The sequence below is a fragment of the Triticum aestivum genome, chromosome 4B (genome assembly GCF_018294505.1).
Source record: "Triticum aestivum cultivar Chinese Spring chromosome 4B, IWGSC CS RefSeq v2.1, whole genome shotgun sequence".
Classification (NCBI taxonomy): domain Eukaryota; kingdom Viridiplantae; phylum Streptophyta; class Magnoliopsida; order Poales; family Poaceae; genus Triticum; species Triticum aestivum.
The window spans coordinates 103640445-103712533 of NC_057804.1; positions in this window are offsets into that span (position 1 = coordinate 103640445).

Genomic DNA, 72089 nt, shown 5'->3' on the forward strand with positions numbered 1-72089 from the left:
GGCCTCTTTTATTTTTCATAAAGTCCGGAGACTCATCCCGGTGAGGGAATCATTGCTTTCATCATCCTTTCCTCACATGGGACAATACTCTGATAATGAAGATCATCACACTTTTATTTATTTACAACTCAAGAATTACAACTCAATACTTAGAACAAGATATGACTCTATATGAATGCCTCCGGCGGTGTACCAGATATGCAATGAATCAAGAGCGACATGTATGAAAGAATTATAAAGGTGGCTTTGCCACAAATACGATTTCAACTACATGATCATGCAAAGCAATATGACAATGATGGAGCGTGTCATAATAAAGGAATGGTGGAAAGTTGCATGGCAATATATCTTGGAATGGCTATGGAAATGCCATAATAGGTAGGTATGGTGGCTGTTTTGAGGAAGATATAAGGAGGTTTATGTGTGATAGAGTGTATCGTATCATGGGGTTTGGATGCACCGGCGAAGTTTGCACCAACTCTCAAGGTGAGAAAGGGCAATGCACGGTACCGTAGAGGCTAGCAAATTGCGGAAGGGTAAGAGTGCGTATAATCCATGGACTCACATTAGTCATAAAGAACTCATATATTTATTATAAAAGTTTATTAGCCCCCGAAGCTAAGTACTACTACGCATGCTCCTAGGGGAAGTGTTGGTAGGAGTTAACCATCGCGCGATCCCGACCTCCACTCATAAGGAAGGCAATCAAAGAACACCCCATGCTTCAAATTTGTCACACAGCGTTCACCATACGTGCATGCTACGGGACTTGCCAACTTTAACACAAGTATTTATCAATTTCATAATTACCAAACTATCATGACTCTAACATTACCACCTTTATATCTCAAAACAATTATCAAGTATCAAACTTCTCATAGTATTCAATGCACTTTATATGATAGTTTTTATTATACCTATCTTGGATGCTGATCATATTAGGACTAATCTTATAACGTAAGCAAATTACCATGCTGTTTAAGACTCTCAAAATAGTATAAGTGAAGCATGAGAGTTCATCTATTTCTTCAAAATAAAACCATCGCCGTGCTCTAAAAATATATAAGTGAAGCACTAGAGCAAATGACAAACTACTCTGAAAGGTATAAGTGATGATCAATGAGTAGTCGAATAATTATGCAACTATGTGAAGACTCTCTAACATTTAAGAATTTCAGATCTTGGTATTTTATTCAAACATCAAGCAAAACAAAACAAAATGACATTTCAAGGATATCACACATCATGTGAAGAAGCAAAAACTTAGGTTCAACTGATACTAACCGATAATTGTTGAAGAAGAAAGGTGGGATGCCTACCGGGGCATCCCCAAGCTTGGATGCTTGAGATTTCTTGAAATATTATCTTGGGGTGCCTTGGGCATCCCCAAGCTTGAGATTTTGTGTCTCCTTAATTCCTTTTATATCTCGGTTTCCTAAATCTCGAAAGCTTCATCCACACCAAACTCAACAAGAACTCGTGAGATAAGTTAGTATAAACCAATGCAAAAACCTTATAATTTTATACTGTAAAAAATCACTAAAATTATTATTCAACACTGCATACTAAATGTCTCTGCATATTTAATACTCTTATCCTCAAATAAAATCATTAAACAAGCAAACATATGCAAACATAACAGCAATCTGCCAAAATAGTACAATCTGTAAAGAATGCAAGATTCATCATACTTCCCTAACTCCAAAAATTATGAGAAAACATCTAAACTGTAGAAACTTTATCAGATCTCAATATGCAAAAAGTTTCAACATTTTATCATTTTCTGACTTTTCTAGGGAATTTTTGCAACAGCGGTAAACTTTCTGTTTTGAAACAGCAACATGTATGCTTGCAAAATAAGCATTGTAAAGGCTATGCTTGACATTTTTATTGAAAATATAGATGCAAAAAATTATTATAAATAACAGCAAGCAAATACTAACAGAAGAAAATGGCGCTCCAAGTAAAACACATATCATGTGGTGAATAAAAATATAGCTCCAAGTAAAGTTACCGATGAACGAAGACGAAATAGGGGATGCCATCCGGGGCATCCTCAAGCTTAGGCTCTTGGTTGTCCTTGAATATTACCTTGGGGTGCCTTGGGCATCCCCAATCTTAGGCTCTTGCCACTCCTTATTCCGTAGTCCATCGAAACTTCACCCAAAACTTGAAAACTTCACAACACAAAACTCAACAGAAAACTCGTAAGCTCCATTAGTATAAGAAAATAAAACCACCACTTAGGTACTGTTGTGAACTCATTCTAATTTCATATTGGTGTAATATCTACTGTATTACAACTTCTCTATGGTTCATACCCTCCGATACTACTCATAGATTCATCAAAATAAGCAAACAACACATAGAAAACAGAATCTGTCAAAAACAGAACAGTCTGTAGTAATATGTATCATTCGAATACTTATGTAACTCCAACAATTCTGAAATAAATTGTTGGACCTGAGGAATTTGTTTATTAATCATCTTAAAAAAGAATCAACTTAAAAGCACTCTCCAGTAAAAAATGGCAGCTAATCTCGTGAGCACAAAAGTTTCTGTTTTTTTACAGCAAGATCGCATAGACTTCACCCAAGTCTTCCCAAAGGTTCTACTTGGCACAAACACTAATTAAACATAAAACCACATCTAAACAGAGTCTAGATGAATTATTTATTACTAAACATTAGCAAAAAGCAAAGAACAAAAGTAAAAATGGGTTGCCTCCCAACAAGCGCTATTGTTTAACGCCCCTAGCTAGGCATGATGATTTCAATGATGCTCACATAAAAGATAAGAATTGAAACATAAAGAGAGCATCATGAAGAATATGACTAGCAAATTTAAGTCTAACCAACTTCCAATGCATAGGGATTTTGTGAGCAAACAACTTATGGGAACAATAATCAACTAGCATAGGAAGGCAAAACAAGCATAACTTCAAAACTTTAAGCACATAGAGAGGAAACTTGATATTATTGCAATTCCTACAAGCATATGTTCCTCCCTCATAATAATTTTCAGTAGCATCATGAATGAATTCAACAATATAAACATCACATAAAGCATTATTTTCATGATCTACTTGCATAGAAATTTTACTACTCTCCACATAAGCAAATTTATTCTCATAAATAGTAGTGGGAGCAAAGTCAACAAAATAACTATCATGTGAAGCATAATCCAATTGAAAATTAAAATTATGATGACAAGTTTCATGGTTATGTTTATTCTTTATGGCATACGTGTCATCACAATAATCATCATAAATAGGAGGCATGCTTTTATCATAATAAATTTTCTCATCAAAACTTGGGGGACAAAAAATATCATCTTCATCAAACATAGCATCCCCAAGCTTGTGGCTTTGCATATCATTAGAATCATAGGTATTCATAGAATTCATACTAACAACATTACAATCATGCTTATCATTCACATATTTTATGCCAAGCATTCTATGTAATTCTTCTTCTAGTACTTGAGCACAATTTTCCTTCCCATCATTTTCACGAAAGACATTAAAAAGATGAAGCATATGAGGCACACTTAATTCCATTTTTTTGTAGTTTTCTTTTACAAACTAAACTAGTGATAAAACAAGAAACTAAAAGATTCGATTGCAAGATCTAAAGATATATCTTCAAGCACTCACCTCCCCGGCAACTGCGCCAGAAAAGAGCTTGATGTCTACTACTCAACCTTCTTCTTGTAGACGTTGTTGGGCCTCCAAGTGCAGAGGTTTGTAGGACAGTAGAAATTTCCCTCAAGTGGATGACCTAAGGTTTATCAATCCGTGGGAGGAGTAGGATGAAGATGGTCTCTCTCAAGCAACCCTGCAACCAAATAACAAAGAGTCTCTTGTGTCCCCAACACACCCAATACAATGGAAATTGTATAGGTGCACTAGTTTGGCAAAGAGATGGTGATACAAGTGCAATGTGGATGGTAGATATAGGTTTTTGTAATCTAAAAATATAAAAACAACAAGGTAACTAATGATAAAAGTGAGAACAAATGGTATTGTAATGCTAGGAAAGGCCTAGGGTTCATACTTTCACTAGTGCAAGTTCTCTCAACAATAATAACATAATTGGATCATATAACTATCCCTCAACATGCAACAAAGAGTCACTCCAAAGTCACTAATAGTGGAGAACAAACGAAGAGATTATCATAGGGTACAAAACCACCTCAAAGTTATCCTTTCTGATCGATCTATTCAAGAGTCCGTAGTAAAATAACACAAAGCTATACTTTCCGTTCGATCTATCATAGAGTTCGTACTAGAATAACACCTTAAGACACAAATCAACCAAAACCCCAATGTCACCTAGATATTCCAATGTCACCTCAAGTATCCATGGGCATGATTATACGATATGCATCACACAATCTCAGATTCGTCTATTCAACCAACACAAAGTACTTCAAAGAGTTCCCCAAAGTTTCTATCGAAGAGTCAAGACGAAAACATGTGCCAACCCCTATGCATAAGTTCACAAGGTCACTGAACTCGCAAGTTGATCACCAAAATGTACATCAAGTAGATCACGTGAATATCCCATTGTCACCACAGATAAGCACATGCAATAAATACATCAAGTGTTCTCAAATCCTTAAAGACTCAATCCGATAAGATAACTTCAAAGGGAAAACTCAATCCATTACAAGAGAGTAGAGGGGGAGAAACATCATAAGATCCAACTATAATAGCAAAGCTTGCAGTACATCAAGATCGTACCACCTCAAGAACACGAGAGAGAGAGAGAGATCAAACACATAGCTACTGGTACATACCCTCAGCCCCGAGGGTGAACTACTCCCTCCTCATCATGGAGAGCGTCGGGATGATGAAGATGGCCACCGGTGATGGCTCCCCCCTCCGTGAGGGTGCCAGAACAGGGTCCCGATTGGTTTTTGGTGGCTATAGAGGCTTGCGGCAGCGGAACTCCCGATCTATTGTACTCCTGGATGTTGTCATGGTATATGAGTACATATAGGCGAAAGAAGTTGGTCAGGGGAGCCATGAGGGGCCCACAAGGGTGGGGGCGCGCCCTAGACCGTCGTGGCCACGTTGTTGCTTCCCTGAAGTCTACTCCAAGTCTCCTGGATTGTGTTTGTTACAAAAATAACCCTCCCGAAGGTTTCATTCCGTTTGGACTCCATTTGATATTCCTTTTCTGCCAAAAACTAAAATAGGCAAAAACAGCAATTTGGACTGGGCCTCCGATTAATAGGTTAGTCCCAAAAATATATAAAAGTGTATAATAAAGCCCATTAAGAATCCAAAACAGATAATATAATAGCATGGAACAATTAAATAATTATAGATATGTTGGAGACGTATCATTTACCATTTTGAGCGGTGCATAGATGGCCATTTGTGGACATAAGGATTTTGACGCCTTTGCAATCTTGCATGCCGAATTTCCTCAACACATCCTTGAGGTATTTCTCCTGGGATATGAATATGCCATTGTGTTGTTGACTAATTTGAAGACCTAAGAAGAATTTCAACTCTCCCACCATGGAAATTTGATATTCCTCACTCATCATATAGGCAAATTCATCACTGTAACGTTGGTTAGTAGAGCCAAAAATAATATCATCAACGTATATCTGGCACACGAATAATTCATCATCATATGCTTTGGTGAAAAGAGTTGGGTAAAGTGAACCGAGTTTGAAGCCTTTCTTCATGAGGAATTCCTTCAATGTATCATACCACGCCCAAAGTGCTGGCTTGAGGCCATAAAGGGCCTTGTTGAGTCTATAGACGTGATCTGGAAATTTTGGATCCTCAAAACCTGGTGGTTGAGCAACATAAACTTCTTCCTCAAGCTTACCATTGAGGAATGCACCTTTCACATGCATTTGATGTAAGATGATATTATGATGGTTAACATAAGCAAGCAATATGCGAATAGCCTCAAGTCTAGCAACAGGTGCAAAAGTTTCATCAAAATCAATTCCTTCAACCTGTGTGTAGCCTTGAGCTACAAGATGATCCTTATTCCCCACCACAAGGCCATTTTCATCTTATTTGTTGCAGTAGATCCATTTTGTGCCGATGATATTGTGCTTGCGTGGGTCTGGTCGCTTGACAAGCTCCCACACATTGTTGAGCTCGAATTGATGCAATTCATCTTGCATAGCTTGAATCCACTCAGACTCCATGAATGCTTCATCAACTTTGGTGGGCTCTGTGATAGAGACAAACACAAAATGCCCACAAAAGTTAGACAAATGTGAAGCTTTTGAGCGCGTGAGAGGACCTGGTGCGTTGATGTCGTTGATGATTCTCTCAATCTGCACTTCGTTTCCAACGCGAGGATGAGCAGGTTGACGACTTTGATATGGCCCAGCAATTTCTTCGGGGCCATTTTCTTCAGCAGCACCAGCGTGATTTTCTTCATGATCTGGAATGACTTCTTCAGTAGATGCTTCTATAGGGATGACATCCTTAGTAGCCTTGAACTTGATGGATTCCTCAGGTGACATTTCATCTAGCACATGAGGTAGGTGCTCTCTTTGTGAGCCATTAGTCTCATCGAACCGCACATCTACGGTTTCAACAACCTTGTGATGATAGGTGTTGAAGACTCTGTAGGTGTGTGAGTCCTTTCCATAACCAAGCATAAAACCCTCATGTGCTTTTGGTGCAAATTTAGAGTGGTGGTGAGGATCTCTAATCCAGCATTTAGCACCGAAGACTTTGAAATAACTTACATTGGGTTTCTTGTCAGTGAGGAGTTCATATGAGGTCTTTTTGAAGAATTTACTGAAGATTTTCGTTGTCGACTCTTTTGAAGTGGTTAAAGAGATTGCGAAGAACATCAACTTGGGAGTCATGTTGAGTGGAGACTCCTTCGTTGACCTTGGACAGCCTGTCCCAAATCAGCTTAGCAATTTCCAAAGCACTCACTCTGCCGTACTGTCCTTTGCTCAGATAGCCACATATGATATTCTTCGCTTGAGAATCGAGTTGCTTGAATCTCTCCACATCAGCAGCATTCACAGACGGAGTGACTAAGGGAACACCATTTCCAACAACATACCAGAGATCGTTATCAATTGCCTCAAGATGCATGCGCATCTTGCTCTTCCAGTAGGGGTAGTCCGTCCCATCGAAGGTAGGACACCTAGCCGAGACCTTGATCATTCCTGCAGTCGACATAACTAAAACTCCAGGTGGTTAAACAAAAATCACGCAGAACAAGGGACTACCTTGCTCTGATATCAATTGAAAGTGCGTTATATCGACTAGAGGGTGGGTGAATAGGCGATTTTTACAAATTCGTCACTGAGGAATTTCTAGGTGAAGAAATTCCTAAGCAACGACACACTAGCAGCGGAATGAGTACTCAGGTATACGCATAACAAAGTAACAACATAGTCATCATGATGAAATGAAAACAAGCACAGAGTACAGATAGCGTGATAACAGGATAAGCAGGCTAAAGACTATGTGACTGAAGAAATTGGATTGAGGAAATAGAGAAAGTCTTCAGACAAAGTCTTCAAACAGCAATGATCGGGTTCATCAACACATGAATGAGGAAATGAAAGAGTTGAGGAAATAGAACCAGTTGGCTTGGTGAAGAAAATGATTTGGTAGATGAGTTCCAACTGCTGTGATAGTTGTACGTCTGGTTGGAGCGGCTGACTATTTAAACTCGAGGACACACAGTCCTCACCGTATTCTCCTTGAGCTAAAGTCACACAGACATCACCCAACACTCATGGTAAGTCTTTAGGTGACTTCCAAACCTTCACAGACTTGGTCACTCGGCGATCCACAATTCCTCTTGGATGCTCAGACCATGACTCCTAACCGTCTGGAGGATACACAGTCATCAAAGGTAACAAGCGTCGGTTCCACACAGGAACAATCTCTTTAGTGATGCTCAATCACTTTGGGTTTGTAGGTGTTTGGGTTTTGGTTTGGGTTTTCCTCACTTGATGATTTTTGCTCAAATTCCTCGGAGGATGGGATGCTCTCAATGACAAGTGTCAGTTTCTCGCGAAGCAGCTAGCCAGCTAGTGGTTGTAGGGGGCGGCTATTTATAGCCTAGGGAGCAGCCCGACATGATAAGACATAAATGCCCTTCAATGATATGATCGTTAGGTGGGTAGATATTTTGGGATAGCTAGCGCATAGCACAACAACGGTCGGATATTTGAGGTTCAAATTCCTCGGGGCTATCACGTTCCTCATTGTGTAGGCAATCCGCACTAGAGAATTACTAACTCCTCAGTCAGAACAAATTCCTCAGAGACCAGAAGATCTTCGTCTCTGTCGCTGAAGAAATTGACTGAACTGATAGGAGATTTCCAATGGCTTCACTCGAAAGGATTGGGTAGGTGTAGGATTTTGAGATGAGCATCACTTGGAAATCAGTTTCCTTAGTATTACCTCAACCCCCTTTAACAATACGGTGTATCCTATGACTCAAGAAAGAGAAAATGAAACTATGAAAACAAAAGTCTTCATGCTTCATAATCCTTGCGTGGATATCCAAGTCTTCAAGGTTACACCAATTTCTTCACTTTCAAAATCTTCAGGAGAACCAAAGTCTTCAGCTGAAGACATACATTTTTAGGGGTTGACTGTCATCGTAAATATCGAACTCCTCATCGACATATAGAGCCGGTGTACACTCACAAACATATTAGTCCCTTAACCTATAAGTCTTCATACACCAAAATCACTAAGGGGTACTAGATGCACTTGCATGGAGGCTAGGGGATTTAGCCAGAGATCGATTGGATTTTATTTTTTGAAAAGGGGAATACATTAATATCATGACCATTTACACCCAGCCTCTGCACCTACAAGATGTTGTAAAGACATCGAGGATGCACACAGCCAAAGGAAAAGAAGAAATGAAAACACAAAGGTCTTGCGACAGTGATGGGCTCCTCTCAGCATCCGCACACAAACCATCACCAAATACAGCACCCGAAAACATAAAAGGTCTCCAAAAGCAACGCCTCCACAAAGGAAACAGTGCACAAGCATCATCGCTGCTCGATCCAAGATCTTAGTCCTCTGTTTGGATGTTGATATTGAGGGCCATGGTATTGAATTGGCCCCAATATCAAATCTGCTTGACTTTGATATTGAAATTGAACCCGAATTCTATTGTTTGGATGTGCACGACATTGACACTTGGAATTCGCATACGGGGTTCAATTCTGAAGCTTGTTTAGATGGTCATTCTCTACATTGGAATTGTTTATTTGTAACAGGATGAACATTGTATAGAAATTAGAAGGGATTAATTTTCTAGGGTTTCCTAAGATGGGGGCCTAGGGGATAGTGCCCATGGAGAAGCAGCAGCAGGCCAACATCCATGGGGGCGGGGAGAGATGTAGCCATCGCCATGGGAGGCAAGGCGGTGGCCGTCGTAGTGCTTGTGCATCGGAGACGGGGTGGGGTGAGCGAGTTGTGAGCCTGCGCCCAAGGTGCCTGTGCGGGAATGAGAAACGCGGAGAGGCACTTCTGTGGCAGAGGAAGAGGGAAGGAGAGGCACCTCCGCCGATGGGGAGCTTGATGTGCGCCACGCCGCCGCCCTTCATCTCCTCCTCCCGCGTGTTGCTTCTGCGTTCTCTAGGAGCGTGGGCGAACGAACCGGCAAGTGGGGCGATCGAGCCCCGAATTGAGAGCGAAGTTGAGGTAGGAGCCTCTAATTTCGGGATAGTTGAAATGGGGAAGGAAAGTAGGTCGGCCAATATCTTGGGCCAATACCGAGCGTCAATCCATGGCCATCCAAATAGACATATTCAAGTTGTCTAATGCCAATGCCAAAATTTGGGCCGCAATATCAACATCCGAACGGGGTATAGGTCTTCACCCTAGAGAAGTCCGAGCTCTCAAAATAATTCCCAGCGGCAAGGCAATTGCCAGGCACAACCAATGAAGGCCAGACCTTAGGTTTTCACCCTGAGAGCCCCACCTCGGCACCCAAGGAAGACCACTAGAAATGAATTCCTCCAGTGTTGCCGCTCCCACTTGACACTACTGCTCCTGAGAGTTATCAAACACCTCGCTAAGTCCATTGCCTCGAAGGCCCCGTCCATCTAACTGATCCTTCGATCTCAGCCACCATGACATTCTCCACAACTGTCTACACCATATAAATTGAGGAGTCGACATGTCCCATGGTGTTAACGAACAATAGAATTTTGTGTGACACCCTCCTAGAGCCTCGTAGGTTGAAATGGATGTGCACGACCCAATTCTATCTGATCCAGATATCTTGGGCAAGATCTCCAATAGCAGTTCCAAAACACGTTAATGACCAGATCCAGGAGGACCGATCATGCAGGATGTTGCCATGATGCGAGAGGAGCGCGAGGACCGCCACCTTCAATATCACGACAGCAGGCCCCCGCGCTGCCCCGATACAGGCCGCTGCCGCCCGATCGCAGCCATGGGTCGAGTGCCAACCCACCCAGATCCAGATTAGATCGGGGGATCAGCACCTTCCACATGCTGCAGCATGCGCGCAGCTAGCCCGCCGCCGCCCGACCACAGCCATGGGTCGAGCACCAACCCAACAAGATCTAGATCAGATGGGGGGATCGACACTAATATGTCCCAAACATATCTACTTTTCCAAACAAGTTTGCTCTTGTTTTGGACTCTAATTTGCATGATTTGAATGGAACTAACCGGGTTACGCTATTTTTAGCAGAATTGTCATGGTGTTGTTTTTGTGCACAAATAAAAGTTTTCGGGTTGAGTTGAAAATTTACGGAGAATTATTTCAGAATATATAAAAAATATTGGCGAAGAGAGTTACCAGAGGGGGCTACCAGGGCACTGCAAGCCCAAGGGGCGCACCCCCCAGGGCGCGCCTACCAGGCTTGTGGGCCCCTGGTAACTTCCGTGACTCTATCTCCAACTCCATAAGTACCTATTCGCCCAGAAAAAATCAGAGAGAAGGAATCATCGCATTTTACAATACGGAGCCGCTGCCACCTCCTATTCTTCATCGAACCGGAAGGGCTAATTTGGAGTCCGTTATGGGCTCCGGAGAGGGGGATTCGATGTCGTCGTCATCATCAACCTTCCTGCATCACCAATTTCATGATGCTCACCACTGCCAATAGTTTCCTTAGTTTCCTTAGGGACCCCGCTGCCACTGTCGGGGTCCAATAGGAGTGAGTAATTCCTTTGTTGGCTTGCTGGACGGTGATATCCCTTAGTTTCCTTATATCCCTTAGTTTCCTTATGGACCCTGCTGCCACGCAATGGTAGGACAAAAGATGTCACGCCTATTCTTATCACAAGCATGTATGACTATCTACGAAATGCATGCCTACATTACATCGATGAATTGGAGCTAGTTTTGTGTCTCCCTAGGTTATAACTGTTACATTATGAATGTCATCCAACATAATTATCCATCACTGATCCAATGCCTGCGAGCTTTTCACATATTGATCTTTGATAAGTTACTACTGTTGTTGTTGTTACAATCACTACAAAACATCTACTGTTACCGTTACTACTGTTATTGCTATTGCTATTGCTACTACCGCTATCAAACTATAATATTACTGTGCTACTGATCACTCTGTTGCAGATATTTAGCTCTCTAGATGTGGTTGAATTGACAACTCAACTGCTAATACTTGCAAATATTCTTTGGCTCCCCTTGTGTTAAATTAATAAATTTGGGTCGAATACTCTACCCTCGAAAACTATTGTGATCCCCTATATTTGGGGGTTATCAGGCACCTCCACACGCTGCAGCACGTGCACAACCACCACCGTCCTCCCGCCGCCCCCAGGCACCTGCAACCTACGTGGGGGAACGCAGCGCCATCAGCCGCCGCAAAAGCCCCCAACTCAACGATAGCCACCTAGGGACGCAAGAGCCCCATCGCTTCCTTACCGGTTAGTGTGCGGCGCGGTGGCATGAACGACGCTTCATGTGATCTTTGGGGTGGAGTGGCTGGACAACCGTATAGTGCATTGGTTTGTCAAGAGCTCAAGGACAGACGACGAAGGAAATTTGGATTCCCCTTCAATCATGGTCATTTATTACCGAGTAAAATGCATTGGCAATCATCAAACTTGTCTTGATAGCTCATCTTGATCATTGTACTTAAGAATACGATCAATACGGTCATTATATACGAGATATGGTGATTATACAGTCACCGGCTTAGCGTATAGCTTCGTATTTGTCTGGTTGACCAATCAAACAGTCCACATGCGCCTCCTCACCTCATGTACTGTATCTATCTATCTATGCGGGCCTACCTGTCAGTGGAGAAAGAAATAAAAACCAAAATTAAGCATATGTGAGGAATCAAACCACGGACTCGTCGCTGCAACACACACTCGTTAGCCAAATGAAAATGAAATAATTTGCGTTAAATGCACAAACAGATTTTTTTTATATTATATGTGATGCACACATTAGCGCACACCGTCCACAGACGCAAGTAGCATGTATGCGTGCAGACACTCACGCTCATGCTGTCAAACCATGGTAATGCATGCACGTTGCCATCTCAATCAAAGTCCTGCTCATGGCGCAACGCAAACGGCGAGCCCGTCACCTACGTGCCCTAGTGGTGCCTGACATTACTGTTTAGACGTTTGTTGGCGGCCTCCGTGAACACCGAGCATGTATTCACCTGGCTCAACACCAACGTAATACTCGTGCTTGGGCACCGAGCTGCTCGACATTAGCCATGGCTCTACACACGACACGACGACGTGACTCGGCGCCTTGCTCATGTATATCATCCATCACAACGACAATCTATAAACAACCTAGCTAGAGAGGGTACTGTGGTACCTATATATGTATCATGAGCGACCGATCATAGTGCCACTGCACACGAGTGTGTGTTTGAACGATTCGTCCATTATTCGTAAGTTATGCATGGTTGTGTGTGTCTAATGGTGGTCGTCGAAGGCTAGCTGGCAAGAAGAGCGGTTGCATGGATGCTTGGTTGTCTATACATGTCGCATACGCTTCAAAGGCTCGTCATCCATGAGTTCACATAATTTATTTCAGTACAATCATAAGTGTAACCGCGTAAGTGCATCCGTGTGCGTGCCAGTATGTATTGTGTGCATGCGCATGCGTACTACGTGTGTGTGGGTCGTTCGCATGCATGCATGTGTGTCGCATTTGCTCCTTGCAGAAATACCTCATTTGGTTAGCTCATGGGGCTTTACTGGAGAGGTTCAGGGTTAATTCCCCACCCATGCAATGCTTAATTTAGCTTTTCTAATTTATTTATTTTTGACCCATTGATGGGTGGGGCCGTAGAACTTGGGTGATGCGCATGTGGACTGTTTGGCCGGTCAACCAGACAAAATACGCAACTATACGCTAAGCCAGTGACCATATAATCATCTTAAGTCGTATATAGTGACCGTATTGATCATATTCTTAAGTATAGTGACCAAAGTGAGCTATCAAGACATGTTCGATGGCCGCTAGTGCATTTTACTCTTTATTACCACGCAAATTTACTTTTCGTTGCCTGTGCAGACTGCGTGTGCTGACCCTATTATGGGTTGCTTTCTGATTGGCCGCCACCCCAGCCACGCGGCTCGCGCGCATGCACCGTGATCGAACGGCATTCCACGTCCCTATCATCACACCCGTATTTGATGTTTCTGCACCTCCATCCTGGTTGATGCATGTAACTACAAATAATATCACTAGAAACTATGTTTATTAGTAAGGTACACGTGCATTGCACTCATGAGATTTGGCAACCAAATTATGAATAAATACCACACTGTTCATTGCATGTAATCCTATTAATTAGCAAAAAGACATTAAGTTCTCTCGCCGATAGGAATAAAACAATACACCATGTATTTATTTACAGAGGGAGTAGTACATTTTTTGTGACATGCATTACTAGATATTGCTAGTCAAATACTAAATCCAGATGGACGTGGTAGTACAACTAAATCTAGACGGTGGTGCTAGTACTAGTAGTAGTACTACCAATGTAGTAGCACTGTACTACCCGTTGGTCAAATTATTACGTGTTGCTCCTCACAGTGAAGTGACAAGACCCTGCGCCGGAGATGACACCTGAGTATAGGTCCCGTGTTCGGCATACCAAAGTCAGCCTCACCGTCTGCAGTCACTATCATCATGGCTGTAGAGCTAGCCTGCTTACAACTATCCGTGTTCGACATAATTTCACGTGCGTAGATGCCCGTACATTGCACGGAACACCAAGATTGGGGTGGATGGCACCGGCAGTGGCCATCATGCCAGATTTTTCATGGCCTTCTAGATGTGGTGGGAAGGAGATAAGGCTGATTGTGAGAGACAAGGAGTTGTTTGTAAATAGTGAACAAGTGCAGGCATCCTTTTGCAAAACTGGAGAAGTTTGGTTTGTATGCGGACGGCTATTGGTGAAAGATGGTAGGCACAACATCATCACCAACTCAGGACCTCTTTGATTCGCAGGATTTTGAAAACGCGGGAATAGGACACGGCAATATTACAAGTTTCAAACTGATATTACAAATGTTAGGAGTAGTGCTGCACCTACGAAGAGGGAATTACTAGGAAGTTTACATAAGAACTTTCATTACTTTAGGTGGATGCAGCATTATCGTACAAACTAAAATCCACCGCCCTGACAAATCACTAATGGGCAAATAAATTTTTGAGTCTCTGGCCACTTGATGTTTCAAAAACAAATTCAGCTTCTGCAGAGACTTTGTCATTTAGGCTTAGATGCTTGCGGTGATCAGCACACCATTCATTGTTGTGCCAGAGAACGCCAAACCTCATTACCTTGAGCACACTTGCCTCCAGAACAAAGAACCTGGCCAATTTAATCTCAGATGCGCTGCCTCGGTAGTCGATCAAATCAATTTCTGTAAGATGGAGATCAAGGCATTCGATGAGATTGTTATAGTGCAGCACATTTTTCACTTTCGGATCTTTTTTATCTGCAAAAGAAGAGAACATATTAGACAAGCTGGCTGTATAATGTTGCCGTGTCATCAAGAGGTACCAATATCATTCGCTCATATGATAGGGTTGGCTGGCTAGTGATATTTTTTCACTCTCTCTCTCTCTCTCTCTCTCTCTCTCTCTCTCTCTCTCTTCGCTCTTTCCTCTCATTTACCTAGGAGCACGTGAAGAGCTTGGGAATTTGTTGCCTTCCACTATGTGGCCGATGCCATATTTCTCAAAAGTATGCCACATAATACGCATCGATGTCCAATCAAAAGATTTTGGCACCGCTCTCACAATGTGAGAGAGTTGGCACCGTTGTGCACACAGACCCACATGTATAAACAAATCAATCAAACCAACTACACCAACCTCTCACTCTCCCAAACAAGTGTTTTTTATTGCCGCAGTCCTCTCTCTCCGATGCAAAGTGTTTTTTCATTGTGTGAGTTAATTTGGCACCGGAGCAAAGTAGGTGATCCAGATTGGGGCACCAGGTGAGCAATGGAGGGGCATCGATGCCAAATGCATCACAAGTGAATTTGGCACATGTTTTGGCCTACATAGTGGAGGGCCGTTATAGCCCACTTTTGTACTACCTCGTATTTAGTGTAAAATTTTGACCATAGATTTACCTAAGAAAATGCCAATGCATGTCACCAAAAATTATACCATTTGAAATTATGTTCAAATATGAATCCAACGATATAATTTTTAGTGACATGCGTTAACATTTGTTTGTTAAATCTATGGTCAAATTTTGATACTACAAAATAGGAAGAGTAAAGAAGGATGGAGGTAGTACTTGCTCGTAGGGTAACCATAGAGGTACTAGTCTAAGTTACTTTCCACTATGACTAGCTTAGGCTACTATAGTAGTACAACAACAAAAATGATGCAGGTGATCACGTGAGAAAAAATACTAAAAACATTTCTTTCGTTGCAGTGCATAGATGCAGTCTTGAACACTACACTTGTCATCGTAATTTGGGAAAATTACGAAAAAATTGAGCTACGTTGTGATTACCATTTACTAATAGGAAAGAAGTTTCACCTCGATGAGTGGCTTCTCCGTGCACGGAAAGCATATAAGGAATCCAACAACTTGATCCAGATTGGGGCTGATAGATTTTATTGCCAAGATCTTCACTGTGCGCATAGACTGGGTTAAGCTTGTGGGAATCATTTTCTGGAAGACGACCGTAAATACATCAAGAAGAAATTTAAAAATATGAATTTCAAGAAGACGGAGAAGAAGATGAGTGTTGTACCTGAACGATTACGGATCCAATAAAGAGTTTGGAGAATTTGGCAGATGAGTACACCAACGATGTCAATTTTGGCACGTCAATGACCCTGATTTCTGTTGGACCTTCTAGATCCGATACAAGCAATTTCTCAAGGAAAGGCGCATTCTCAATGAGCATAACATGGAACAGCTCGAGTGATCTCTTCCCAATTGATGTCTTGTTGCGGGGCCAGCAAGATACATAAATCCATCGGAGATTCATCGAGGCGATGTGGAGGCTAATGAACCCGTGGATCTGCTCAAGACGAAGGTACTTGAGCGCAGTACATCTGCGGAGCAGGTGCTCCATAGCCTTCTTCGAGATGACAACGTCGAAGAGCTCGAGCTGCTTGAGTTGAGGGAGAAGAAGGGCGAGCGCGGCATTAATCTGGGGAAGATAGCAGGAGCTGAAGCTGGCGCGGTGCAACGTTGGCGTGAGGCGGAGCGCGGACGGCGGCAGAGAGCGACATCGTCCAGCTTCAAAGCTAAGCTCCTCGGGCTGATCTAGGGCGGGGGATAAGAACCACTCGTCGGTCTTGGCTTGGACCTTGCAGTTGGTACTAAACATGCAAATGTCAAGGCATCTGGCTGGCCCAGGGTGCGATGAAATGATCTTGGAGACTGCGGCCATGCGTTTGCAATCCCCATCGTAGAGGCAGCTATCAACGATGAGGTTAAGGGGGAAACGGCGTCAGAGGGGGCGCAATCGCTGGGAGAGTAGGGCGGTCCGCATGACAGATTTGGTGGGGAGGAGACCGATGATGACGAGCATCATGTCGTCGGGGAGGCTGCTGATGACGTTCAGGCTCGCCGAATGCGGTTTTGGCTCAAGTCGCCTCCGCTTGTTGGCTGCCTCGCCGTCCATCTCAACCGGCGGTGACGCTGGTGTACACGTGTGCTGGTGTGTGTTGTGTGCTGGCCTGCTGGGTTCTGCGCGAGTGTGTCCTTCTGTGCATGCCTCCGCGCAGTGGTGAATTGTGCGCGAGTGCTTCCTTCACGCGGAATAAGTGTGTCCTTAGTGCACCCTCAATTTACTAGCGTGCGGGGTGCTACCCCGAGTGGTTTCAACTTTGTTTACTTCACCGCGTGTCAGATGGGCCTCTAGTTTACTTATTTTCACCCACTGCCACATGTGCCAGCAGACGAAGATAGAGAACACGAGCTGATAAGGCAGCATGTGGACTGGTTGACCAGTCAACTAAACAATATATGGAGCTATACGCTGACACAGTGAGCATATAATCCATTGGTATAGAGAGTTCAAGTGAGAGGGGAGGCCCCTGAGAGATAGCATAGAGAGAGAGAAAGAGCTACTCCCTCCGTTTGATAATGTAGTGCCAACTTTATTTTTAAAGTCAAACTTTTGAAACTTTGACCAAGTTTATAAAGAAATTACTTATATCTATGATACCAAAGATAAATGATAGTATGAAGTAAGTACATGTTGTGATGAATCTAATGATCGTTCCAGATGTAAATGTTTTTCTCCACATATAACTAGTCAAACTTTTCTGAGGTTAGACTTCTCAAAACATCCATATGCTTATGGACGTGAGAGAGTCCCTAACTAGAGAGAGAGAGAGAGTGTGCGTGAAATAGAAAGAGTGAGTGAAAAAAGTGTGTGTGTGTGTGTGTGAAAGAGACATGGAAACACAAGATAAAAGTAGAGAAAAAGCGTGTGTGTCTTATGCCAACATATCACACATGCATCTTCGACAACGGAAGCAAGGTGAGGAGATAGTGTGTGGTTGTTTGGAACGAGAGAGAAAGACACCTAGCACGTGGCCAAGAGGGGTTTGACAAACAAGGGAGAGAGGTGTTGGGGAACGTAGCAGAAATTCAAAATTTTCTACGCATCACCAAGATCAATCTATGGAGATACTAGCAATGATAGAGAGAGAGGGAGTGCATCTTCATACCCTTGAAGATCGCAATGCGGAAGCGTTACAAGAATGCGGATGAAGGAGTTGTACTCGCAGCGATTCAGATCGCGGTTGATTCCGATCTAAGCGCCGAAAAACGGCGCCTCCGCGTTCAACACACGTACAGCCCGGGGACGTCTCCTCCTTCTTGATCCAGCAAGGGGAGAGAAGTTGAGGGAAAACTCTAGCAACACGACGGCATGGTGGCGATGGAGCTCGTAGTTCTCCGGCAGGGCTTCGCCAAGCACTACGGAGGAAGAGGAGGTGTTGGAGGAGGGAGAGGGCTGCGCCAGGGGAGAGGTACGGCTACCCTCTCACCCCTCCACTATATATAGGGGCAAGGGGAGAGGGGGAGGCGCCCTAGGGTTTCCCCTAGGGGGCGGCGGCCAAGCAGATTGGATCTCCCTAAGGAAAATCCTAGGGAGACTTGCCCCCCAAGCCAAGCAGGTGGAGGATTGCCTCCCAAGCCAGGTGGAGGCGCCCCCCCCCCAAATAACGTGGGAAAGGGTGTGGGTGGCGCACCACCCCTTAGTGGGCTGGTTTGCCTCTTCCCCTTTGGCCCATGAGGCCCTCCAACACTCGCCGGGGCTCCCGAAACACCTTTCGGTCATGCTGGCCATAGCCTGGTACCCCCGGAACACTTTCAGACTCCAATACCCTTCGTCCATTATATCGATCTTCACCGCCGGACCATTCCGTAACTCCTCGTGTCATCCGGGATCACATCCGGGACTCCGAACTACCTTCGGTAACCACATACTATTTCCCACAACAACTCCAGCGTCACCGAACCTTAAGTGTGTAGACCCTACGGGTTCGGGAACCATGCAGACATGACCGAGACGTTCTCCGGCCAATAACCAACATCAGGATCTGGATACCCATGTTGACTCCCACATGTTCCACGATGATCTCATCGGATGAACCACGATGTCAAGGATTCAAGCAATCCCGTATACAATTCCCTTTGTCAATCGGTATGTTACTTGCCCGAGATTCGATCGTCGGTATCCCAATACCTCGTTCAATCTCGTTACCGGCAAGTCACTTTACTCGTTCCTTAATGCATGATCCCGTGACTAACTACTTAGTCACATTGAGCTCATTATGATGATGCATTACCGAGTGGGCCCAGAGATACCTCTCCGTCACACGGAGTGACAAATCCCAGTCTTGATTCGTGCCAACCCAACAGACACTTTCAGAGATACCCGTAGTGCACCTTTATAGCCACCCAGTTACGTTGTGATGTTTGGCACACCCAAAGCATTCCTACGGTATCCGGGAGTTGCACAATCTCATGGTCTAAGGAAGTGATACTTGACATTAGAAAAGCTTTTAGCAAACGAACTACACGATCTTGTGCTATGCTTATGATTGGGTCTTGTCCATCACATCATTCTCCTAATGATGTGATCCCGTTATCAATGACATCCAATGTCCATGGTCAGGAAACCATAACCATCTATTGATCAACGAGCTAGTCAACTAGAGGCTCACTAGGGACATGTTGTGGTCTATGTATTCACACATGTATTACGGTTTCCAGTTAATACAATTATAGCATGAACAATAGACAATTATCATGAACAAGGAAATATAATAATAACCATTTTATTATTGCCTCTAGGGCATATTTCCAATAGTCTCCCACTTGCACTAGAGTCAATAATCTAGTTCACTTCACTATGTGATTGTAATGAATCAAACACCCATGGTGTTTGATCATATCTTGCTTGTGAGAGATGTTATTAGTCAACGGGTCTGAACCTTTCAGATCCGTGTGTGCTTTACAAATCTCTATGTCATCTTGTAGATGCAGCTACCATACGCTACTTGGAGCTATTCCAATTAACTGCTCTACTTTACGAATCTGGTTTACTACTCAGAGTCATCCAGGTTAGTGTCAAAGTTGGCATCGACGTAACCCTTTACGACGAACTCTTTTACCACCTCCATAATCGAGAAAATTCCTTAGTCAACTAGTTACTAAGGATAAGTTTGACCGTTGTCATGTGATCCATTCCTGGATCACTCTTGTACCCCTTGATTAACTCATGGCAAGGCACACTTCAGGTGCGGTACACAGCATAGCATACTGTAGAGCCTACGTCTAAAGCATAGGGGACAACCTTCGTCCTTTCTCTCTCTTCTGCCGTGGTCAGGTCTTCAGTCTTACTCAATACTCACACCTCATAACACAGCCAAGAACTCCTTCTTTGCTGATCTATTTTGTACTCCTTCAAAATCTTGTCTGTGTATTCGTTTGAAAGTACTACCAAGCAATCTTGATCTATCCTTATAGATCTTGATGCTTAATGTTCAAGCAGCTTAATCTAGGTTTTCCATTGGAAAACACTTTTCAAATAACCCTGTATGCTTTCCAGAAATTCTACATCATTTCTGATCAACAATATGTCAACAACATATACTCATCAGAAATTCTATAGTGCTCCCACTCACTTCCTTCGAAATACAAGTTTCTCATAAACTTTGTATAAACCCAAAATCTTTGATCATCTCATCAAAGTGTATATTCCAACTCTGAGATGCTTACTCCAGTCCTTAGAAGGATTGCTGGAGCTTTGCATACTTGTTAGCATCTTTCAGGATTGTCAAAACCTTCTGGTTGTATCACATACAACCTTTCCTCAAGAAAATTATTGAGGAAACAATGTTTTGACATCCTATCTTCAAGATTTCATAAATAATGCAGTAATTGCTAATATAATTCCAACAGACTCTTAGCATCGCTATGAATGAGAAAGTCTCATCGCAGTCGACTCCTTGAACTTGTCGGAAAACATCTTAATGACAAGTCGAGCTTTCTTAATGGTGATACTTACCATCATTGTCCGTCTTCCTTTTAAAATCCATATGTACCCAATAGCCTCGTACGACCATCAAGTAGTTCTTCCAAAGTATATACTTTGTTTTCATACATGGATCCTCTCTCGGATTTTATGGCCTCGAGCCATTCGTCGGAATCCGGACCCACCATCACTTCTCAATAGCTCGTAGGTTCATTGTTGTCTAGCAACATGACCTCCAAGACAGGATTACGTACCACTCTGGAGTAGTACGTATCCTTGTCGACCTACGAGTTTTGGTAGTGACTTGATCCGAAGTTTCATGATCAATATCATCAGCTTCCACTTCAATTGGTGTAGGCTCCACAGGAACAACTTCATGTGCCCTGCTACACACTAGTTGAAGTGACGGTTCAATAACCTCATCAAGTCTCCACCATCCTCCCACTCAATTCTTTCAAGAAAAACTTTTCCTCGAGAAAGGACCCGTTTCTGGAAACAATCACTTTTGCTTCTGGATCTGAATTAAGAGGTATACCCAATTGTTTTGGGTGTCCTATGAAGATGCATTTATCCGTTTTGGGTTCGAGCTTATCAGCATGAAACCTTTTTTCACATAAGCGTTGCAGCCCCAAACTTTTAAGAAACGACAACTTAGGTTTCTCTAAACCATAGTTCATACGATGTCGTCTTAACGGAATTGTGTGGTACCCTATTTAAAGTGAATGCGGTTGTCTCTAATTCCTAACCCATAAACAATAGTGGTAATTAGATAAGAGACATCATGGTATGCACCATATCCAATAGGGTGCAGTTATGATGTTCGGACACATCATCACACTATGGTGTTCTAGGCGGTGTTAGTTGTGAAACAATTTCCACAATGTCTTAATTGTGTGCCAAACTCGTAACTCGGATATTCATCTCTATGATCATATCATAGACATTTTATCCTCTTGTCACGACAATCTTCAACTTCACTCTGTAATTACTTGAACCTTTCAATAATTCAGACTTGTGTTTCATCAAGTAAATATACTTAGCATCTACTCAAATCATCTGTGAAGTAAGAACATAATGATATCCACTGCGTGCCTCAGCACTCACTGGACAACACACATCAAAATGTATTACTTCCAACAAGTTGCTTTCTTGTTCCATCTTACTGAAAAACAAGGCTTTCAGTCATCTTGCCCATGTGGTATGATTTGCATGTATCAAGTGATTCAAAATCAAGTGAGTCCAAACGATCCATCTGTATGGAGTTTCTTCATGCGTACATACCAATAGACATGGTTCGCATGTCTCAAACTTCTCAAAAACGAGTGAGTCCAAAGATCCATCAACATGGAGCTTCTTCATGCGTTTTATACCAATATGACTCAAATGGCAGTGCCACAAGCAGGTGGTACTATCATTACTATCTTATATCTTTTGGCATGAACATGTGTATCACTACGATCGAGATTCAATAAACCATTCATTTTAGGTGCAAGACCATTGAAGGTATTATTCAAATAAACAGAGTAACCATTATTCTCCTTAAATGAATAACCGTATTGCGATAGACATAATCCAATCATGTCTATGCTCAACGCAAACACTAAATAACAATTATTTAGGTTTAACACCAATCTCGATGGTAGAGGGAGTATGCGATGCTTGATCACATCAAGCTTGGAAACACTTCCAACACATATCGTCATCTCACCTTTAGCTAGTCTCCGTTTATTCCGCAGCTTTTATTTCGAGTTACCAACACTTAGCAACCGAACACCGGTATCTAATACCCAGGTGCTACTAGGAGTACTAGTAAAGTACACATTAATATAATGTATATCCAATATACTTCTATCGACCTTGCCAGCATTCTCATCTACCAAGTATCTAGGGTAGTTCTGCTTCAGTGACCGTTCCCCTCATTACAGAAGCACTTAGTCTCGGGCTTGGTTTCAACCTTGCCCTTGCCCTTCTTGAAACTAGTGGTTTCACTAACCATCAACAATTGATGCTCCTTCTTGATTTCTACTTTCGCAACGTCAAACATCATGAATATTTCAAGGATCATCATATCTATCACTGATATGTTATAGTTCATCACAAAGCTCTAATAGCTTGGTGGCAGTGACTATGGAGAACCATCACTATCTCATCTGGAAGATTAACTCTCACTCGATTCAAGTGATAGTAGTACCCAGACAATCTGAGCACATGCTTAATGATTGATCTTTTCTCCCTTAGTTTGTAGGCTAAGAAACTCATCGGAGGTCTCATACCTCTTGACGTGGGCACGAGCTTGAAATCCCAATTTCAGCCCTTTGAACATCTCGTATGTTCCGCGACGTTTCAAAATCGTCTTCGGCGCCACAATTCTAAACCGTTTAACATTACTGAACTATCACGTAGTCATCAAAACGTGTATGTCAGATGTTCGCAACATCCACAAATGACGTTTGAGGTTCAGCACACCGAGCGGTGCATTAAGGACATAAGCCTTCTATGCAGCAATGAGGACAATCCTCAGTATACAGACCCAGTCCACATAATTGCTACTATCAACTTCCAACTAAATTTTCTCTAGGAACATATCTAAAATAGTAGAACTAAAGTGCAAGCTATGATATAATTTGTAAAGACCTTTTGACTATGTTCATGATAATTAAGTTCATCTAATCAAATTATTAATGAACTCCCACTCAGACATCCCTCTAGTCATCTAAGTGATACATGATCCGAGTCAACTAGGCCGTGTCCGATCATCACGTGAGACGAACTAGTCATCATTGGTGAACATCTTCATGTTGATCACATCTACTATATGACTCATGTTCGACCTTTCGGTCTCTTGTGTTCCGAGGCCATGTCTGTACATGCTAGGTTCGTGAAGTCAACCTAAGTGTTTCGCGTGTGTAAATCTGGCTTACACCCGTTGTATGTGAATGTTAGAATCTATCACACCCGATCATCACGTGGTGCTTCGAAACAACAAACTTTCGCAACGGTGCATAGTTAGGGGAAACACTTTCTTGAAATTTTAGTGAGGGATCATCTTATTTATGCTACCGTCGTTCTAAGCAAATAAGATGTAAAAACATGATAAACATCACATGCAATCAAATAGTGACATGATATGGCCAATATCATTTTGCTCCTTTTGATCTCCATCTTCGGTGCGCCATGATCATCATCGTCACCGGCATGACACCATGATCTCCATCATCATGATCTCCATCATCGTGTCTCCATGAAGTTGTCTCGCCAGCTATTACTTCTACTACTATGGCTAACGGTTTAGCAATGAAGTAAAGTAATTACATGGCGTTATTCAGTGACACGCAGGTCATACAATAAATAAAGATAACTCCTATGGCTCCTGCCGGTTGTCATACTCATCGACATGCAAGTCGTGATTCCTATTACAAGAATATGATCAATCTCATACATCACATATATTTCATTCATCACATCCTTCTTGGCCATATCACATCACATGGCATATGCTGCAAGAACAAGTTAGACGTCCTCTAATTGTTGTTGCAAGTTTTTACGTGGCTGCTATAGGTTTCTAGCAAGAACGTTTCTTACCTACGCCAAAACCACAACGTGATATGCCAATTACTATTTACCCTTCATAAGGACCCTTTTCATCGAATCCGATCCGACTAAAGTGGGAGAGACTCGCACCCGCTATCCACCTTATGCAACAAGTGCATGTCAGTCGGTGGAACCTGTCTCACGTAAGTGTACGTGTAAGGTCGGTCCGGGCCGCTTCATCCCACAATACCGTCGAAACAAGATAGGACTAGTAACGGTAAGCATATTGAACAAAATCAACGCCCACAACAACTTGTGTTCTACTCGTGCATAGAATCTACGCAATAGACCTAGCTCATGATGCCACTGTTGGGGAACGTAGCAGAAATTCAAAATTTTCTATGCATCACCAAGATCAATCTATGGAGATACTAGCAATGAGAGAGAGAGAGAGAGGGAATGCATCTTCATACCCTTGAAGATCGCGATACGGAAGCGTTACAAGAACGCGGATGAAGGAGTCGTACTCGCAGCGATTCAGATCGCGGTTGATTCCGATCTAAGCACCGAACAACGGCGCCTCCGCGTTCAACACACGTACAGCCCGGGGACGTCTCCTCCTTCTTGATCCAGCAAGGGGAGAGGAGAAGTTGAGGGAAAACTCCAGCAGCACGATGGTGTGGTGGCGATGGAGCTCGTGGTTCTCCGGCAGGGCTTCGCCAAGCACTACAGAGGAAGAGGAGGTGTTGGAGGAGGGAGAGGGCTGCGCCAGGGGAGAGGTACGGCAACCCTCCCACCCCTCCACTATATATAGGGGCAAGGGAGAGGGGGAGGTGCCCTAGGGTTTCCCCTAGGGGGCGGCGGCCAAGCAGATTGGATCTCCCTAGGGAAAATCCTAGGGAGACTTACCCCCCAAGCCAAGCAGGTGGGGGATTGCCTCCCAAGCCAGGTGGAGGCGCCCCCCCAAATAACGTGGGAAAGGGTGTGGGGGCGCACCACCCCTTAGTGGGCTGGTTTGCCCCTTCCCCTTTGGCCCATGAGGCCCTCCAACACTCGCTGGGGCTCCCGAAACACCTTTCGGTCATGCTAGCCATAGCCTGGTACCCCCGGAACACTTCCGAACGCCAATACCGTTCGTCCAATATATCGATCTTCACTGTCAGACCATTCCGGAACTCCTCGTGACGTCCGGGATCATATCCGGGACTCCGAACTACCTTCGGTAACCACATATTATTTCTCATAACAACTCTAGCGTCACCGAACCTTAAGTGTGTAGACCCTACGGGTTCGGGAACCATGCAGACATGACCGAGACGTTCTCCGGCCAATAACCAACAGCGGGATCTGGATACCCATGTTGGCTCCCACATGTTCCACGATGATCTCATCAGATGAACCACGATGTCAAGGATTCAAGCAATCCCGTATACAACTCCCTTTGTTAATCGGTACGTTACTTGCCCGAGATTCGATCGTCGGTATCCCAATACCTCGTTCAATCTCGTTACCGGCAAGTCACTTTACTTGTTCCTTAATGCATGATCCCGTGACTAAATACTTAGTCACATTGAGCTCATTATGATGATGCATTACCGAGTGGGCCCAGAGATACCTCTCTGTCACACGGAGTGACAAATCCCAGTCTCGATTCGTGCCAACCCAACAGACACTTTCGGAGATACCCATAGTGCACCTTTATAGCCACCCAGTTACGTTGTGATGCTTGGCACACCCAAAGCATTCCTACGGTATCTGGGAGTTGCACAATCTCATGGTCTAAGGAAGTGATACTTGACATTAGAAAAGCTTTTAGCAAACGAACTACACAATCTTGTGCTATGCTTAGGATTGGGTCTTGTCCATCACATCATTCTCCTAATGATGTGATCACGTTATCAATAACATCCAATGTCCATGGTCAGGAAACCATAACCATCTATTGATCAACGAGCTAGTCAACTAGAGGCTCACTAGGGACATGTTGTGGTCTATGTATTCACACATGTATTACGGTTTCCAGTTAATACAATTATAGCATGAACAATAGACAATTATCATGAACAAGGAAATATAATAATAACCATTTTATTATTGCCTCTAGGGCATATTTCCAACAAGAGGTTGAGAGAGACGTACAGAGAAAATGCAGACATGCGAAGGAGACAGTGTATGTTTGTCATAGAGAGATCCCCTGGAGATTGTGACGGGACTACATGGGTGGGAGATCGAGTGACAAGGTGTGTGCGCGATAGAAGATACCCCGAGAGATATCAAGATAGATGTCTGGATAGAAGGAGACAATACATGTGTTCCTAATGGCTAGAGAGAGATAATCATACTTAGGAGGGGAGTGTGTGCGCCTATGATGGAGTGAGGGATTATGGTACTTAGGGGGGTGCGTGTCACATAGAGAGAGAACAAGGGCTGAGAGTGTTGGATGGGTCTATATGTAGCGCGGGCGAAATATGTGTATGTGTGAACTAGGGAGATATAAAGTTTGAGAGAGATAGAGGAGCCCCGATAAGGCTGAGTGGTGCGTCAGATAGCTGAGAGGGGGAAAGAGATATTCCATCCGCTCGATAATGTAGTGCATGTAAAATTTTTAGAAGTCCAACTTTGGAAACTTTGACCAGGTTTACGCAAATGTTATTTACATCTACAATACCAAAGATACATCATACAAAACTACATCTCATGGTGAATCTAATGGTATATGTTTGCCGTTCTAGATGTAAATGTTTTTCTCCACGTACATGGTCAAACTTTGTGATGTTTGACTTTTCAATAAATCTATATGTTATGGACCGAAGAGAGTACCTAAGTCGAGAGAGATCAAGTGTGTGTGAAGGAGAATGAGTGAGTATGAAAAAAGTGTATGTGTGCGAAAGCGAAAGTGACAAGAAACAATAAATTAGAGAGAGTGTGTGTGTTTTTTCGTTTCTTATGCAAACATATCACGCATGCATCTCCGAGATAGAAAAGTGAGGTGAGGAGATACACGAAGATAGCTAGTGCGTGATTGTTTGCAACGGAGAGAGACACCCATATAGCACATGTCCCATAGAGGTGTGGCCAACATAGAACAAAGGTCGAGAGGGACACACTGAGAACATGGACGCATGGGGAGGGAGAGAGGGTGTGTTTGTGATAGAGAGATCCCCTCGAGATCGTGAGGAGACTATATGGGTGGGAGATCGAGGGAGGTGCGTGCGCGATATAAAGATGCCCTGGGAGAAATCGAGATAGACCATGCACATGTTTGTGATGGAGACTGAGATTAGCTAGTCATATACATATAGGGGGACTGTGTGTGCCTACAATTGAGTGAGAGACCATCATACTTGGCTAGGCATGAGATTGTGTGTGTGTGTGCGTGTGAGATGGAGAGAGAACGAGGGAGAGAGATAGAGTTTTAGATGGGTCTATCGAGTGCAAGTGAGATATGCATGTGTATGTGTGACCCAGGTAGATGGAGAGTTTGAGAGAGAGAGTGAAGAGCTCCGAGACGACAGAGTGGTGCGTGAGAGAGTTAAGGGCAACAAGCCAAGGAATTTGTGTGCGTACGATGAGTGCACCCAAGATATTTAGCTTGGACTAGAGAATCATACATAGTGTGCGAGAGAGACCTATAGATGGAGTATATATGCATGCGAACTAGAAATACCCCCTCCCCCCACACATACACAAAGAGAGAGAGAGAGAGAGAGAGAGAGAGAGAGAGAGAGAGTAGGAGTCCGGGAGAGGGGGAGGTCGCGTTTTATGCATCAAAGACTGATATAAACCATGTTTCAATATAAACTTGCATTCAAATATTTAAATTGGAGAACATGTTGTCTGCAATCCACACATGAACGGAGATATGCGTATATCAAACACATTCATTAATTTGACTTTCAACATGTTCATGGAGTACTATAATACTGTACAACATGCTACTCATTGAGGTGTTCAATTTTGGACTTAGTTCACTATTTCATTTTGGGTTTGATTCCCGTTTTTGAGTGGGTCAACTATTTGTGAAATAGTAAACCGCTAGCAATGAGCATGTAAAAACACATTACTCCCGAGCATCATCTCTCCATCTAAAAAAGAAGTGGCAAGCTAATATTTCAAAATTTGATTCGAATCGACTTGGTAAGGTAGACGTGGATGCTCGTTCTCCCAAAACTTGAATGAACCGTTAAACACTCTCTACTCGGTGGAATTCGCTCGAGCAAATAAATGGGAGATGCGAAATTCCCGGTCTATGTGGGACACGCATCATTTGGCCTGTTGTACATCGAGGGTAGGTTCGTAACTTCATCCAAGCGCACCTTCTCCTCGACCGAAATGACATGTGCCGAATAATTAATAAAAGATGGTCAGCAATACACTCTCTCCACGTCCGAAATAGCTCGCGGCCACTATTTCAAAACACGCTCTCCTCGCCTGAAATCGCTCGTGCCCACTATATTTCAAAGCACGCCCTCCTCGCCCGAAACTGCTCGTGCCCACTATTTGGGGAGAAGCAAAGTTACTCTACTATCCCCGACCCTCAGTACACAGACCCAAGCCGAGAAGCCCAAAGGCAGGGGTAGAACTGTAACCCCCCCCCCCACACACACACATTTCAGATAAATGCGTCCGTAAGACATGGTTCCACTCCCCTTCCAATTCCCCATTCATATCTCGTGGGTGCCAAATCACCTTCTCCCTGGAAGCTCCCTTCTCCCAAGCCGCGAAACCTCAGCCCCTCCTCCATGGCGCCCCCACCGCACCAAATTCACAGCAGACCTCCTCCCTAGTGCAGGAGATGCTATCCATTTCCGTCGTGCACTTAGTCGTGTGCCTCTTACTACCTGATGCTGGAGCTGCCTCGACGACGGCCGTGCGAACCGTACCGGAGCCGATTCACCCCCGCCGTTGTTCACGGTGCCGGAGCGGCTCCAACTTCGGATCCATCCAGAGCCCCGGTGGTGCTTCCCGATAGCCGTCGACCATCGCGACATCTCTGCTTCCCTGCAACCGGTCGCCACCGCAACCGCGCCAGCCTCACCGACTCGGCTGCTGGAGCTGCCTACTTCACTGTGCCGCAAGATAAGCCGCACCCTCATCTCAAATCACTTTATTTAGGCGTTTCGATTCCCAATGGGAAGTAGCACCCCTCGAGGTGGCGGAGCTCCTAGGCTGCCGGTTGGCTGGTGTCTAACGTAAGGGTGTGGGGGCGCAAGTTCGCCACGGAAGTAGCACTTAGATGGCTATCTTAGAGTTGCATGGGTTGAAGGTACTGCCGCCGCCGGATCTGGAAGACGGCGAGTCTTTGTGGATTGGCCCGAGGGCGGCGCAACCACGATAATGCAGCGTGGCGGGGAGCGGGTTTTGGTCGGGGCCACGGACGACGGAGGCAGCTGCTCTGCCGTTGGTCGCTGGCTCTTCGGGGAAGATTCCGAACAGTGTCAGTCAGGGAGGCACAACACGGCCATCAAGCCATCCGGCGTAGATCGGATTGTACCAAAATAAAATAAAATCGTGTGACCCCAATTTAGTCTTCAGTCAACAGATGTGTGACCACTCTCGTACCTTGCTGTTGATCTCTTAGGGTATTTCTTCAGATCAAAGAGATGTGTCGTTCTTAACATTATGCGTTTTCTGCATCTTCAGCCACACCGTCTTTCGACTCACCACAGCTGCTCCAACAAGGGAAGCATGCACTAGAAGTGAGCTATAGTCCCCACTCAATAGTTCCCTGCATCGAATGTGCGTGCCCAACATGGACAGCCACAACAACTGCAGGGCCATCGACAAGTCAGCACATGATGTTCACTCCTATGGATGGTAGCCAGATAGGTTGTACCCTCATCTTACTTGTGTGCAACATTTATGGCTTTGTTATTCATCTAAGCATGGAAAATAGATTATCACATTTCACTGTATATTCATGATGATCTCTTATGGGTCTTGTTCAGGAGTTAACGTTGTTCCATAGTTCAGCTAAGAGACTTGTTCTTTAGGTAACTTTGTTCCATAGTTATCCTCCATCAGCCAATGCTATCCCACAGGCAAGTGATTATAGTATTATACCACTTCTGGTATTACCTATGTTGTTCTTTAATACTTTTGTGTGCCATCTAGTTAATCTCGAGTACAAACGATACATATTCTGTAGCTTTCATCTGTGTTCTCCCTTTAGTTTTTGAGACCTGTTGCTGCTATTTAACCCCAGTCCTACTATTTATGTCGTCTCCAACAGGCACTCATTACATAAATCTAACTACTAGTTGTCTTCCATGCATGTCAGATATAATTGCACACACTGATTTATCCACAAGAACCTCACGGAGCAATGTAACGGCCAACAAACTTGACGTCAATGATACCCAATATGATGGAACATGTAAAGGCAGTTCTTCGCAAGACTTGCAGAAAGATGATGAATCCAATTCACCCCACAAGGTCCTTGCTCTTACGTGGCCCTTGATATGGGTACAACATGCATATAATGTCCTGGAGTGCATCTACTCTATTGCAATGCCTTGTGCTTAGCCTGCTGGTCATGCATGTAAATATGGCGTGCCTTCCTATTTTTCAGCAGCTATTCCATTCATGATAACATGTTTTCGAATCCAAGTAATGTTATTCTACTCTATCGCAATGCCATCTGCTTAGTTTGGACATCATGCTTCTGAATATCTTATGCATTGTTATTCATCAGTATGTACTTCATCTGTCTACCATACCATGTTCTTTTTTTTACATTGAAGTGTTGTTCTAGTGGTCTCTTGCAATGCCATCTTAGTTTCCCAATCATACACGCATATGTTGCCTTAGTGTTTTCTGTATGCATTCCGCTAGCATACAGTTTTACATTCAAGTAGTGTTTTTTTGCACTGTTGTCCTATTGTATCCCTAGCTCTTACATCATACTCCCTCCGTCTGGATTACATGTCGCATAAATGGATAAAACTAGATGTATTTAGAACTGAAATACTCCTAGACCCATCCATTTATTTCCGGATGGAGGGTATACATGTCAATATGTCATGTCGTTCTATTCTTCAGTACCTATTCCATCTCTGTTGTAGCATGTTTTATAATTGAGCACCATTCTTCTATATAAGGCATGCAAGGGGAAGACGGCTATGTTAGAATCTGAAGGGTTACAAACTAGGTTTTTACAAAAGATCCAAACACCAGGAAATAATAAACCAACTCTAGTTTTCATAGATACTGCTCCAGCACAGAGAGACCCAACTCCCACTGCAGATTACAGTGGCCAAAGAACTAGTCCACTCCAGTCCAGCAAAAGAATATCAACTCCATTCTAAGAAGTGTGTGCGTATCCTTGCATCATGAAATTTTATAGCATTCTGATCATATTTTCTACATGTTTCTTACCCATCTCTCTTTTAGAAAATAAGGTTAAATGATAGAAGACTTCCTCCATTGGGATCGTATTTGAGGAAAATATCTTGCGGGAATTCTCTGTGCTCCAATGTTGATGTAAGTACCTGTTGTATATCACTATATTTTTACATCAGCATGTATTTTGTTAATCGACGTGAATCCAACCTTTATCTGATCTAAAATTAGTTGTAGCAAAATGTTAAAGGCGTCGATGTTGATTTTTGTAAGGAAAATTTGCTGGTAGTTTTGCATACTAAGTTGCATGAGTGTACTATCTCATATCATGCATATTACTGAATTATAGTGTTGCTCTGGTTTCCCAATCATTCATTGTGTCAATGTTGCTTTCGTATTACCTTACCTGGCTGATGATAGTTGTGCCATATTGTGTTAATTTGGTGTAGGCTAGTTGCCCAAACGTTCATTGTGTCAATGATGCTTTCCTATTATCTGACTTGGCTAATGATAGCAATGCTAGTGTGTTAATTTGGTGCAGGCTGCTGAAGATAAGAAGACAAACTCTGAAAATAGCAAGGCCACCCCATTGTTTCTTTCCAATAAGTCTAGGCCAGGTAATATGGCAATAACTCATGATTAATCTGTTCGGTTCCCCTCCTAATTTATGTTATGATGTAGTGGTCGAGACACTCTCCAGTATCAATAATACAAGCCTGCCAAAATCGCCATCTGAATCTGTTCAGTTTCCTCTATCTCGAATGCAATGGAAAAAATGTATGTTTGTGAACCAATTAATGGCTGAAGCAATGATGGAAATGGTGGAGGAATCAGAGGTGCATATTCATGTGCAACAACAACTGGTCAATTTTTTCAGAGACAATGTAGCAAAGCAGCAAGAACTTGCCCACATGCTTATGGGCGTCATCTGCGCGCGAGGTTGCAGATTGTGACGTTGTAGATTGTTAGGTTTTGTTCATTTATTTGCACTGGCATCAATCTTTGATTGCCTAGTGGATGTAATTTCCTGTAATATATGTTGGATGTGCAACGTTTTCCCCTGTATGTCGTACCTTTGCTTGATCGGTTTTGGTCCTGTACATAATTGCTCATCGTAATGGGCTCAAATTATCTAATTTGGCCTAAAGCCATGTACGAACTTCAGTGGGCCCATTGAATTAATGGGCCGTTACCAGGCCAAAAGTTAATGGCCGGCCCTCTTACCTCCCGGGTCATTAACAGGCCGACATCAAAGCGGGCAACAGGTGGGCCCATTTAATTTCACGGGTCGTTAACAGGCCGTTACTAAGGTCGAGCTACATATGGCCCAACTATACTATGGGCCTTTAGCAGGCCAAAAGAGACAGCAGGCTCGTACTGGACCATGAAGAGCATGGGCCGCTATGAGGCTGAAAGTCAGGTCGTACTGTAAATGGCCCAACTGTGTTATGGGCCTTTAGCAGGCTGAAAGAGAAACCAGGCTGGTATTGGACCATGAAGAGCATGGGCCATTAAAAGGCCAAAGCTCGGGTCTGACTACAAATGGCCCAACTCATTTATGGGCCGCCAATAGGCTGAAAGACACACCGGGCTGGGAATTGGCCCAACACTTAAATGGGTCGCTAAAAGGCCAAAACTTAGGTCCGACTACAAATGGCCCAACTCATTTATGGGCCGTCAACGGGCTGAAAGACACACCGGGCCGGAAATTATCCCAACACTTAAATGGGTCGCTAAAAGGCCGAAAGATGTACATCCTGAAAATTGGCCCATCCCTTGAGTGGGCCGTTAACAGGCCGAAATCACATCAGGCCGATATTGAGCCCAAATATATAGCGGGTTGTTAATGAGCTCGAACTGACGATGGGCTGCAATGGTGTCAAATCTTTAACGGGCCGTTGACGGGCTGAATTGGCACATCTCGTATGGGTAGTGGGCTTAAATGGACCTAACACAAGTAGGACTTATATGGGCCAGCCTACTAACTTTTACTGGGCCGGCCTTTTTCACCGGAATGGGCCACTATTGGGCCATGCCACGTGTCAACCAATCATAGGCTCCTCCTGTCCAATGAGTGGATAACATATGTCCCAACAGTGAGCCAACACGTGTTTCCTCCAGCCAATGAGAATTTTACATGTGGAAAATCCTCATTGGTCAGGGATGTTAATGGGATATCGGATCCAAAACCGGACCCGATAGCTTAATGGAGACCCGTTATGGTGGATGCCATGTGTCGGTCACCCTTGACAAAAGCACTTATGACGCGCCATTTATCGTCATGAAAGTGGAGACTTCCGTGATGATAATTTTGGTAGTGTCATGGAACACTTCTACGACAGCACATGTATGCCTATCTTGATTCTGTCATAAAATCGTCATGGATGTACATGCATGACAGAAACGTGACCTACTGTGACAAACACGTATCATCACGGAAGTGTATTTTTTTGTACTGGTAGAGTATTCAACCCAAATTTATTAATTCGAGATTCTCAAGTATTAGCAGCTGAGTTGTCAATTCAACCACACCTGAAAGACTTAATATCTGCAACAAAGTATTTAGTAGCAAAGTAGTACGGAAGTAACGGTAACGCTGGCAAAAGTAATAGTAGCAGTTTTGTAGTAATCGTAACAGTGGCAACGGAGAAGTAACTAAGCAAAGATCAATATGTAAAAATCTCGTAGGCAATGGATAATTATGTTGGATGTAATTCCTCATGCAACAGTTATAACATAGTGACATAGAACTAGCTCCAGTTCATCAATGTAATGTAGGCATGTATTTAGAATATAGTCATAAGTTCTTATGGAAAAGAACTTGCATGACATCTTTTGTCCTACCCTCCCGTGGCAGCGGGGTCCTAATGGAAACTAAGGGATATTAAGCCCTCCTTTTAATAGAGTATCGAACAAAAGCATTAACACTTACTGAATACACAAACTCCTCAAACTATGATCATCACCAGGAGTGGTCCCGGTTATTATCACTACGGGGTTGCCGAATCATAACTGTCGGTGTTCTGGGAACGGGGGTCCCCAGACTTGCCTGCCTGCGGCCTGCGGCGTGGCTCAAGCAGTGGCCTAGTGCGGCCCACCTTCATCAGCTCAAGCTCAAGACCCTCGCAGGGCGGACAACAGGAAGCTTCCTCAGGAGCAGCCTCATCAGGCAGGCTCGCGAGGAGGCGGAGAGATAAAGGCAGGGGTACCTCGCGAGGTGCCCATGACGCAAGCCATGAGGATCGAGGCCAGGCAAGCGCCGGCCTGTGCAGTGTCCTTGTTTCCCCTTTGGTGCAAAGGGAGCAAGCACAGGCCAAGGCATCAGGCAAAGGCTACCGTTTTGGTGCAACAAGACCAAGACCAGCAGAGCGGCAGGATGGAGGTCACCGTGGAGCCCAAGACGGCATCATCGTCAGAGTCTTTGGCAGCCGAAGACCAACTTTAGTCAGGATAAGTGTACTAGATGTTCCCCTTCAAAATGGCCAATTGTTGGTGCCCTTCCCGCTCAATGTTTGGGAAGAGGACCAGGGCCTCTCTCTCTATATATAGGGCTAGCCACCATAGTATAGAGGCATCTAGAATCGACCCCTCCAAAGGGACAACACCACCACAAGAACATCCCTCGCGAGGTTGTTCTTCCCTTGTACTGTTCATCATCAGCCCCTGAGGCAATCCACCACACCACACACTGGAGTAGGGTATTACACCACAATGGTGGTCTGAACCAGTATAAACCTTGTGTCCCCTGTGTGTTCATCTTTCTAGCCTAGATTCCTTGCGAGGCCTCCAGACGTGAGTTGGTAGGGGAGAGATCTTCGCGCGCACCCCAGATTTTGAACCTCAAGGGTCTGCCGGAACCCGATATCCGACATTTGGCACGCCAGGTAGGGGTGCGTCGGAATCGTGTCTTCTGCCGTCTTGCGTTTCGTCGTCCGTCGCGTCCATGTCTGATGCTCGCCGAGCCCGCGCCGAACGTCGAGCTGCTCTCACGGCCCATGTCGCCCAGACGGCCCCCGTCGGCAGGCCTCCCCGTCATTCCCCGTCGCCTGCTGCCTACGCTGCCACCGGCCCGGCGGGGCATGAGCAGCATGCGTTGTTGCTGCATCCCTTAGTGTGGCGGGAAGGCCGCACCGCTACCCCGTCGCTGACTCCAGCAGGCTCGTCGTCGCATGCTCGTCACGCTCCTGTGGACGCGCACGCCGCGTTGCTCCTGGCACGTGAGCTCCTACACTACCACCCCGTCGATGACCTCTATAACGATTGGCTCGCTTGCATCACCGAGCTCATCAGCGCCGCAGCAGGCTCCCCTGCGCCGTCCCTCTCGCTGCATCTCCCTCCATCCTGTGCGAGCAACGCGGCTCCGGAGGCGCCTCCGCCGCCTCCTCCTCAAGAAGGCGCGCGGCCCCTTGATGAGACCCGCCGCGTCCACCACCCGCGCAGCAAGAAAAGAGCTGCCAAGAGATCCCTCGCCCTCAAGAAGGTGCTCGCGTGCTCCCTGCGCCAGCACGCCATGATCGCGCTCCTTCTCCAGCGCGCCAAGACCTCGTGTTGCTCCTGGCGGCAGCGCGTGGAGACCTCCAAGATCAAGCCCTTCATCACCAAAGGCCCCCTGTGGCCACTGCAGGCTGCCGCGCCTTCACCGCCGAGCTGTGCAGCGTGGCCTCGCCGGGCAAGTTCAAGCCAGATCTGCCTCCTCGCTACGACGGCACTGCTGACCCCGTGGAGTTCCTCCAGCTTTACGAGCTGGGCATCGAGGTGGCCAACAGGTACGAAAAGGTCATGGCGAACTGCCCGCACCTGGCTCCTAAACCTGCCTCCTAGCACGATCTCCTCTTGGGACGAGATGCGCACTCGCTTCATCACCAACTTCCAAGGCACTTGCGATCGGCCCCCGGCCATGAGTGACTTGCGCCGCATCAAGCAACAGCCGGGAGAGACCCTGCAAAAGTACATCCAGCGCTTCAACAACGCCCGCCTCAAGATCCCCAGGGGGACTGAGGAAGCCATCATCTCAGCCTTCTCCGATGGCGTTCGTGACGTCAAGATGAAGGAAGAGCTGGCGATCCACGAGGATCTGTGCACATCTCTGGAGCTATTCAACTTGGCGACCAAGTGTGCCAGGGCTGAGGAAGGGCGCCTCTCCCTCCTCGAGCTTCCAGCTGCTGATCCGGAAGAGAAGAAGCCCAAGGTCAAGGACGTGAAGCGCAAAGGAGCAGTTTTGCTCACAGCTGAGCCGGATACCAACCAAGGCAGGGATCAGCCGGAGTCATCCAAGGGCAGCCGGTACTGCGTGTACCATGACCTCCAAACCCACAGCACCAACGAATGCCAAGAGCTCAGAGCTGTGCGAGATGAACGTATCGGCCGACGCCCCGAGCGCAATGATCGGGGCTATGGCCAAGGAGGAGGAAGAGGTGGAGGACGATGGGAAGACCATGGCCCTCGCCAAGGGTGGTATGACCGGCCTCGCAAGGATCGCTGGCAGGACCAGCCTCGCGAGGGAGGTTGGAGGGATCGGCCTCGTGAGGATCGCCCTCAAGGCAACGCAGGCCTCCCTCCTCTACCACCACCGCCAAGGAGGAATGAAGACCAGCATCAGGACGAGGGGGCTGGGGGCTTCCAGGAGCCACGAGCTATCGCTTACATCCTGGGCGGAGCTCAAGCCCCGGCCTCTCAGCGCATCTTCAAGCAATTTGCTCGTGAGGTGAATGCAGTCCTCCCAAAGCCCGAGGCCTCGCGCCCCCTCAGGTGGTCCACGTGTGCCATCACGTTCAGTTCAGCGGATCAACTCAAGTGTGCAGCAACGGCTGGAGTTCTCCCAATGCTCTATTCCCCAGTCATCGGCAATGTGCAGGTCACTAGGACCCTCATCGATGGTGGAGCAGGACTCAACATTCTGTCTGTCGAGACATTCAACAATCTCCAAGTGTCGTATAATCAGCTTCAGCCAACTAAGCCTTTCTCAGGAGTCACTGATGGTTCTACCACCCCGATAGGGCAGGTCCGCCTCCCTGTCACCTTCGGACAGCGCAAAAACTACTGCACTGAGCTCATTGACTTCGACGTTGCCCACATTCGCCTGCCACACAATGCCATCCTCGGGTATCCGGCCCTGGCCAAGTTCATGGCAGTGACCCACCATGGCTACAATGTCCTCAAGATGCCAGGAAGCGGTGGAGTCATCACAGTCCCCTGTGAGGAGAAGGATGCAGTGTGTTCTCTCGAGCGTGCCTTTCAGGCCGCGGCAATCGAAGACCCAGATCACAAGAGTGGGAGCCTTCCCGAGGCGGTCCCTAAGAATAAGAAGACATCACCTGGCCCGAACCATCTGGAGGCAGGCACCTCCAGAGGCGTTGCGTCAGGATCCGCGCCCGTTCAAGGGGCGCCTCCCTCTGTTGCATACGGAGGCGTGCCCGACGCCCTCCTCGGGCAAGGCTCAGGGGCTCTCTCCTGGAGGGCCACCGACTTTTCCAGGGTCACGAGGGAGGTGCTCGGGCACCACTTGGAGGTGTGCTTCAAAGCACGTTTCCCTCAGGAAGGTATAGGGCAAGGAGGGCCAAACCCTCAAGAGTTCATCGCAAGAAACACTCAGGAGCTGCAGGAGTCAAGAGTCATGCACGGCAGTCGCCGCTTACCCGCCGTAGCCTCCCATCCAGGCGAGGACGGTGGGCTACGCGTCTTCATCGACGTGCCAGGGCTCAACCGAGCCGCGTCTCAGGAGCACCTCTGGCCCTCGCGCATGGGACGTTGCGAGGGTCCACCCCACAGCTACGTTCACATGCCTCTCGGCCTGCCGAATGCGGCCGCTGCTCATCAGCGCCTGCTGAGGAGCATTCTGGAGGCTCAGGAGGTCAGGCATTGCGCGGTCCTGGCAGAGATGGAGATGGTCCTCGAGGAGCCGCCTGCACCCCCGGAGCCTCCCGAGGCTCCTGGTCCTGGGGGCTCGTGAGGAACGGCTTCCTCACCGCGCGTCGTCTGCTACTTCAGCATTCCTTCATCTCCAACGGTATCAGGTGACATCTTTCAAGTTCCATTTCAACTAGGAGTGCCCCCAGGGCTGCATCATTACCAGGCCGCGTGGGTCCGTCCATGTGGCGTGTATCTCTTTTGTTCATGTCTTTAGGTTACTTTGTTGGGGGCGCCCCTCGGGCTGCATTATCCTCAAGCCGCTCGGGCCTAACCCAATGGCATGTATCTTTCCCGCATCTATCTAGGTCATGTGCCTCGCATATTTAACCCTCTATGATTATTACCTGATGCCTCCCACGGCACCCCTTCTTCTTCTTCATGCTAATCGCTTGCACGTTAAAAGGGGGGCACCTGAGCATCGCGACTCACGGGCTCTTACTGGCTCTCCAACCCTCACCTCCTGGCCTTGTCCACAGCATCGCGACCTGGCATACCAGCGACGACTGAACTCGCTCGAGGGCCAGGACCTGAGGACGTAGAGCGTTGGCATCTAATTAATCTTGCAGGAGCACACTACAAACAAAGGCCCAGAGCCAGGTGCAACCCGCCTTGAGGTAGGGCCCGTGAGTCCCGCGCTGGCTCAGGGGTGCCCATATACACCTCGTCAGGCCCTACCGTGCCAGCCACATGTCAGGGTGGGGTTGTACATGCCCTGGGGGCTCCTCCCGGAGGGGGGCCCCCTCCCACGCACCAGTGGAAGCACCATGCTCCGTGCTGGCTGACGACACTGTCGAGGTGTGGCTATGCCCGTACACATACGGAAGCGCTATGCTCCGCGCTGGTGATAAACATCTGAGGGCGGCCCACATCCGCATCAACCTCAGGGAGCCCAAAGCTCAGTGTCCGTCCCTATCATAACGCCTCCCCTCGGGAGCGCCACGCGAGGGGGCTGGACACGGAGGCTACGTCCGGGCCACGCCCGGGCGCACGCCACCCAGCCAGGTCCCTCGGGCCTGGTTCGTCGCGCGCCCCTCCCCGAGTGGAGCCAAGGTACGAAGACCGTTTGAGCGTCAAGGGGGACTCCTGAGCATCGCGACTCGGGAGCCTAACTGGTCACGTAGCCCCTCACTCCTTGGTCCCGTCCTGGTTTCCGGTCGGGGCTAACGGCGGCTGAGGTATGCGCGGGGCCGGGCCCTGCCGACGTAGAACGACAAATCCACTCCTATGCCTCCCTTCCCTACTTGATGTTCGCGCGTCAAGGGGAACTCCTGACCATCGCGACTCAGGAGCCTAACTGGTCACGTAGCCCCTCACTCCTTGGTCCTGTCCTGGTTTCCGGTCGGGCTAACGGTGGCTGAGTATGCATGGGGCCGGGCCCTGCCGACGTAGAACACAAGCAAATAGGAGGGAAAATACAAATTCTAGGGAATTCAAAAGCAAATATTACATGCCATAGGTTGTTTTCACAGCGCCAAATACAAGTTTAAACGCCTCCACGAGGCATGATGCATGTTGCAGGAATTGAAACAGGACAGAAGCCGCGAAGCGATCACTTTTCGGTGGCGCCGTCGCTTGTGGTGGGGTCGCGCTGGGCGGCTCCACCTCCCGAAGCCGCGGAGCTGGCAGCATCTCGCCCGAGCCTGATGCTGAAGGCGTGGAACCTTGCCAGCAAAGCCTCAGCTCAGCCCTTCACAGCCTCAGCAGCAGCAGCGGCAAGCTCACCGCTCACAGGTTCCAGTAGGCTGTCGAGGTCGATGTTGGGGTCGCGAAGGTAGACGTGGCTGAGGACACGCGTCAGCACCGCAGAAGAAAGGATGCGCGCCTCAGCCTCGACCGTGGGACCGAGGCCGTCTACAACATCTTCAAGTGCACGGACCAGGAAGGGAAGCAGCTCGGTGGGGCTGTCCTCTGCACCAGCCAGCGGCTTCTCTAAGCCACCATCATAAAGCGTCTTCAGCGTGGCACAAGCTTTCTCCTCCAGCTTCGTGAAGGCCCCTCGATCCTCAGCCAGGACCTTCACCTTGCCGTCCAGCTCGATCCTCTCCGCCTTCAGTGCCTGCTCCAGTGTCTCCAACTGGCCACGACGGTCATCAAGCTAAGCGTCCCGGTCCCTGACGGCAGCTTCCCGAGTCTTCATCTCCTTCTCCTTCTCCTGGCGGTCGCGGACCTCCTTGGCGATCTCGTCGCGCGGGCCTTGCAGCTCGTCCTCCAGCGCCTTGCAGCGGCCCCGAGCATCCGCATCGTCACCCGAGGCAGCGTCGCGAGCGACCTTGGCTTGGGAGGTGGCTTGCTTCTCCTCATCAAAGCCAAACACTGTCTGTCTTAGCGCCGCTCGAACGTAGGCATCAGAGCGTACCCAGCCAGAGGCTAGCTCCAGGCGCCCGGCCACGAGGTGGGGGTCGGCCCCCTGGAGATCTTCTCGCAGCCAGCTTAATTCAGTAGTGGCGCGGTCCAGGACAGTGGAAGGAGTGAGGGAAGCAGCGGTCGACGAAGTAGGAGGAGAAGATGGCAGTGTGATCACAGCATCAAGCGTCAGAGCCTTCTGAGCCCCGGCGGCCTCAGCGACGACGTTAAGTGTGGCCGCCTCGGGAGTCGCCTGGGCCGTGGGGGCTGGATCCCCGCCAGTGCACCCCACCTAGCCTCGCGAGGACGACCGGGCAGGGGAGGCACGAGCCTTGCTGCCTCCTTTCCCCGCAGATGTAGGCGCTGCCCCGGCAGGCAAACTCGCCCCAAGCAGGGCCGCCGAGGCCCCTTTCTACCTTTTTCCTGCTGGCGCCGGCCTAGCCAAAAGGATGCAGACGTCAAGCCTTGGCGACAGAAACGGGAAGCAAAACATGAATCGAGCACTTACTCGACGTCGTTCGCGGACTCAAGCAGCCTCCGGCCAAACTTGAAGCCCGAAATCCTGCTGCAAGGGTCAGCCTTGGGAGGTCCGGAAGCAGAGGGCACGTTAGGAGGGCTGCAGCCGGCCTCAGACCACCCCGGGACCAGAGCAGACCCTCGGGGAACCAGCCCCATCCTGTCCTTCCTCAGGACCAAGGGCGAGTCCTCTCCGCCTTGCCTGGCACCGGCCTCGTCGTCGTATGGCATGGAGCGGAGGGTGCGGGACCTGCGCCAAGGGAAGAACTCCCCCGACTCCTCGTCGGTCGCCTCAGAGTCGGGCTCTTCTTCCTCCTCCTCTTCGTCCTCCTCCCCCCTGTTGGAGTCGTCGGATGACAAGTTCACCGTCGCCAACACTGCCAGATCCTTGAGAGCTTCCGCCGGCACCAGCCCCTCCCCGTTGAAGGTGGGCATGGCGTTCACCACCTTCTCCCGGTCATTGCGAAGGAACAGGGGGCTAGGAGCGCCCTCCGGGCTGGCCACGTCTCCCCAACCAAGGAATGGAGGGCCGCGGCCAGATCTTCATCGGCTAGGGCCTCAGAGCTTAGGCGGAGGGCGGCATCTGCTTCTTCGAGCCTCCACAATGGGAGCGAGTGTTCCTGAAGTGGAGCCACCCGGTGCTCCAGGAACTCCCTCAGGAGCATAGCCCCGGTCAGCTTCGCCACCACCAAGTTGCCTGGCCTCAGGTCCGCGTTCATCCTCTTCAGCACCACCTTCGCACGGGGGTCCTCAAGCTCCGTGCGAGACCACGCATCAACGGCCAGCACCAGTCGAGGGTGGATGCGCCCAACATCCACCATGACCCACTTGCTCCAGAAGCCCTCGATCCTCTTCCCGGGCTTTGATATGGCATTGGAGTTGGAGTATGCGATAAAGCTCGCACATGCGGTGATGTGGGCACAAGAAACCCGAAGGGAAAAGTAATGGCGCAGCAGGGCCACTAAGGGCATCACTCCAACGTGAGCCTCACAATAGTAGGCGAAAATCGCCAGGATAAGAACAGAGTTGGAGTGGAGGTGCAGAGATTGCAAGTTGTATTGACGAAGAACAGCAAGGAAGAACTCAGAAAAAGGAGGCACCAAACCGACGATGATGGCGCTCATGAAGAGCGGGTAGAAGGTGCTCCCCTTGCCTTTAGGCTGGGCGGATCCGACCTTGAGCATAGTCGCACCTTCGTTGCCCTGCACCACCGTCATCAGGCGCGTGAGGGCGAGATTCTTCTTCGACACATTCGGGGGATCTAGAGCCAGCGTGTACCAGGCCCTGGTCGGGGTCTTGCGAGGCGCCATGGCTCGCCGGAAGTGAGAGATTGAGGCAGATCTGGAGGATTTCGGAAGCGAGAAGGAGGAGAGTGAGAAAGGGGATCGGGAGCAATGATCGACGAGGGCAAAGAAAGTAAGCTTGGCCCGGGCCAGCTCTTTTGCCAGACGGATGGTTGTCGAGGCGTCGTGGGGAAGCAGAGGCGCCCGCGTCCAATCAACTGCCACACGGCGCCCAAGGCCGCAGGCTGTTGGGGCCCGCGGCGCTTCGCACTTGCCCCTTTGCTTCTCTGCTAATCCAAGTCCGGGCGCGCCTTGGGCCTGGGGGCTACTGTCGGCGTTCTGGGAACGGGGGTCCCCAGACTTGCCTGCCTGCAGCGTGGCTCAAGCAGTGGCCCAGTGCGGCCCACCTTCATCAGCTCAAGCTCAAGACCCTCGCGGGGCAGACAACAGGAAGCTTCCTCAGGAGCAGCCTCGTCAGGCAGCCTCGCGAGGAGGCGGAGAGATCAAGGCAGGGGTACCTCGCGAGGTGCCCATGACGCAAGCCATGACGATCGAGGCCAGGCGAACGCCAGGCGGGCGCCGGCCTGCGCAGTGTCCTTGTTTCCCCTTTGGTGCAAAGTGAGCAAGCACAGGCCAAGGCATCAGGCAAAGGCTACCATTTCGATGCAACAAGACCAAGACCAGCACAGCAGCAGGATGGAGGTCACCGTGGAGCCCAAGACGACGTCATCGTCAGAGTCTTTGGCATCCGAAGACCAACTTTAGTCAGGATAAGTGTACTAGATGTTCCCCTTCGAAATGGCCAATTGTTGGTGCCCTTCCCGCTCAATATTTGGGAAGAGGACCAGGGCCTCTCTATATACATATAGGGCTAGCCACCATAGTATAGAGGCATCTGGAATCGACCCCTCCAAAGGGACAACACCACCACAAGAACATCCCTCACGAGGTTGTTCTTCCCTTGTACTGTTCATCATCAGCCCCTGAGGCAATCCACCACACCACACACTGGAGTAGGGTATTACACCACAATTGTGGCCTGAACCAGTATAAACCTCGTGTCCCCTGTGTGTTCATCTTTCTAGCCTAGATTCCTTGCGAGGCTTCGAGATGTGAGTTGGTAGGGGAGAGATCTTCGCGCGCACCCCAGAGTTCGAACCTCAAGGGTCTGTCGGAACCCGAAATCCGACAATAACACGTAGTAGGTGACTATAACTTGTAAGATAGGATCAAGAACTCACATTTATTCATGAAAACATAATAGGTTTAGATCTGAAATCATGACACTCGGGCCCTAGTGACAAGCATTAAGCATGGCAAAGTCATAGCAACATCAATCTTACAATATAATGGATACTAGGGATCAAACCCTAACAAAACTAACTCGATTACATGGTACATATCGTCCAACCCATCACCGGCCAACAAGCCTACGATGGGATTGCTCAAGCACGGCGGTGAGCATCATGAAATTGGTGATGGTGGATGGTTGATGATGACGATGGAGACGGATTCCCCTCTCTGGAACCCTGAACGGACTCCAGATCAACCCTCCCAAGGAAGATTAGGGTTTGGCGGCGGCTTCATATCGTAAAACGCGATGAATCCTTCTCTCTGATTTTTCTCCCCAAACGTGAATATATGGAGTTGGAATTGAGGCCGGTGGAGGTCCAGGGGGCATGCCCTACACCCTCGTGGATAGGGTGTGGGCCCCATTACATTGATTCTTTTGCCAATATTTTTTATTAATTCCAAAACGTGTCTCCATGGATTTTCAGGTCATTCCGAGAACTTTTATTTCTGCACAAAAATAACACCATGGCAATTCTGCTGAAGACAGTGTCAGTCCGGGTTAGTTCCATTCAACTCATGCAAGTTAGAGTCCAAAACAGGGGCAAAAGTGTTTGGAAAAGTAGATACGTTGGAGACATATCAAACGAGCAAGTAACGGTACTAGTAACAAAAGTGCAGCAAGGTAGCCCAATCCCTTTGAGGCAAAGGAGAGGCCAAAACGGTCTCTTATGATAAGCAAAGTGTTCTTGAGGGTACACGGGAATTTCATCTAGTCACTTTCATCATGTTGGTTCGATTCATGTTCGCTACTTTGATGATTTGGTATGTGGGTGGACCGGTGCTTAGGTGTTATTCTTACTTGAAAAAACCTCCTACTTATGATTAACCCCCTCGCAAGCATCCGCAACTATGAGAAAAGTATTAAGAATAAGTTCTAACCATAGCATTAAACTTTTGGATCCAATCGATCCCTTACGGAATAACGCATAAACTAGGGTTTAAGCTTCTGTCACTCTCGCAGCCCATCATCTAATAACTACTCCACAGTGCATTCCCTTAGGCCCAAATATGGTGAAGTGTCATGTAGTCCATGTTCACATGACACCACTAAGGGAATCACAACATACATATCGTCAAAATATCGAACACATATCAAGTTCACATGATTACTTGCAACATGATTTCTCCCGTGACCTCAAGAACAAAAGTAACTACTCACAAATGATAATCATGCTCAAGATCAGAGGGGTATTAAATATCATAATGGATCTGAACATATAATCTTCCACCAAATAAACCATATAGTAATCAACTACAAGATGTAATCAACACTACTAATCACCCACAAGCACCAATCTATAGTTCCGGTACAAAGATTGAACATGAGAGATGAACTAGGGTTTGAGAGGAGTTGGTGTTGTTGAAGATGTTGATGGAGATAGCCCTCCCCAAGATGGTAGAGTTGTTGCTGATGATGATGACGATGATTTCCCCCTCCGGGAGAGAAGTCCCTCGGCGGAATTGCTCCGCCCGAGGGCAAAAGTGCTCCTGTCCAGGTTCCGCCTCGAGACGATGGCGCTTCATCCTGAAAGTCCTCTCCTTGTTTTTTCTAGGTCAAAATGACTTATGTACCAGAAGAGGGGCACCAGAGGTGGGCCTGGATGAGCATAATCCACCAGGATGCGTCTGGGGGGCCAGGCGCGCCCTGGTGTCTTGTGCTCAGCAGGGTGGCCCCCTCTGGTACTTATTTGCTCTAGTATTTCTTATTTATTCCATAAAATATCCTCGTGAAGTTTCAGCTCATTTGGAGTTGTGCATAATAGGTAGCCTGGCGTAGCTTTTTTAGGTCCAGATTTTCAGCTGCCTGAATTCTCCCCCTTTGTGTGTACCTTGCATATTATGAGAGAAAAGGCATTAGAATTACTCCAAAAAGCATTACTATGCAATAAAACAACAAAAATAACAGTAGGTAAACATGATGCAAAATGGACGTACCAACTCCCCCAAGCTTAGACCTCACTTGTCCTCAAGCGAAAAAACGAAATCGAAAAACATGTCCACATGCTTAAAGAGAAAGGTGTCAATAAAAACAAAATACGAACATAGAAGCATCATGTAACTTATTATAACAGCAACAAACTTTCACATAAAACTTTTATTATAGAACTTTTATCATAGATCATGATTTCTCATGAATAAGTAACAATTCGTCACAACATTGAAGTGTAAAGCATAAACTCTATTGGAAACCAACAAACTATGTTCTCAGTCAACTTTGCAACTACAATTCATCATCTTTTCAGGAAGGGTCACATATCAGAGCCTTTAGGCAAGTCCACATAGTCAACCATCATATAGTCTTCTATGATTGCTAACACTCACCGCGTACACATGAGCAAAAAGTTTCAACCGGACACATATTAAGATAGGGGCTTGTAGTTTCGCCTCCCAATGTATTCACCTCAAGGGTGATGTCAACAATAATAACTCATGCTACACATATTCAACTGGATATATGTGCCTAGATCTTTCCTCACCACATGACGTTTGCCAAAGGAGAAAATAAAAAGGAATAGAGAGAAGAACTTTGACTCTTGCATGAAAGTAAAAGATAGGCCCTTCGCAGAGGGAAGTAGAGGTTACCATGTGCTCTTTGTTTGTATGATCAACCCCTTAGTGCAAGAGAACATCACGTTATATTGCCCCTTATGATGGCAACCTTTATTATGCAGCCTGTCACTTTTATTCTTCGCCATCATAGGTTCATACAACGCTCAATTTTCTCTTACACTAAATGATCTAACACTTTAGAAGCAACTTTTATTGCCTTATTGCAACGATGACAACTTACTTGAAGGATCTTACTCAATCCATAGTTACGTATGGTGGACTCTCAAAACAAGATTTTGGTTTAAGGGTTTTGGATGCACAAGTATCTCTACTTAGTGCGGATTTTTTGGCTAGCAAAGATGGGGGGAAACACCACATGTTGAAGGATCTATTATAGTATAGCTTCTATGTGAATATGAACAAACATAAGTCATTACGTTGTCTTCCTTTTCCAAAACAATTTTGGCTTATAATATTTTGATGGGTGCTCATAATCACAAAAGATTTCCAGGAAAGTGTATTTGTATGTGAATCTTCTCTTCCCTTATTAATTCTTTCATGAGTTGCATCATTGACTAATGCTATGTTTGTCAATCTACAATAAAATTTTCTACTTATAATTTTCCTTGTGTAATGTCATCACTTACCATAAGATCAGCATATGATCTTTTTCATTTATTTCCTTTCTTTTTATTGAAACAAGTAAAAGAAGTAAAACTCAAACTAAACTTTATTATATATCTGGCACATGATTACAAAGATATATCACTAAGCAAACTCTCGAAAAGGAAGGATCAAACTAAACTTTTATTCATCTAAAGAAAAAGTTAACCATGGATCGAATTAGGAAAAGTAAAGGCAAAAGATAGTGGAGGTGATATGATACCGGGGCATCTCCCCCAATCTTGGCGAAAGCCAAGGGAAGTGCCCATACCCGATACTCAATTTTATTTTGGTGATGAAGAAGGAGGTGGTGGTGATGAAGTAGTAGCAATCATATCCAATATATCTCTGAGTGCTTCTCTTAAGCTATGAATCTCCCGAAGAGCTTGGTGAACCAACTCAGTGTTCTTCTCTACTTCAGCCATGATATGCTTATTTTCCGGACCCCAAGAGTTTGTCCCTGCATCACTTTCTCTTGGATGAGATATATCCCAATTGGACGGTATATGCACACGAGGAGTGTTTTCGAACCCATAACTATGAACCAAATTGTGAAAATTGTTTTAATGTAACCTGTGTAAAGGTCTCCTTGTAGGGAGTTCCTCCTGATCTCTTGGGCCTTCTTGATTGTTTGTTGGCCTCATGGCTTGATGGGGATTAGGATGAGTGGAGATGCCGGCTAGAGTGCCCCTCTCAAAGGCCAGAGGATGAATTCCAAATGAGTCTCCCTCATCTTCATCCATAGCGACATCTTCAAATACCTCTCCCCTGGACTCCACCTGAAGCAACCAAGCATCGCCTTCTTCAGCGTTGGAGGAGGGAGAAGACATGATGCCTGGCTTAACAGATCTGACAAAAATAGCAAGAAAAGGAAATAGGAGATTTCTCCGTGATACGGAGGTCAACAGGTTCAGGGGGTACATAAAGATTTTTTATCTTGGGAAGCAAGCAAACGGAAGAAAAAGGGTGTCCGGAAGTTACCCGAGGTGGCCGCACAACCCACCTGGGCGCGCGTGGCAAGCCAGGCGCCAGGCACGCCCTGGTGTCTTGTGCCCACCAGGGTCACCTTCCTGGTTATTTCTTATTTTCCTAATTTTCTAAATATTTCAAAACGGACAAAAAATATTTTTGCAGATTTTTCGGAGTCCGTTTACTTACCGTATCACATACCTCCTCTTTTTCACGATTCTGGAGTGTTCCGAAAGGTTTCTTTTATGTGCTCTTTCGGTGTCATAGTTTGGATAATATTGCTTTCAACCTTAATGGGCGTACCTGACATATAATGTTTTATTAGTTGCCCATTAACAACCTTCGGGTTAGTACCTTCGGCATTATTTATTTTTGACAGCTCCCGATGGATAAACCTCCTCGATAACATAGGGTCCTTCCCATCTGGAGAGGAGTTTTCCCGCAACGAAACTGAAATGAGAGTTGTACAAAAGAACATATTCTTCAACTTTGAACTCAGTGTCGGTGTCCTGGACTAGGGGGTACTCAACGCGTCGTATCCCGATCAGTTGGATTGGGCCGAGGACCCCCATGGCCGTATACTCATGGGCCAGTCCGGACAGTTGCCGCATACAAGGAAGATTCCACAAGACTTGGCGATCAAGACAAAGACTCCTCCCCCACCGGCGTATTCGGCTAGGACTCTTGTTATCCTAGGCCACTGGTGCATTATATAAACCGAGGCCAGACTAGTCGATAGATGGACAATATACAACAATCATACCATAGGCTAGCTTCTAGGGTTTAGCCTCGTTGATCTCGTGGTAGATCCACTCTTGTAACACACATCATCAATATTAATCAAGCAGGACGTAGGGTTTTATCTCCATCAAGAGAGCCCGAACCTGGGTAAAACTTCGTGTCCCTTTTCTCCTGTTACCATCCGCCTAGACGCACAGTTCAGGACCCCCTACCCGAGATCCGCCGGTTTTGATACCGACATTGGTGCTTTGATTGAGAGTTCCGCTGTGTGTTCGGCAAAAGGTCGATGGCTCGCCTGCAGATCAACTGCGACTTCGGCATCTTCGTCACCAGCTAGACTGGACATCTTGGTTCGACCAAGGACTGCACCCTACCTCCGATCGTCATGTTCGGATGAGGGCCTTCATCAACATCAACTTCGATCTCTGTCAAGATCATGGAGGAATCATCCAGGGAGCCCTGGGGCTCAACGTCAACATTGCCCTCGCGCGGCCGTGCTGTTTTTCTGGACAGCAAACTTACATCCGCCATCACCTCCTTCTCGAGCGTCGCTTTGACGATTGCTTCGGTGGAATTGTGCGGAATTGAGTCTACAACAACCCTGGAAAATTTCGTCGAGTTCCGATGGAGGAATCTCTGGCAATCTCCGATATACCGGAGCCGCATTAAATCTGGACGAGAATCCGGACGAGTTTAGGGCGTGGTGTCCAGCTTCTAGCTCGGACTTCCTTTGGAAGATCCAACCGTTGATCGGCTGCGGAATTCCTATATCTACCACCCCTCAAAATTTCAGCTCGATCCGACCGTCCAAACTCCGGGAACCTTCCGATTAGTGCATCACTTTTCGGTTGTGTTTTCTGCGTGAAAATGAATCCGACCCGAGTTCGTCTTTTTTATGAACGGGATTTCGGACATCCTTTTTGAAGGAAATTTTGTGTGGGGTATTGTGTTTTGTTCCCGAACACATCCCACTAACTCTAAGATCTTTTGAACATGATCTTCAACATCATGCTGGTGTCAAACCAGTCCGGCAATATTACTCCACGGCTGCCGACCTGCGCTAGACACGTCGTCACTTTGTTGAGCCGAGCTCAACTTCTTCGGATCATCATCTCGGCAAGCCAAACAAGAGTCCGGCATTGCGAAGGATAAATCATCACCAACATCGCCTCCCCATGGATTACACGGAGCGGGCATACCGGCATCGCCGCACGGTCGCTTCATCAAACCGGCATCGACCACGTCACGACATGCATCGGCAGGGCCGCACTATTGCTTCTTCAAGCTGGTGTCCATCACGCCGACCTACTTCGACATATCGGCTGGACCGGGGGCTTCGCCATCTCTTCATCAACCTACTACGGACACTTCGGCGTCACTAGCCGACCAGGCATGGATGCGCGGATCGAGTCCTAATTTTGGGAATCACCTTCCTTCGGATTGCTACAACAAATAAACCAGGTGCTATTAATCCTGGTATTTCTTTTTGCTTGTTTGGGTTAAATTTTTCCCAAGGAATTATTACTCTGGTTAGTCCAGCATATGTACACAGGTCTATCAAATGGTGGCCGCATTATCGACGGTCGCATGATGGTTCGGTCAGTTTCCGTACACAGTTCGGCAAACGCCGCATCCGGAACTCGGACCGACCTGTGAATCCAGGCTTTGCCACGCCTTTATTGCATTACGCCGACGACCTGCATCGACATCGACTTGGGCGTTAGGCCATATTTCTTTTATTACTCACTTTGCATAAATTATTTATTATGCAACATTTTTTTTAATTCCTATTATTACTATTATCCCCGGTCTGCACTATTTTGTGTGCACAGGAAAATGATCCAGCCGGACTATATCCTTTGACGTCACCTCGGCTGGACGGGGGGCTTCGTCAACACTTCATTACCCCATGCCGGGGACTTCGGCATCACTCTGCCGTCCTGCACTGACCATGCTATGTCAGCACTTCGGAGTGCCGAGCTCCTTGCTCCGCCACCTCGGGACCGGCTTGGGGGATGGAACCTTATCCCGCATCAAGCTCGGACCGCGTTGTCAATACCGAACACATTAACCAGCTAAGTTGCCTTCATGCTCAAAGTTTTAAATTTTTGACTTGTGTTCGGCTCGACCAAGCATTATACTTTTTTGGAAAAAAGTTGCTTGTAAAAAAAATTTCTTGTCCAAACTCTGTTCGCACACACTTGACGCGCTACCCGCGCTCATTATACCTGGGGGCTTCTTTAACAGAAGCTTATTAATACGGGCTTTATGCCCAACACATGTGTCACACTTCCACATGTACATTTTATTCACCATTATATGCATCGATATGACTTAAGTTTTGGCCAAGCTGGGTTGCCTGGCTCCTGTGCTTACCCCTACGTTACCGATTGTTCGACTAGGTGGTAAAGGGAGCACCTCTGCGATTGTTACTGCCGGGTCAGCCGGATGTGTACCTCAGACTAGGTGAAGCCGAAAGCTAGCGTTCTTAAGGGAATACTCGGTCGGTGAACTAAAAGATGATTTCTTACCTATTTATTTACCTGCCCTCAGATGTTTTTCTTCTCTTTTCGCAGTCCGGACATGCACTTTAGGGCATGCCTCCCAGGGAAAGGAACCCCTAATGGAACTATTCTCCCTGGAATATGTTTCTTACTAACCATGTAATATAACATAACTAGTTGGGCACTTGTCTGATAAAGCACTAATGACCCCTACGCCTGGTCTCCACGCATGCCCCGGTTTTTATAACCGCGAGGGTATTCGGACACACTCCGGACTATTGGGTCAGGTTGAAGCGAAAAGGTCCGCTACGACAAATGATCTACAATCCAGCTAGAAGGCCTTCTACATGTCACCTTACATTTTATAGTCAACTTTTACCCAAGTCGCTTAGGGGCTCTTAAATTTATATGAGCCATTTTATGATAAGTGTTTTTCTTCTTAGTCGTTGCAAAGTTTTTATTATTATTTATCACTCCTTTTTTCGACACAAGCGTGCGGTCACTAGTCGGGGAGCCTAATTTCTCTCTCAAAGCCGCTAGAGTTTAGTTTGCTAAATTGGCCTAGTAAGAAGTACTCCGCCTTCGGGATAGGAGGTTGAAGTTGTAGGCTGACCCGCTTGAAGTTTTGAGATAGGATGTGTCATATTAAAGCACGACAGAAGCACCTTTTTTTCTAAAGTCCAATTTTCGGATTGGCACCGAACACTTGATCTAGTTCGGACATTAGCCTTTTGAATAAGTTTTTTGGCTTTTCGAGCCCATGGCACTTTTAAACTATTTGTGTGTTTTCAGCACAAGTCTCGCAGTGCAACGCCGGACACCTTTAGAGATTCGGCAAAAACATTCTCGGATATTGCTATATATGCATCGGTTTCGAATTGTGTCTTCGGTCAATAGTTGGGTTGCCCGGCTCCTGCGCTTGCCTCCTATGTTCCGCTTTGTTCGGCTAGGTGTGCAAAGGGAGAACCATTGCGATTGTGCTTCCAGCTTACATGGTTAAGCACCTCAGTGGAGAAAGCCGAAAACTGACTGTCACAATAAGCGTAAACTGGTCGGCGATCCGATGACGGCGTTAAACGACGGGCCATTCATAACAATGGCCGAAGTGTTTATGACTTGACCTCGACTGTCGCCAAACACTACCGGGGGCTATTAACTGGCCTCCCAAACTAAATCCTCAATATTTTGCTCTTACATTGGAGCTGAGGTTTCATGATCATGCTTAGCATGACAACCCAAAGAAAGGAACCGATAGCGGGACTATTTTCTTTGGAAGACATTTCTTCTGTTAAACAGTAATATAACATGTCTCTCCGCGTACCTTTGTTTATAAAACTGTATGGCCAGATTGCCTTGTTTGTTGTAAATCTTTGCCCTCATAAAGGCTTTATAAGGTAGGACAAACACTCCTCGACTATTGGCCGAGGAGGTCGAAGCCGACGGTCAAAAAAGTTTTGTACAATGCGGATCCGAGCATTAATGACGTAAAGTACTTGGATACATAGAGTGATTACACATAATTTGTGATTTTACTGTGGATATCGATCCTTAATTCGGCCTCCCGTGCCCGCATTAAGGCTCGGGGGCTACTGGGCTTCGGGCTTATTATTTACAAATATTAAAGGGGCACATCGATCCCCTGATCTGGTGTTGCCACCCGACCAGTGTCTCGGGGGCTACTGCATTGCCTGTTCTATGCAGAAAATTTTAAGTGCAATATAGTTTCTGAGGAGATTTTGATCCTCAGGTTGGTAGGCCGCACCCAACCTGAGTCTCGAGGACTGAGCACGCCGCTTTTTGTGTCCCGAAGTATTCTGCCGAGCTAGGACTTGATCCTCAGACCGATTTTGCAAATCAACCTAAGTCTCAGCGGCTACGGGGATCAACGGTCTTATGCCATCCTTCATGTGCATCTTGGGTTTTCGAACGATACACACCTTGAGGGCTATTGGCTATATATCTCGTCAGAGAATAAATTGCATCAACAAAAAATATTGACAAAAATCGGCCCACATTCGGGGTGGTGCACCACCTCAGAAGCAGTCCGGCATAAAGCTCGGGCGCTAGTGGCTGGCTCCATAGAGGGCATTTCCGGCATTAAGCTCGGCTAAACTCCTTCAAACTTCTTTGAACCAAGGTGATTTATGACACCTCGGATACAGTCCGGCGTTGGAGCTCAGATATATAGTTCGACGTTGGAGCTCGGATACAGTCCGGCGTTGGAGCTCGGATACAGTCCGGCGTTGGAGCTCGGATACAGTCCGACATTGGAGCTCGGATACATAGTCCGGCGTTAGAGCTGGGAAGCAGTCCGGCATTGGTGCTCGGCTGCAAAAGATACCTCGAATGCAGTCCGGCGCTGGAGCTCAGACGCAAGAGGACACTGCCTTCTGGGAATAACTTCAAACCCGAGGCATGGCATAAAAATAACAAGGCATTGATAAAGGCCGGAAACTTAAAGGGGCTCCTCGGATACCCGACGTGTAAACTCATCGAATGCATTTCGGCGATCCTCAAGATCGAAGATGAGAAGATTTGTTGAACCAGTTTTCAAGACCGGCAACCGAAGATGAAGAACAGTTCGGAAGAATCGAGGAGCGTCCTCAACTTGAAGACTGGTTCAGGGGGCTACTGTCGGTGTCCTGGACTAGGGGGTACTCAACACGTCATCTCCCGATCAGTTGGATTGGGCCGAGGACCCCCATGGTTGTATACTCATGGGCCAGTCCGGACAGTTACCGCATACAAGGAAGATTCCACAAGACTTGGCGATCAAGACAAAGACTCCTCCCCCACCGGCGTATTCGGCTAGGACTCTTGTTATCCTAGGCCACTGGTGCATTATATAAACCGAGGCCAGGCTAGTCGATAGATGGACAATTGTCAGGACCCCGACTCGATGCCACATCGATCTAGCATGTAACACCTCATATCGCTTTGCGGCCTCACGCACGGTATCCCCACGGGTGTCGCCTTACCCTTTGCCCGGGACCGTTTGCGCATTTTGGCACATGTATATGATGGTGTCGCTAGCATCCATATGATAAAGAGCCCGGGCTGACATGGCTAGTCGTAAACCCAAAGTGGCACTAACTTACAGGGACAGGCATTCATGACCCAGCATTGAACGTGTCGGTCATCAGCGAGTGAATCCAGGCTGTAGCACTGGGCTAACAGGACTCCGGTGAACCGGGCTGTAGCGGGCTAGCAGGACTCCGGTATTCATCGCGTGACATTTCCCCGAAGGGACAGACACAGGATCGAAGAAGGACACATGCCGGTCTGCCTAAGTGTTCCGGAGCAGTAGCAAGCTACCAGGGCTCAGTGGAAGCACTAGGAGACATTTCCCGGTAAGAGAGGCTACTAAGAATAAACAACTAGATAGTCAGATCCCACACATAGCAATACACATTACACGTACGCATAACATGCAAGTATGTGTTGTACAACATGGCATCACAGCATAACTCAACAATTCATATAGATAAAGGCTCAGAAGAGCCGTCATAGCAATTATCGCAAACAGGGGTCACAAGACCCATCATACAGAGCATACAAGCAACAAGCGGAAGCATTACATGTCTGGGTACAGACATCTACAAATGAAAAAGGCTGAAGAGCCTGACTATCTACAACATCCGATCAAGATCGTAGCTGAGGTACTAGCTACTAGTCGAAGTCCACGAGAACACTAGTAAGACCGAAATCTCCGCTGCAAAAACATAAATAAGGCAACATGAGTACAAAGGTACTCAGCAAGACTTACATCAGATCCTATCGTACATGCATTTGTATCAAGAGGGTAATGTGGGGTTTAGTTGCAGCAAGCCAGCTTTGACTCTGTGGCTATCCTATTCTACGACTACCAGAAACTCTGGAGGTGAAACAACGTACACGAGTCCACTAATCACCACACAATACACTACTATGGATTCATCCCCGTCTCCCTACGAGAAGGCCATCCATAGCACTCACACTTGTCTTGAGCATTTTAGGGTATCCACTTCAAGTTGTCTATGTACCATGTAAGCATCCAAGAAGTCCATAACCGCGGACCCGGCTATTCGAATAGATCATGTTAACCCTGCAGGGGTGTACTTCTTCACACACGCTCTCGCCACTTACCGCCATGTACACGTCATGTATCTCGGCAACCTTCAAGCGGAAGCCTGGCGAGGGTGTCGGCCACGACCTGACTAACCACACAAGACTCTAGTCCAGGTTTATCGCCTATTCGGGTTCCATCCGCAAGGAGATCCGGCCGGGGTGTCGCTTACGGCCCCAAACGATGTGTACAGGGTTCCCGAGCCCACCAACCGGGTGCCACTCGGTACACCGGGCCACGTGTGCCTAGTCTGTCCCAAGCCCACCCTGCCGGGTGCCACTTGGTAGAAAAATAGCACTACCTACAAACACCAGAAACTAGTTGCGACTCCTGGACAGAGACCAAGTTGGTTAATAAGTCGAGAGGGGTCGAGTTACCGGAACCCAATGTGTGGTAGTATCGAGTCATTGGACAACATACATAGAACTCAGTGCTTAAGGACGGTTCCAATGAGACAACCCACCATGTACTCCTACATGGCCTCTCACCGCTACCTTTACCAAATCGTGTTCACACACCTCACTCTCAGCATCAGAACATATCGTGACACTCCAATTCATTCCCAATGAATCAGACCTGACACAACTCTAAGCAATAGCAGGCATAGCATGGTAGGAACACATCAGTGGCTTCAATCAACTCCTACACATGCTAGTGGGTTTCAACTATTTACTGTGGCAATGACAGGTCATGCAGAGGAATGGGTTCAACTACCGCAGCACAAAGTAGCAGATGAATCGTTGTTGTCCTAATGCAATAACTGAGAGCAGGAGCGAGAGAGTAGGGTTTTATCGAAATGAACAAGGGGGTTTGCTTGCCTGGTAAATCAACAAGGGAGGCACTGCTTCACAGACAGGTACTCTGGAACGTCTCCGGAGCAGGACCTATCGAGAAGGAACGGTGCCGGCAATCAATACACAATCATATGCAACAATATGATGCATGAACATGGCATGTAGATGTGATGCTGTTGAGCTAATGCAACTAGTAAACATTTGGTTTGAAGTCCATTTGAACCAAAGGTTCAAATGCATTACTAAATTAAGGTCTCTTAATATGCCATAATGTGTTTTCCCATATTCAGCATGTATAAGTTGGTTTTTCATGCATGAAACTAGTACAGATGGAAAGGTTGCATTTTTCTGATAATTTTTCATATATAAACTATTTTCAATCTGAGATACGGTTGAATTTCTATGAATTTTTTGAAGTTTAAATCATTTTCTGGATTTTCTGAATTATTTTAATTCCAGAAAATAAATAATTGCGTCAGCATGACGTCAGCACGATGTCAGCGGGTCAACTGGGCTGGTCCGGGTCAAACCTGACGTGTGGGACCCACACGTCAGTGATAGGGGGGTTAAACAGGGGTTAATTAGTTTAAATCTAAAAATTAGGTTAGGGGTCGGGCCCACATGTCATTGACTCTGGGTAGTCAAACCCCAGGTCAACTGGGGGGGGGGTTAGCGCGGTTGACCGGTCAATCCCGCCGGCGTTTAGCCGCCGGCGAGGCCGAGCGCGGCGGAGGGGCTCGGAAACGTCGCTCCGGCGACCATTCGGGCGGCGGAGACCACGAGAACGAAGCCCGCGCTCACGCGCATCCAGTGGAACACACGGGGGGCTGCGGGGGCGGCGGAGCTCGCCGGAGCAGAGCTCACGGCGGCGGAGCTCGCCGGAGCAGAGCTCACGGCGGCGGCCGGAGCTCGGCAACTTGCGGCCGCGGCGTTGTGGTGCACGGCAGTGGAGGCGGAGGGCTCCTACGGCCTCCTGGCGTCACCAGGAACACGGTAACGCGCGCGGAAGTGACCGGCTTGGGCTCGTGCCACCGTGGCGCCATGGCCGGCGGCGAGGAGCTACGGGCGCTGTGGCGAGCTAGCTAGACGGGGCAAACGGACACGGGGAGGAGGGGGTTCGGTGCGGGGGCTCACCGCGGAACCAGCGAGCGCGAGGGCGAGGTCGGGGATGCCCGGTAGCTCCCGAATCGCCGGCGAGGATCCACGGCGGCCGGAGGCGAATTTGGCGACGGCGACGGCTCCACGGGGCACTCCGGCTTGCGTGGCTCGGCGAGGAGGTAGCTGGCGACGAGGCGGAGCTCCTGGGCACGACGGGGAGGCGAGGGGGAGGCGGTGGCTATGGCCACGGCGTGCGGCGGCGACGGCAGCGCTTCGGACGCGGGGAGAGGGAGAGATGCAGGGGAGGGAGAGGAACGAGAGAGCGAGGGAGGGATCCGGGCGGTGCTGGGTGCTTCTGGCGAGGCCAGGGCATCGAGGGGGAGGGCACGCAGGCAGCTGCCGTGGCGCGCATGCGCGCGGTGTGCGGCGACCACGCGCCCTGTCCCTCTGGCGCGAGGAGAGGGACGACTGGCGTCGGCCAGTCAGCTGGGCCGAGCTACTGGGCCGATCGGGTAAGTGGCCCAGGTAAGTCTCTCTCCCCTTTTCTGTTTTCTTTTCTAATTTTCTGACATTTGTTTGATTTAATAAATATATTAAATCATTTAATTTCCTTATGCCAATTTTTGCAGGAGCTAGATATATTATTCCAGAGCTCTTTTATAATTGGCATAATTTTTGGACCATATTTCATATATATAGAAATATATTTCCAATGCAAATATTTATCGAATTAATCCAAATGGCCAAAATAAATGTCCATGAGCTCCTAAAAATATTGTTTTGATTTTTATCTCTGTCCAATATTTTCAGAGGGCAACATGAGCATTTTCTTGGACCCTTTTGGAGAAATTTTTATTTGGGTCATTTTCAAAAAATGATTCTGAGGGTTCCACCAATCCTCATTTCAAATTTAAATGAAATTTAAATATGATGCACAAATGGCTAACTAGCCTAGGTCATACCAGACTAGGGATGTGACAACTCGCCCCCACTTGAAAAAATCTCGTCTCGAGATTCAGGGGTCGACGGAAAGAAAGCGGGGTACTCCAGTCGAAGACGATCTTCTCGCTCCCAAGTAGCTTCTCTCTCGGAATGATGAGACCACTGAACTTTGAGAAACTTGATGTTCTGACGTCGAGTGACACGCTCTGCTTGATCAAGAATGCGAACCGGGTACTCTCGGTATGTGAGGTTATCTTGGAGATCAAGCGTTTCGTGGTCCACTCCACGGATAGGATCCGAGAAGCAACGCCTGAGTTGAGAGACGTGGAAGACATCATGAACTCGAGAAAGATGTGGGGGTAGTTCCAACTGGTAGGCAACCTCTCCTCGTTTAGCGAGAATACGAAAAGGACCAATGTAACGAGGAGCCAACTTGCCCTTGATACCGAAACGATGGGTACCCTTCAAAGGAGTAACCCGAAGGTAAGCTTGGTCGCCAATTTCATAAGTCATATCCTTATGATGACGATCGTACTGACTTTTCTGACGAGACTGGGCTGTTTTCAAATTCTCACGAATGATGCGAACTTGCTCTTCTGCCTCCTGGATCATATCCGGTCCAAAGAATTGTCTTTCACCGGTTTCTGACCAGTTCAAAGGTGTTCGACATCTTCGTCCATAGAGAACCTCAAAAGGAGCTTTCTTGAGGCTGGATTGGTAGCTATTGTTATAAGCAAACTCGGCGAAAGGAAGACATTTCTCCCAATCCATACCGAATGAGATAACGCAAGCTCTGAGCATGTCTTCGAGAATTTGATTGACCCGTTCCACCTGACCACTCGACTGAGGGTGGAAAGCGGTACTGAAGGAAAGATGGGTTCCCATGGCAGTTTGGAAACTCTCCCAGAAATGAGAAGTGAAAAGACTGCCACGGTCTGAATTGATCTCTAGTGGAACACCATGGAGTGACACTATTCGAGAAATGTATAAGTCAGCAAGCTGACTAGCAGTGATACTCTCTCGAACAGGAAGGAAGTGAGCCACTTTGGAGAGACGATCAATGACTACGAAGATAGCATTATTCCCTCTCTTGGTCCTGGGAAAGCCGGTGATGAAGTCCATACCAACTTTATCCCATTTCCATTCAGGAATAGCTAAAGGCTGAAGGGTGCCAGCAGGTCTTTGATGCTCTGCCTTAACGCGACGACAAACGTCACATTTAGCAATGAACTCAGTGATTTCTCTCTTCATCCTAGTCCACCAGAACCTCTGGCGTAGGTCCTAATACATCTTAGTGCTACCGGGATGAATCGTGAGAGGAGATTCATGCGCCTCCTTAAGAATCAACTGACGAAGATGTTGCTTCTTGGGAACCACCAAGCGATTCTCAAAGAAAACAACACCACGATCATCCATAGAGAAACATCCACCAACTCCCTTCTTAATGTTTCTCTTGATCCGGGTAATCCCTGTATCATGCTTCTGGGCTTCTATGATAAGGTCCACAAGGGTAGGTTTCGCCACCAAGGTAGAAAGGAATCCGCGAGGAGCAATGTGAAGGTTAAGCTTACAGAATTCCTCATGGAGAAGTGGTTGGCCTTGCTGCAACATGAGATTGTTGCAATAGGATTTACGGCTTAGAGCATCAGCCATGACATTGGCTTTGCCTGGGGTGTAGGTAATCCCTAGATCATAATCTGTGATCAACTCCAACCAACGTCTTTGCCTAAGGTTCAGATCCGGTTGGGTGAAGATATACTTGAGACTCTGGTGATCGGTGTAGATCTCGCAACGTTTACCAAGGAGGTAATGTCGCCAGGTCTTGAGTGCATAGACTACGGCTGCAAGCTCTAGATCATGTGTAGGATAATTCTCCTCATGTGGATGCAACTGTCGGGATGCATAGGCAATCACATGACGATCCTGCATAAGAATGCAACCTAGTCCCTGTCGTGAGGCGTCACAGTAGATAATAAAGTCTTTTGTGAAATCCGGTGGCACAAGTATGGGAGCAGAAGTCAGGCGTCTTTTCAGTTCCTGAAAACTGTACTCACACTGTGGGGACCACTCAAACTTTTTATCTTTCTTGAGAAGTTCCGTGAGGGGTTTGGCTACTTTGGAGAAGTTTTCAACAAAGCGGCGACAATAGCTGGCTAGACCAAGGAAACTCCTAACTTGTTTAACAGTCTCAGGTGGAGTCCAATCGAGAACGGCTTGAACTCTCTCGGGATTGACAGCAATGCCCTTACCAGAGATTACGTGGCCTAGGTAGGTCACTTCTGGCAACCAAAATTCACACTTGGAGAACTTGGCATAAAGGCGGTGCTCTCTGAGTTTTTCTAACACAAGTCTAAGATGTTCGGCATGATCTTCCTCATTCTTCGAGTAAATAAGAATATCATCGAGGTAAACCACGACGAACTTATCTAAGTACTCCATGAAGATCGAGTTCATCAAGCGGGAGAATGTGGCTGGGGCGTTGGTTAGGCCAAAGGACATGACGGTGTACTCGTACTGACCATAACGAGTGACAAAAGCTGTCTTGGGAATGTCCCCGTTTCTGATCTTGATTTGGTGGTAGCCTAACCTTAAATCCATCTTGGAGAAGACTGAGGATCCAGCGAGCTGATCATACAGGTCGTTGATCCTGGGGAGCGGATACTTGTTCTTTATCGTGACCAAATTAACGGGACGATAATCTACAACCATCCGGTCCGTACCATCCTTCTTCTTGACGAAGAGGACGGGGCAAGCCCAAGGAGAAGAACTAGGACGGATGAAACCCTTTTGCAAGGACTCATCGAGTTGTTTCTTAAGCTCGGCTAGTTCTAGGGGTGCCATCTTGTAAGGTCTCCGGGAGATTGGAGCTGTTCCTGGGATAAGATCTATGACGAACTCTACATCTCTGTCAGGTGGAACACCTGGCAGTTCCTCTGGAAAGACATCCGGAAAGTCACGGACTACCGGGATATCTTCAAGGTCTGGAAGAGGGCTGGCATTAAGAGAATAGAGCTGACGCTTTGCAACTCTAGTGGAGACGGTGACTATCTTGCCAGATGGGTGTGTAAGCTGAACAGATCTTGTGTAACAATCAATCTTGGCATGATGAGCTGTCATCCAGTCCATACCCAAGATGATGTTAATATCTGAGGACTTGAGGGCTACAAGTGATGCAAGGAATACAAGTCTATCAACAAGGATTTCATTACCATGGCTGATTCTGGTGGTCTGCCATCTAGACCCTGGGGTTTGGATTTCAAGCGGAGTTGGCATATCACAAAATGACATGTCGTGCAAACGAGCATAGCCTTCAGAAATGAAGGAGTGAGATGCCCCAGTATCAAATAGAACTGATGCTGGGTGACAATTGACAAGGAGTGTGCTAAGAACGACATCTGGATCATCATGAGCGCCTTTAGCTGAGACGTGATGCACACGTCCATGTTCAGTGGAAACTGACTTGACACTGATCATCTTGCGTGATGGCTTAATACAGCCAACAGTCTTCTCGGCCTTGGGTGGAGCATAACTAGTCTGAGAGCAGTCACGTGCATAGTGTCCTGGCTTCCCGCATGTGAAGCAAGTCCCTGAGGTTGGATGGGGACCCGCAGTGACAAGCGGTTTACCAGTAGGCCTGGGTGGAACATACGACTGAGCTGGAGGAGGCACCACATGAGATGACCTCGGTGTATAACCGGAAGGAAGAGCGGAGTTTGGAACCCAAATCCGGCGTTTCTGGGAACTAGAGCCAGAGGGAGATCCCAAATCACGGGTGTGCTTACGAGACTCCTCGTAAGTGAGTAGAGCTGTCTCTGCATTGATGGCCTTGTTCACAAGGGCTTGGAATGTATCACAATGATGCAGGTGGAGATCACGACGCAACTTGGGTTGAGACCCTTTCGGAACCTAGCCTACTTCTTGGCGTCCGTGGACACTTCTTCTGTGGCATAACGGGCGAGGTTCTCAAACTCTCTGCTATAAGCATCAACAGCCATCTTACTCTGGGTGAAACTACAGAACTCTTCTCTCTTGCGATCAATGAGGGCCTGGGGAATGTGATGCTCGCGAAAAGCCTCAGTGAAATCCTTCCAGGTAGGAATCTGGCCGGCTGGAAGCAAAGTCTCATAGTTCTGCCACCAAAGACTAGCAGGACCTTCCAGGTGGTATGTGGCATAAGTGACCTTGTCATCTTCAGCTACGCTCGCGGAACGCAGCTTATGGGTGATGCTACGGAGCCAGTCATCTGCATCGAGTGGCTCGATGGAATGATGAAAGGTAGGTGGGTGCAAACGAATGAAGTCATGAATGGTAGCAGACCCTTTGAACTGATGTGCGGTGTTCTCCTCGATACGTGCCAACAAACGATTAGACTCACGCTTGTTCCTCTCCATCTCTAGCATGAACTCTGTCAACGAAGGCTGGTCAGGAGGATCCTCATCCCTACCATCTCCATGGTTCTGGCTACGAGCGACGAAACTTCGCTTAGCTGATGACATCCTGAGAAACGAAACCAAGGACGAAATCAACATCAACTATCGACTGTAGAATGTAGGACAAGGAATTAGTATCACTCAAACTCCTAGGGAAATTCCGGCAGCATAACGGCAGTAAAATGCTCAGAATGAGACATCCTACTAAAAATGGGGTGGTAACATACTCAACATCACCACTCAAGGTTCTGGGATAGTACTAAACAGACTACACCGAAAGTACTCGAAACTGGGGTATGACTCTGATCAACCAGTCTTATGGAACTACGGAGTAGTAACACGTGATCCTGATAGACGGAAGAGAAGCCTAGTTCCTTAACCCCGTCGGAAAGATAGGATGACTCAGATCAGAAGGTCATGAGGTAAAGGAGTAAAAAGAGCCTTACGTTCCTTCCCACAATCAATTCCCTTACATAACTAAAGAATTTCTAGACTCAACTTCGACCAGTATGGCTTGGTAATCCTACAGGCAGTCAGGCTCTGATACCAAAGCTGTCAGGACCCCGACTCGATGCCACATCGATCTAGCATGTAACACCTCATATCGCTTTGCGGCCTCACGCACGGTATCCCCACGGGTGTCGCCTTACCCTTTGCCCGGGACCGTTTGCGCATTTTGGCACACGTATATGATGGTGTCGCTAGCATCCATATGATAAAGAGCCCGGGCTGACATGGCTAGTCGTAAACCCAAAGTGGCACTAACTTACAGGGACAGGCATTCATGACCCAGCATCGAACGTGTCGGTCATCAGCGAGTGAATCCAGGCTGTAGCACTGGGCTAACAGGACTCCGGTGAACCGGGCTGTAGCGGGCTAGCAGGACTCCGGTATTCATCGCGTGACATTTCCCCGAAGGGACAGACACAGGATCGAAGAAGGACACATGCCGGTCTGCCTAAGTGTTCCGGAGCAGTAGCAAGCTACCAGGGCTCAGTGGAAGCACTAGGAGACATTTCCCGGTAAGAGAGGCTACTAAGAATAAACAACTAGATAGTCAGATCCCACACATAGCAATACACATTACACGTACGCATAACATGCAAGTATGTGCTGTACAACATGGCATCACAGCATAACTCAACAATTCATATAGATAAAGGCTCAGAAGAGCCGTCATAGCAATTATCGCAAACAGGGGTCACAAGACCCATCATACAGAGCATACAAGCAACAAGCGGAAGCATTACATGTCTGGGTACAGACATCTACAAATGAAAAAGGCTGAAGAGCCTGACTATCTACAACATCCGATCAAGATCGTAGCTGAGGTACTAGCTACTAGTCGAAGTCCACGAGAACACTAGTAAGACCGAAATCTCCGCTGCAAAAACATAAATAAAGCAACATGAGTACAAAGGTACTCAGCAAGACTTACATCAGATCCTATCGTACATGCATTTGTATCAAGAGGGTAATGTGGGGTTTAGTTGTAGCAAGCCAGCTTTGACTCTGTGGCTATCCTAATCTACGACTACCAGAAACTCTGGAGGTGAAACAACGTACACGAGTCCACTAATCACCACACAATACACTACTATGGATTCATCCCCGTCTCCCTACGAGAAGGCCATCCATAGCACTCACACTTGTCTTGAGCATTTTAGGGTATCCACTTCAAGTTGTCTATGTACCATGTAAGCATCCAAGAAGTCCATAACCGCGGACCCGGCTATTCGAATAGATCATGTTAACCCTGCAGGGGTGTACTTCTTCACACACGCTCTCGCCACTTACCGCCATGTACACGTCATGTATCTCGGCAACCTTCAAGCGGAAGCCTGGCGAGGGTGTCGGCCACGACCTGACTAACCACACAAGACTCTAGTCCAGGTTTATCGCCTATTCGGGTTCCATCCGCAAGGAGATCCGGCCGGGGTGTCGCTTACGGCCCCAAACGATGTGTACAGGGTTCCCGAGCCCACCATCCGGGTGCCACTCGGTACACCGGGCCACGTGTGCCTAGTCTGTCCCAAGCCCACCCTGCCGGGTGCCACTTGGTAGAAAAATAGCACTACCTACAAACACCAGAAACTAGTTGCGACTCCTGGACAGAGACCAAGTTGGTTAATAAGTCGAGAGGGGTCGAGTTACCGAAACCCAATGTGTGGTAGTATCGAGTCATTGGACAACATACATAGAACTCAGTGCTTAAGGACGGTTCCAATGAGACAACCCACCATGTACTCCTACATGGCCTCTCACCGCTACCTTTACCAAATCGTGTTCACACACCTCACTCTCAGCATCAGAACATATCGTGACACTCCAATTCATTCCCAATGAATCAGACCTGACACAACTCTAAGCAATAGCAGGCATAGCATGGTAGGAACACATCAGTGGCTTCAATCAACTCCTACACATGCTAGTGGGTTTCAACTATTTACAGTGGCAATGACAGGTCATGCAGAGGAATGGGTTCAACTACCACATCACAAAGTAGCAGATGAATCGTTGTTGTCCTAATGCAATAACTGAGAGCAGGAGCGAGAGAGTAGGGTTTTATCAAAATGAACAAGGGGGGTTGCTTGCCTGGTAAATCAACAAGGGAGGCACTGCTTCACAGACAGGTACTCTGGAACGTCTCCGGAGTAGGACCTATCGAGAAGGAACGGTGCCGGCAATCAATACACAATCATATGCAACAATATGATGCATGAACATGGCATGTAGATGTGATGCTGTTGAGCTAATGCAACTAGTAAACATTTGGTTCGAAGTCCATTTGAACCAAAGGTTCAAATGCATTACTAAATTAAGTCTCTTAATATGCCATAATGTGTTTTCTCATATTCAGCATGTATAAGTTGGTTTGTCATGCATGAAACTAGTACAGATGGAAAGATTGCATTTTTCTGATAATTTTTCATATATAAATTATTTCAATCTGAGCTACGGTTGAATTGTTATGAATTTTTGAAGTTTAAATCATTTTCTGGATTTTCTGAATTATTTTAATTCCAGAAAATAAATAATTGCGTCAGCATGACGTCAGCACGACGTCAGCGGTCAACTGGGCTGGTCCGGGTCAAACCTGACATGTGGGACCCACACGTCAGTGACAGGGGGGGTTAAACAGGGGTTAATTAGTTTAATTAAAAGGTTAGGGGGGTCGGGCCCACTGGTCAGTGTCAGGGTTAATTAACAGAGTTGATTAAATTTAAACTAATCCTAAACTAAAATTAGTCAGGGCCGGGCCCACATGTCATTGACTCTGGGTAGTCAAACCCCAGGTCAACTGGGGGGGGGGGGGTTAGCGCGGTTGACCGGTCAATCCCGCCGGCGTTTAGCCGCCGGCGAGGCCGAGCGCGGCGGAGGGGCTCGGAAACGTCGCTCCGGCGACCATTCGGGCGGCGGAGACCACGAGAACGAAGCCCGCGCTCACGCGCATCCAGTGGAACACACGGGGGGCTGCGGGGGCGGCGGAGCTCGCCGGAGCAGAGCTCACGGCGGCGGCCGGAGCTCGGCTACTTGCGGCCGCGGCGTTGTGGTGCACGACAGTGGAGGCGGAGGGCTCCTACGGCCTCCTGGCGTCACCAAGAACACGGTAACGCGCGCGGAAGTGACCGGCTTGGGCTCGTGCCACCGTGGCGCCATGGCCGGCGGCGAGGAGCTACAGGCGCTGTGGCGAGCTAGCTAGACGGGGCAAACGGACACGGGGAGGAGGGGGTTCGGTGCGGGGGCTCACCGCGGAACCAGCGAGCGCGAGGGCGAGGTCGGGGATGCCCGGTAGCTCCCGAATCGCCGGCGAGGATCCACGGCGGCCGGAGGCGAATTTGGCGACGGCGACGGCTCCACGGGGCACTCCGGCTTGCGTGGCTCGGCGAGGAGGTAGCTGGCGACGAGGCGGAGCTCCTGGGCACGACGGGGAGGCGAGGGGGAGGCGGTGGCTATGGCCACGGCGTGCGGCGGCGACGGCAGCGCTTCGGGCGCGGGGAGAGGGAGAGATGCAGGGGAGGGAGAGGAACGAGAGAGCGAGGGAGGGATCCGGGCGGTGCTGGGCGCTTCTGGCGAGGCCAGGGCGTCGAGGGGGAGGGCACGCAGGCAGCTGCCGTGGCGCGCATGCGCGCGGTGTGCGGCGACCACGCGCCCTGTCCCTCTGGCGCAAGGAGAGGGACGACTGGCGTCGGCCAGTCAGCTGGGCCGAGCTACTGGGCCGATCGGGTAAGTGGCCCAGGTAAGTCTCTCTCCCCTTTTCTGTTTTCTTTTCTAATTTTCTGACATTTGTTTGATTTAATAAATATATTAAATCGTTTAATTTCCTTATGCCAATTTTTGCAGGAGCTAGATATATTATTCCAGAGCTCTTTTATAATTGGCATAATTTTTGGACCATATTTCATATATATAGAAATATATTTCCAATGCAAATATTTATCGAATTAATCCAAATGGCCAAAATAAATGTCCATGAGCTCCTAAAAATATTGTTTTGATTTTTATCTCTGTCCAATATTTTCAGAGGGCAACATGAGCATTTTCTTGGACCCTTTTGGAGAAATTTTTATTTGGGTCATTTTCAAAAAATGATTCTGAGGGTTCCACCAATCCTCATTTCAAATTTAAATGAAATTTAAATATGATGCACAAATGGCTAACTAGCCTAGGTCATACCAGACTAGGGATGTGACAACAATATACAACAATCATACCATAGGCTAGCTTCTAGGGTTTAGCCTCCTTGATCTCGTGGTAGATCCACTCTTGTAACACACATCATCAATATTAATCAAGCAGGACGTAGGGTTTTACCACCATCAAGAGGGCCCGAACCTGGGTAAAACATCATGTCCCTTGTCTCCTGTTACCATCCGCCTAGACGCACCGTTCGGGACCCCCTACCCGAGATCCGCCGGTTTTGATACCGACACTCACGCTTTTGGATTCTTTTGTCATGCCACCTTTTAACCTTTTCTTCAAATAACTTTGCATTTTCATAAGCTTGGGTTCTCCATTCATCTAATGAGATAATATCAAATAAACTCTTTTCACCAGCAAGTTTGAAATCATAGTTGAGTTCTTTGATTGCCCAATATGCTTTATGTTCTAACTCAAGAGGCAAATGACAAGCTTTTCCATAAACCATTTTATAAGGAGATATACCCATAGGATTTTTATATGTTGTTCTATAAGCCCAAAGTGCATCATCTAGTTTCTTAGACCAATTCTTTCGGGACCTATTAATAGTCTTTTGTAGGATTAGTTTTATTTCTCTATTGCTAAGTTCAACTTGACCACTAGATTGAGGATGATAGGGTGATGCAATTCTATGGTTAACATCATACTTGGCAAGCATTTTACAGAAGGCACCATGAATAAAGTGTGAACCACCATCAGTCATTAAATATCTAGGGACTCCAAACCTTGGGAAAATAACTTCCTTAAGCATTTTAATAGAGGTGTTGTGATCAGCACTACTAGTTGGAATAGCTTCTACCCACTTAGTAAGATAATCAACATCAACCAAAGTATGAGTATACCCATTAGAGGAAGGAAAAGGTCCCATGAAATCAAATCCCCAAACATCAAATGGTTCAACAGCAAGTGAATAATTCATATGCATTTCTTGACGCTTACCGATATTACCTATTCTTTGACATTCATCACAAGATAAGACGAACTTACGGGCATCCTTGAAGAGAGTAGGCCAATAAAACCTAGATTACAATACCTTATGAGCAGTCCTGTCTCCCGCATGATGTCCTCCATAAGCTTCGGAGTGACATTTCCGTAGGATTTGTTCATGTTTATCTCTGGTACACAATGTCTAATAATACCATCTACTCCTTTATAAAGATGTGGGTCATCCCAAAAGTAATGTCTTAAATCATAGAACATTTTTTTCTTTTATTTGTATGTAAAGCTAGGTGGTATGTATTTGGCAACAATATAATTAGCATAGTAAGCATACCAAGGCGTAATATTAGAAACATTTATTGTAGCCACCTATTCATCAGGAAATCTATCATCAATAGGTTGTAGGTGCAGCGACCAGACCTCAAATAGTCTAGTCTCTGTGCATCAGTGTCATCCCTGGATCGGTAATGCTGACACGCACAGTACTCGAGGATTTATAACAGAGTTTCAATCACACACTTATTACATCGAATGTCTCAAAAGAGAACTTATTACAATAATATAGCTTTAGGCCATCTAAACAGCGGAAGGCTTGGAAGATAAAGTGAGTCCATTAACTCCAACGGCATAGCTGAGTGAACGACAACGACCTATCGCATCTTACTCGTCGTCTGAAAAGTCTGCAACATGATATGTTGCAGCCCGAAATGGGTCAGCACATGGAATATGCTGGCAATGTAACACAAAAGAGCAATGAACAGAATAAATCCTATCACTACATGCATATGTGGCTGGTGGAAAGCTCTATGGTTAAATGTTTTGCATAAAGCCATTTTTTCCTACAACAAAGGAATAAATTTTATTTAACTATCATGGTGGTTGTTAAACATTGAGAAGGTTCCTCCAACTCAATCCCAATTAAACAATATCAATTAACCCAACAAATTAATTTAGAGTGATGAGATCAACATGATAATCCAAGAACCAGATACTCAAGATGTCCATAACCGGGGACACGGCTAACTATGATTAGTTTGTACACTCTGTAGAGGTTTGCGCACTTTTCCCCACAAGACTCGATCTCCTCAGTTATATTTCTCGCACTACATGGTGTTTGAGAAACGAATGACCGAGACAAAGTCTTTCAGAAACATTAACTCTTTACTCTAGATGGGTAGTTACACCTACTTTCCCCTACATCTACTAGCCCACCACTAAAAGAGGTCATGCAACCTACTCAACTATGCTAGAGCCCATAATAGCTTGTGGTTGCACACAGAAGTTTCTAGGATGAATAATCTTATGATCCCTTTGAGCCTGGGTGGCGAACCATAGGATGATCACACAGGTACTACGGGATATCCTAGGACAACACTAGATTCTCCAGGTGCCCGCAACCAATCCACCCAGATGTGTAGTTAACTAGCCACCTTAATTTAACCATTAATTAACAATTCTCACATCTGTCATGGATACACTCAACCAATCCACGTCTACGAGCATAGCATAGCAATCCTGAGCATAACATAGAAGTAACTCCCAAGGGTTTGATAATAAAAGGGCAATAGGTTCTACCTCATCATCTACTTCCCAAACCCGCATGTTAATCAGATCCTAACCATGCAATGTTCGAGGATTGGAACTAATGCATAAAAAATGGGTAATAAAGGGATATGATCAAAGTGTTACTTGCCTTGCCGATGATCTGCAAAACCTAGAGACTCGTAGTAGCACGCTTCGCACTCCGGGAATTCTATCGCAAACAAACAATAGCATACATAAGCACTCAAGCATAGATGCATGAGTAAAATTCAAATAAGAAGATCCAAACAGAAAGTTCAACTAAAGAGCTTCGATTTGCAAAAAGAATCAACTCAAACGGAGCAACGAAACTCAAGATACGAAAGAAACAAGATTCGTTTACTAATCTGGACTAAAGTCAAATTTTATAGTACAAAAATCATGTTCAAGTTGGTTAAACATAATGAGGGTTTCGAGACGAAGATTTAGGCGCTGGTTTCATCTAATTTGGACTAACGGTTAAAAAGTTATACTAGATTGAAGATCTGGGCAGAAATCGTGATCGAAAATAATCGCAGGTAAACCCTGAAAAATAAAATGGAATGAACAGACTTACAAACGAACGTTCGCTGTCTGAGCCTAACCGACGAACAACGTTCGTTAAAATGAATGAATGGATGAACGTCCACTAAATAACTAAACCAACGAAAAACCGAACCGATCTAACTAAAAAACAGATCTAGGGTTTAAAAAAACCGACGGTTTTACCTAAACCGGAAAAAAACGACGACGACGACGGCGGCGGCTACCTCCGGCGATGTCGGCGGCAGCGGCTCCGGCGGGAGGGGAAGCAGCGGCGCGGGGCGGTCGGTGGCGCGGGCGGGTGGTGCGATGCGAGGCGGCGGCAGTGTGGCGCGGGTTCCGAGGCGGGGCGGCACTAGGGTTTGGGCGGCGGGGCTGGCGCCTGGGTTGGAGGGGCGGTCGGGCCTCGCCCTTTAAAGGGTCGGCCGAGAGACTCCGGCTCGGGCACGGCCCATAGGTCGGTTGCGTGTTTTTTTAAACAGACGTGGTAAAATAAATAAAAGAAATACTACGGAGTCCAAAAATCCTAAAATAAATTTTCACGGTCCTCTGATAATAATGCGGACAAAGTGAACATTTATTTGGCTACTAATGCAATTTTTGAAAAAATGCATTTTTTTCTAATTCAAATAAAATAGCAATTAAAATCCAAATAAAATATTTATTTGATTTTAACATTTTCCCTCCAATATTTCTTTTATTTTGGAGAAGTCATTTTATCCCCTCTCTTTTATTTTAATATTGAAATATAGAGAGAGAAAATGATTAAAACCAAAATGATCCTATTTTCAATATTCGAGAAAATTCAAATATGAAAATAAATGAAACCCCCAACTCTCTCCGTGGGTCCTTGAGTTGCTTAGAGTTTCTAGGATCAACCAAAATGCAATTAAAATATGATATGCATATGATGACCTATGTATAAAATTCCAAATTGCAAATTTGGGATGTTACAAACCTACCCCCTTAAGATGAATCTCGCCCTCGAGATTCGGGTTGGCTAGAAAATAGGTGTGGGTGGTCCTTCTGTAGAACATCCTCTCGTTCCCAGGTGGCTTCATCCTCGGTATGGTGGCTCCACTGAACTTTGCAAAACTTGATAACCTTGCTCCGTGTGACTCGGCTGGCAAACTCGAGAATCTTTACTGGTTTCTCCTCGTATGTCAAATCACAATCCAGCTGAATCGCTTTCAGTGGCACTGTATCTCTCAGAGGAATATCAGCCATCTCTGCGTGTCACTTATTCAACTGGGAAACGTGAAACACATCGTGAACTCCTGAC